This window comes from Dipteris shenzhenensis, chromosome 17 (genome assembly GCF_047967505.1).
Source record: "Dipteris shenzhenensis isolate YYH24624 ecotype China chromosome 17, Dip_SZ_1.0, whole genome shotgun sequence".
NCBI classification, from domain to species: domain Eukaryota; kingdom Viridiplantae; phylum Streptophyta; class Polypodiopsida; order Gleicheniales; family Dipteridaceae; genus Dipteris; species Dipteris shenzhenensis.
Window position 1 is genome coordinate 1,633,230 of NC_141612.1, and position 60,948 is coordinate 1,694,177.

General features: G+C 41.4%; 1 protein-coding gene across 1 annotated transcript; it reads left to right on the forward strand.

The window, feature by feature from the left end:
* Positions 1 to 47,481: 47,481 nt before the first annotated feature.
* On the forward strand, positions 47,482 to 54,137 carry LOC147891510 (dicarboxylate transporter 1, chloroplastic-like). The gene is made up of 3 exons (XM_087388241.1): positions 47,482 to 48,680; positions 48,847 to 49,068; positions 53,481 to 54,137. The coding sequence occupies exons 1-3, from the start codon at positions 47,571 to 47,573 to the stop codon at positions 53,841 to 53,843; spliced, it is 1,695 nt and encodes a 564-aa protein (XP_087244367.1). The 5' UTR covers positions 47,482 to 47,570; the 3' UTR covers positions 53,844 to 54,137.
* Positions 54,138 to 60,948: the final 6,811 nt, after the last annotated feature.

Below are 60,948 nucleotides of genomic sequence, written 5' to 3' on the forward strand. Positions count from 1 at the left end.
GAATCTTTTGCCAAACCTTATTGGATCCATGGCCCTTATCAAGCACTACCTTCCAAATGGCCCATTTGATGTGGGGGAGGTAAGGGATTTCAAATTTTGAATCTTTTACCACTTCTTAAGTGCTTGTTGGATGTTTTGCTGTCAATTCTTGTTTTGAAGATTTTGTTGTTGTCTTCATTCAAAACTTGAAGGTAGTGCTAGTGGGCACCCATGCCACCTTGTTCAATTGGCATTTGACAATTCTAAAAATAACTTTTTTTTTCAGGTTTAAGATTGTATGGTGTTCATCAATGCACTTTCTATTCTCTTTGTTGACTTTTCTTTTAATAAGTTAACAGGGGAGCCCTATTGGTAGAAAATCATAGTGACCCATGGGGAGGCGGCGATGAAGGGGATATGGGGATTAATAGGGGGAAAGTCTCTATTGCTAGGGATCTGATAGGTTTTGCACAAATGAATAATACCGCATGAGAGCCCTTTTGTACTCAAGAAAGAACACCAACGTGTATTCGATGGAGTGTGGTGGACAACACTACTCCAAAAATTAGTTTAATTTTGGAAGAAGTGTAATGTGTTCCAATAAGCTTGGAAACCACCTATTGAGCAATTATATGCCAACTCAATGAAGTTATATATGGCTGACTCAACTTATGGGAGCTCCACTTTATGGAATCCTTTAAGCACCAATCAAGTAGCTTTATAGGCAAAGACCTCTCTAATAGTAGCTATATGTCACTTAACTTGAGATAGCTATGGCTAGACATGGGGACTCAGCTATATAGGGTCCTTTAGGCAAGCGATAATAGACTTTGCAAAAAATACATATTGTGGTTACTATTTATGCCACTAAGTGGGCCAAGACTAGAGATATATGGGCCATCAATTTTTACTTATGTTGCTAGATCAATGCATGCATGTTAAGATAACTTTCAAGTGACTCCAAGACCACCACCAATTATGGCTTGTTAGGTGTCTAATGCATTGTAACTCAAAGATAATTATGCATGAAAAATTTCATCATCAAGTATGTAGATGAGCTTATAAAGATGCTATCATCCCCTTTAGTCGCCACTGTCTCAAGTAGCTTTCAGCATTGCATTTCAACTCCTTGAACTCATACTATACTCTTAAGCTATTGTTTAATAAAATTTGCACATGAGACAGTATCGCTCCTAAATGACATTCTATGCCAAGATCATGATTCTACATCCATAAATGGACTATGGAAAGATGAAGAATTCATGCTTTGTTTCTCAACCCAAGGCATTTGTATTCTAACAAAGCTTTAGCTACTATGCTTTTAGATTAGCATCTAAGAAAATAGCCCAAATGATTAGATCTCCATAAAATTAAATATTTTATCAAGGGAACTCACACAATGCTTGACAAGTACTCACTGGGTGTGTTCTTGGGATCCTACTCTACTAGCCATCCCAAGAGTTTGTTTTCCTCAAAGAAGTGGAGCCTCAACTTTTCATGGTAGAGGTTATTGAGAATGCATTACTACTAAAAACTACTCTGGTAAATAAGAGACCCATCTTGGTGCCCTAGCCAACAATAATAGTGACAAAATATGAAGAGGGGAGAGGAGAAGAGTGGAGATGAGGAGAGAGGGCACAGCTAGAGAGCACACCACAAATGACTAACTGTACACTAGATTTAGTTGAAAAAATAGAATATATACAAACCCTTTTAGGGTTAGGGTTAGGGGATCTAACCCTTTCCTTTATAGCACTCTATAAAGTTAGTGCTATGCACATATGATCACGTGATGTTGAGCGTGAACTCTCAGCATCTTCCCTCAAGATCAACATCATGAAGTAGGCCTTCCCTCAAGATGATGATTCTAGGGAATCGAAGAAGGACTGAGCATTACATTCCATCACACCCCTTTAATGGGAATGTCCTTCCTCTGCATCAAACCAAGAGCTAGTCGGTGTTTCTCGAATAGCTCTTTACTGAGTGGTTTGGTAAAGATGTCTGCAACATTTTCTTTGCTATCACAATGCTGCAGTGTGATGTCACCAAGTAACACTCTTTCTCTGATGAAGTGCTCTCTGACATCAATGTGTTTTGTCCTAAAGTGATATACTGGATTTTTTGCCAATGCTTGAGCCGATTGATTATCACAGTATATTGTTGTTGGCTTTGACTCATCAAAGTAATCTGTTTTTGACAATAGTCTTCTGAGCCATATAGCCTCACATGCACCTGTAGTGTGTGCCCTATATTCTGCTTCAGTCGAAGACAAAGAAATAGTTGGCTATTTGTTTGACAACCATGATATAGCACCTTGACCAAGGAAAAATGCATATCCCTGTGTCGATCTCCTGGTCTCATGATCTCTGACATAGTCACTATCACAGTATCCATGCAACCGTGGATGACTTCCTCTGTATTCCATCCCAAACTATCTTGTTCCTCTAATGTATCTCAAGACTCTTTTGGCTGCATTCCAGTGAGACTATTTTGGATTTGCCATAAACTGTGCTAGTGAGCTTACTACATAACAAATATCTGACCGTGTGATTGTCAGATATATAAGAGATCCGATGAGCTGCCTATAGTATCTGTCATTGACTGTAGGCTTTTCTGAATCTTTAGTAAGTTTCAAACTTTGTTCCATGGGAGTGGCTGCAATCTTGCAATCTGCCATATGAAACTTCTTCAGGAGACTGTCAACATACTTGAGCTGACTCATAAATGTGCTATCTGAATCTCTCCAGAACTCAATTCCAAGACAATAGTGCATAAGTCCAAGATCTTTCATGTCAAACTCTGCAGATAAGTCTTGTTTTAATTTTTTGATGAAGCTATCCTTGCTTCCTGTCACAATCAGATCATCTACGTACAAAAGTGCAATAGTAATGTCTTCCCCTTGAACTTTGTAGTAGAGAGTATGATCTGCATTGGACTTCATGTATCCCAGATCAGCAAAATACTTGTCAATTCTGTTGTACCAACTTCTGGGTGCTTGTTTTAAGTCGTAGAGACTTTTCTTGAGATGGCAAACCTTTTTTTCCTTTCCTGGTTCAACATAACCTGCTGGTTGTTGCATGTAGACTTCCTCGCCTAGATAACCATTGAGAAATGCATTCTTGACATCGAGCTGATACACATTCCATTTACTGAGTGTCGCTAGTGATATCAAGAACTGTATGGAATCCATCTTTGCTACTGGAGCATAAGTCTTATCATAGTCTTGACCATATTGTTGTGCAAATCCTTTTGCAACTAATCTGGCTTTGTATCTCTGAATACTGCCATCTGGATTGTACTTCACTTTGTATACCCATTTGTTGGCTATGGCCTTCTTTCTTGGTGGAAGGACACATAATTCCCAAGTGTTATTTTTATACAAAGCATCCATTTCTTCATTCATAGTAGTTTGCCATTCTGGCTTGTCTGCTGCATCTTCGAAGTACACTGGCTCTTTTGTAGCCATGATGGTAGTCATAAGAGCATAGTTGGTGGTTTCCACCTAAATTGCTTTGCCTTTCTGAGCATATGTCAATCTGGCTGGTGGTCTGCTTTCCCTAGTAGACCGTCTGAGCTGCTGTGGCATTGCTTGGGGTGTTGCTGGCAATTCTTGCTCTTCTTCATCAACCTGTTCTATAGATGACTGTGAAGTCGATGCTTCTATCTCCTGTGTAGGTGAGGTTTTCCATTCTGATTCCTCATCAAAGATTACACCTCTGGAGATAATGACTTTGTGGTTGATGGGATCATACAATTTGTATGCTTTGCTTTCTTCATTGTAGCCAACCATGATGCATTTGCGTGACTTCGCATCCAATTTCCTACGATGATCATCATGTATGTGGGCATATGCTATGCAACCAAATATGCGGAGATGCCCAATGCGTGGCTTGTGTCCAGTGAATGCTTCGTAGGGAGTCATACCCTGTATCGGTTCGGTAGAAAGCCGATTAAGCAAGTAGTTTGCTATAGCTATTGCTTCTACCCAATACTAATTTGGAAGATGCTTTTCACTAAGCATTGCTCTAGCACTGTCTGCTAAAGTCCCATTCTTCCTTTCAGCTATCGCATTCTGCTGAGGAGTATCTGCACATGTGAATTGTCTTCGTATGCCGTGATTTTTGCAAAAGTTCATGAATGCTGAAGACATGTATTCACCTCCTCTATCTGATCTCATGAACTTGATCTTTTTGCCTGTTTGGTTTTCTACCATGGCTTTGAATTCTTGAAATCTGGAAAACACTTCAGATTTCTCTTTCAAAAAGTAGACCCAACAATATCTGCTGTAGTCGCCGATGAAGGTCAAGTAATAAAGTGAACCATTGATGCTACGGGTCTGGGCATAACCCCATACATTTGTATGTATCAAATCAAGAATACCTCGTGCACGAGAGGTACTTCTAACAAAGTTGGTTTGCTTTTGTTTGCCGAAATAGCATGCTTCGCAAACCTTTCCAAGAAACTATAGCTTCAGAATCCCAATTGCCATATTTTGATTCCTGAGATCTAACAAGTACTTGAAGTTGACATGACCATATCTCTTGTGCCATTTTGCAGATAGTGGCATCTGTTGCATTTGAGCTGACATGGCATGCTTATCTGGTACTATAGCTAGCATTCTGTATAAGCATCCTTCCTTGACACCTTTTGCTACTAGTTGACATCTTTTGGATTTGTCTCTGATAATGCATTCATCACCGTCGAAGATGACTTTGTAGTTGTGTTCCGTCATTTGACCTACTGACAAAAGGTTCTTGCTGAGCTTTAGAACATAGAGCACATCTTTGACTAATCCTTTTGTACCAGTGAAATTGTTCATAGGGATAACACCTATCCCTTGAACCGGATTTGGTGTATTGTCTACTGTGTAGATGACATTTTTCTGACCTTCTAATGGTTTCATTTCTGTGAACCATTCCTGATGATTTGTCATATGGGATGATGCACCACTGTCTATGTACCAAGGATCCTATTCCACTTGGTCGACTTGATAGCTGAAATCCTCTTTGGGATTGAAATCAGTGTCTAGGTGCATTGTATCAGTCTGATGCGATTTCTCACTTGCAAGAAACATATTTCCATGTTCATTTGCAAAATGACTATGACTAGAATGTCCACCACAATGATTTCCTCTTCCTCGGGAATTCCCTCGATTACTGCTGGATTGACCGCCTTGGTCGTATTGCTTCTTGCGGCAATCTCTTTCATAGTGTCCAAACTTGTGACAATAGTTGCACTGGATGTTTGACACATTGGTGGATGCATTCCCTCGTCCTTGGAATCTTCCTCAATTGAAATGATTTCCTCTTCGCTGATTTTGATGTTGCTGAGGATGATGTTGATGCTGATGCTGATTCTAAATTTGATTTTGTTGATGATGACCACTTTTCTGGTATGATCTACCTCTATTTCTACCTTTGCCTCTACTTCTGTCTGAAGCTGTGAATGCCTGATCATTATAATGACCTTTGCGTGCTTGAATGGCTTGAGTCCTGAGTTCTTCACCAAGTAGGACTGACTGAAGTTCTTCCAGTGTTGGAATTTGCCATTGGATGGCAATACTCTAGACTAGATTCTCATATCCCTCTCCTAGTCCATTCAAGATTACTTGAACCATTTCTGTGGGGTTCATAGTCTCTCCTACTGCTGCAAGTTGATTGTTGTAGTCTTTAATGCGAAGTACATAAGCATGACCAGCTTCACTGCTGTTGTAGAAACTCTAGTTGATCTGGTTTCTCAGGGTGAGAATCCTGGATGTGTTCTTGGACTCGTAGAGAGCGGCGAACATATCCCATGCTTCTTTTGATGTCTTGACTGTGTTGAGTTGTTCTAGCATGACATCTTGCACATTCTACTTGAACTTGTCTTTCTTATCCCATTCCACTTGAGCTCGGGCAATGGCAGGATCTGCTACTGGTGCAGAAACTGTTTGTGTATATGTAGATCCCGATGTAGATTTCGTTACTGGTGCTGTGACAACAGATGGAGTAGAGCTACTGGTGGTTGGATCGGCCAATGGTCTAGGTGTAGACCCATCGACATACTCCCATTTGTCCTGAAGCACAAGAATGGTCTCCATTCGGTATTTCCATGTATCGTAATTGGAGTTGTCTAACTTAGCAGATGCCTCCAGATTGAGGTTGCTAGTCGACATGGTGCAAGAAATATACTCAAATGTGTCGTGAAGATCTCTGTATGAATCAATTGCAAATACACTGAATATGCCAAGTGAAATCTCTGTACCGTCGGTGAAGATAGAACTGTAGTATATAAAATCTGATCTGTATTACAAGGCTTGTGGCAATGATCCTGGGAATAGCCAAGAGGCTTTACAAGGCTGAAAAATGATGTGCATGATGCCGTGAGATAGCCGAATAGGCTTTACAATGGTGGCATGTGTGTGTGAAATCAAATGTTATCTGCCCACTGAATCAATCTACAATGCCTCTGAACTCTGAAGTCTGCTCATTGAACTGATGAACGTAAGGTTTCAAGTAATGTAATGATGTGAAACTGTATGTGAGCGTATGGACTGACTCCGAGTAGGTACTAGTCAGGAATTTCGAGCATGGCTTAGATTGGCAACTTGGGGAATTCAAAGCATCCCCTCTATGGCGATCTAGTCTACTCTGATCTAGATCTAAACCAATCGTCGATTCATGAAAGAACAGCAAATAATTCCTTTTCTTTTGTTCTTTTTAAGTGCAGGGTCAGATGCGTCGATGTAGAGGCAAATGTGCGTGAAGGAAGTGGTTTTTTCGGCGAGGCTCAAATGTGAGTGTAACTTGCACCGAAATGTGTGCATCATGTAACTAGCGCGTAGAACACGAAAAAATGAGCGACTTTCCTTTTTGGAGCACCCTCAAATTCTTCCTAGATCAAGAGATATGACTTGATCTAAGTGGAGGGGCAAAAGGAGTGCAAATGGTGCTCAATGATGATGTGTCACTGTGAGTCACATGCAGTGATGATGTGGCACTGTGCTTAGCAAGAGGTGTGCCAGTGAGGCCCTATGCTGAGGTGGTAGAAGTGGTCACATGCAGTGAACTATGTGTGCTTGCAGAGGGATAACTGTGCCTGTCAAGGGACTGCCATGTGGTAGTGATGAGGTGGCAGGTGAGGTGGCAGAATGACATGGTAGTGGTGACATGGTAGGATGATGTGGCCTACCTACGTGGCACTGATGACATGGCAAAATGATGTGTCGGTTGACATGGACTGCTGACGTGTCAAGGTCGGTGATGACGTGTCTTGCTGAGCTGGAATGGGTGATGTGGCAGCCTCACGGGGCTGCTAACATGGCCTGATGAGCTGATGTGGCAATCATGCCACGTGTCAAGAATTATTAGGCTTATCTGCCACGTGGTAGATAAGATGACATGGCGGATTGATGACATGGTAGTTGTGGCTAAGGCTATCTGCCACGTGTCGCTATGTCGCTTCACAGAATCTTTTGAAGATTTTGACAAAATCTATGAAGATTCCGTCTGTGTCTGTCGAGGCCATCGTTGGAGTTTGGAGGTAACCGTTCATCTGACAAGCCAGGCTGTAGCCATTGGAGAAGCTTGGTGCGTTGTGGTCGTGAGTGAACAGGTGGTCCAAGGGCAGGTTGTTGTCGGCGTCTCTACTGCTAGGAGCCGCAGTCGGCTGTTGGAGTTCTCTTGGAATAGCCCATGGATGGAGCTGTTGATCGTTGGAGTAGGCACCTCGGTTGTTGCGTTGCAAGCTTGTGGTTGAAGGCTATGGCACCACAGAGAATGGCTTGGAGGTCGTCGAAGAACCAACAATGGAGCTTCGTTGCTGCCTTCCCCTTGTCGCTCGGGAGAATCCATCTGCAATCCGTGGCTAGAGGTTGAAGGGGTCTTTGGAGGAGTTGCGTCTACGAGAAGGAGCTCTGTGAAGTTGAGGCTACTCGCTAGATCTGTTGCTATAGGAGAGAAGCCGTCGCTCGTTCAGTTGGCTGTGAGGAGGCCATTTTGGAGGTCAATAGGAGGCCGTTCAGTTGGTTGTGAGGAGGCCGTTTTGGAGATCGATAGGAGCTCGATGGATCCTGTTGACGGCCGTAGAGGTCATTGGAACCGCTAAGTTATTGGATGCGTTGCAAGGACCCTATTGGAGCATTGGAGCATGGTGACTTTGCTGGAGGAGCGGCTCGTTGGCCCTGGGAGATTCGTCTATGAGGCGTTTGCTGCTGGAGGCAGCTATTCGAGACGGCTGAGCCAGTTGTGTGCCGGCATTGGGATTGTCTTGGCCGCCCATGAGTAGTAGATTCGCTAAAGGAGGTCACTGCTTTGGCTAGGAGGTTGCCTCGGCGCTGTTGTAGAGTTGTGAGCACTGGAGTAGGCAAGAGCTTGTAGTGGAGTCCGTCGGTGGAGTTGCGCTTATAGTAGGAGCCTTTTCTTTAGAGCCATGAGCTTGGCTAAGGCTATGGAATGAGCCGCTACGAGCTACTGTCGGAGTGTTGGCTGCCCGAGATCCTTGTGAGCAGGACGTTGTTTGAGCTTGCAGGAGGTTGGAGCGTGGCCAAGGCTACTAGAGCAGCTAATGCATCGCGTTGGAGGCAAGTTTTGAGTCTGCGACCTCACGGAACCTTCTTCATTGCGACCTCACATAACCTTCATGAAGAAGATAAGCACCCTCTCTCAAAGAACCAAACCAATGGGTAGATGTAGAAGAGAACTGAACCTTTCACAAAGAACTCCTCAAATCAAAGATGCTTGTTGAGCCATTCATTGAACCCACTTGCTGTAGAGTCTTGTAAAGGTCTCTTTCTCCACCTCTCTTCCTCTTCAAATATCTCTCATAAGGGAATAGACTCCTCTTTTTCTCATAGAAAGAACAGAAATCTCTCTCACATGGACGAAAATTCTATCACTCAACGGAAGTGAAAGAATGAACACAAACTCTCAATCTCTCAATCTCTCTCACACTCTCTCATACGGATCGCAATGGCTCAGCGGAATGCAAGGGAGCTCTGATACCATGACAAAATATGAAGAGGGGAGAGGAGAAGAGTGGAGATGAAGAGAGAGGGCACAGCTAGAGAGCACACCACAAATGACTAACTGTACACTAGATTTAGTTGAAAAAATAGAATATATACAAACCCTTTTAGGGTTAGGGTTGGGGGATCTAACCCTTTCCTTTATAGCACTCTATAAGGTTAGTGCTATGCACATATGATCACATGATGTTGAGCGTGAACTCTCAACAAATAGAGCTGACTCCCTAGCTACAAAAGATATTACAATAATCCTGACATGGATTTATAATATGCTATGGCATTGGTTCCTTACGATGCTAAAGTTGCTTAGAAGCAGGTGTTGCTAATCGTTAGCGAAGTAAAAGTAGTTTAAGAGGAAGAATATGAGGCATCAAAACACCATTAACTATCAAATTACAATCAAGGAGGGCTATGCCTAAGAAGATATCATTGATGGCAACAATTCTCAAACAATTTGGATTGAAATGATTAACCTCAAGGCCATGGAAGTGAAGCAAGCCATACTAAAGTAGTTGGTATTTCAAATATGATGGCTGAGTTTGACCATGGCAAGAGGCAAAACAAGGTCAAGATTGTGAGGATACAAAACTTTAATGTTGTATCAATCAAGGTTAGTTAAGGAATAAGCTCCACAAGTCAGGCTCTATTGAGCTCCAAGGGAAAGTAGTGGCCGTAGAAAGATTTGACCTTAAATATGCCCCAACAGACTTCAATGACAAGTGAACCTGAGTGGTGGAGAAAGCTACAGAATACTAATCTCACAGTTTAAGTGATCTTTACTAGAGTTTAGGTATGGTCACTATAACAATATTTTTAACATTCCCTTCCTCTTCAAAAGTGATTGTCTGCAAGTGAAAGGTTTGAGTAAACCTTTTTTGGAATTCACACAAGTGGCTTGTTCACTGCTTCACATTATAACCCTTCTTGGGATTCCCATATAGCATTAGCTAGACTTAGGCTTAATAGCCCTGTTGAGAGTTGTGGTGCCATGAGCACATATAGAGCAAAGGTATGAGTAAAGGGAAAGCTGCCACATGGCATGGAGGAGATATCCCACATGTGAGCAAGCAAATGGATGTAAGTACCCTCACCTATAAAAGGGAGGTTCATTTGAAGTAATATCAACCAAGCACTTTGCACTATCTCAAGATTCTCTTTATGAGTCCAAGCTAATCTATCTTGGAACCTAATTGACTTGAGGTACATGTCATGAGCACTCTCTTCATCATGTTTGCACTTAAGTTGCATCCTCCTTAGATTAGTGTTGTATTAGGATGTTGTCTCATGACTAGGAGAGCTCGATCCCTCTCTTTGACATGGTATCAGAGCTTAGTTAGGTCCTAGCTCTCCTATATTAGATGTAGATTTTTTTTTTGTTGATGTTCATTCTTGAGAGTTCTATTCTAGTTTAGGAAAGAGTCTTCAAGCTTTTGCTTCGGGTCCTTATGGCTGTTGTCTGATCTCTTTTCCAAAGGGAACATAAGCCGGCCTTAGGAACTACCACAATTGAGCCGCCATCGCCATAGTAGCCAACCTACAAAGCAAGCAAACTACAGCAACTCTTCTACAGTCGACAAGCAGCACATGCAAGCCAAAGCAAAACAAGCCAAATGACCTATGCAACAAGCAAAGCACAAGCAAGCTCCAGCACGGCCATGACAAGCAAGCAGCCGAATCTACAACAACAAGCAAGGAAAAGGCAACTACTCTATGCAACAAACTACAACAAGTAGCTGAATCTCCAAAGGCAAGCGACACAGCCTACAACACTAGTGCTGCAGCAGTTAGCCTTGCTCACAACGATGGACAACTGAGCGGCTCCTACAGATGGGTGTCTCGATAGCCTCAACTCCTATGGATCCCGCTGGTCTCTGCTCCACAGCAGCGCCTACCAGCAATCACTGCACCTGAGGGCAACTGCAAGCCGCTACAACAGAAACTCCGAATTCTAGACAACAACGGCTAGCTTCCAAAGACCACAGCGGACAGCCTTCTCCTTCAATGCTCAGCCGACGGAATCAGCTCATCGACGCTCCTCTGCAATGACCCGACCGGCTCTCAAACGAGCTGCTACAACTCCAAACTCTACAGAGCTTAAGGCTCCCACCACCTCCGTCTAACTCCAACGGCTGTTGAAGGCCTTCTCCTGCAAGGCGCACCCGCATCTCCACAGTCTCAACCAGACTCCCGACGGCACCATAGCTTCCAGTTGTATCCAAATGCCGACTGCTCCATGCTCCCGCAAGTCTCCGATTCTTCCTCCACGAGCCCGAATTTGCAGCATCAGTGACTCCCTCTCCAAGCATCCTCCTCATCGCGTCGTCGGTTGCAAGAGCCTCAAAGCTTCCATTTCCTTAGAAATGTTCTAAGGTTCAACCTTAGGACACGTGGCAGCTCCGTGGAAGAGCCACGTGGTAGAACATAAACCGTGGTTAATTATAGGTTTAGTTTAATGATGTTTGGTCAAAGTTTTGCCACATGGTAGATAAAACTTAATCATGGTCTGGTTACCTTAACCCACCATGGTTAGAGTTAGGGTTGGTTAACTGCCACATAAGCATGCACAGTCAGCAGTGCCACTTAAGCACAGAGTCCCTTTGTAAGCACAGTATGGAATTCAACATGTGAATCCCTGTGCCACATCATCAAAGGCCCTCTTCTTCACAGAATCTTTGACAAGCCATAACTTGCAATCCAAGAGGAATTTGCACACGCTCCAAAAAGGAAAAGTGATCGTCTTTTCAAGCTCTACGCGCCTGTCATGCCAGAATCATTGTATGCAATTAGACACTGCCAATATTGAAAGAAATCAATTGGTAAGACCTTTGCAACAAATGGAAAATCAAAGCATGAATGCACACATAATTGTCATAAGCATGCCAAAAGCACAAGTGCATGAGATGACCATAGCAGAAAGCATGGCATCCACACATAAAGCATCAAGGCACATGGAAGAACAAAGCATCATTCAACCAGCTACGTCAAGCAAAGAAACAAACGCCATCGTCATCAAGCCATGAGCCAAAAGGTGACATCAATGGAATGTATTGAAAAACAAAAACCTTGCCAACCTTGCCTATATGTTTTGTAATCAAACCTGACCACCTGAGAGTAGCTATGAAAGCACCCAGGGGAGGTATTGACATGTAAAATCCACACTTGACCACCTTAAGTAGCAATGCATGCACTAAGGGGAGGTGATGGAATGTAACTCACATCTGACCACCTTGCAGTAGCCAAAGGATCATGGCACCAAGGGGAGGTGTTGAGAGTTGTGGTGCCATGAGCACATGTAGAGCAAAGGTATGAGTAAAGGGAAAGCTGCCACATGGCATGGAGGAGATATCCCACATGTGAGCAAGCAAATGGATGTAAGTACCCTCACCTATAAAAGGGAGGTTCATTTGAAGTAATATCAACCAAGCACTTTGCACTATCTCAAGATTCAATATATGAGTCCAAGCTAATCTATCTTGGAACCTAATTGACTTGAGGTACATGTCATGAGCACTCTCTTCATCATGTTTGCACTTAGGTTGCATCCTCCTTAGATTAGTGTTGTATTAGGATGTTGTCTCATGACTAGGAGAGCTCGATCCCTCTCTTTGACAAGCCCTAAATATAGCTCTATCACTTTCATATGAGCTTAATAGTTCATCATGGATTAATAGCCCTATTACATAATAGTGTGTGATTCACATAACTAGTAACTAGCTAGTTTATTATCTTGATGCCTAAGTGAGCACAATCCTTTAACACTTTGGTGGGCCTTAATAGGTGTCTCCTTGATTTTTTAAAAGGCCAATGTAGCAATCCCTTACTAGTTCTTTGCTTGTTATTTATGCCTCACTCATCCCTTTCAACATGGGGCCAAGGAATCTTTAGCCACTCTATTTGTATGGCATAAGGATTTTAGATGCTACATTCTCTAAATATCATGTATATGCTTGTGTGATGATTATTGTGTCAAATGACTTAAACCTCGGTGCCTTGTGCTTTGGAATTTTCCATAAAGTGATACTTTCATGATCCTTTCAATATTTATATAATGGGTCACTCTCGCTCTACTGGGTCTCTCTTACTTTTAGCAAGTCCATTCTTGCTTCAGGCATTTTGTTTAGCAAGTCCTCCAACTCCTTATGCTAGCTCTACCGAAGTACAATAAGATGCTTTGTAGTCATAATTTCTTGGTATGCTTAGAAGTGTCCCATCTAATATGCCAAGCTTAACCATTATGGACATCTTCATGCTAGCACATTGTGTTAGTCATTATCATAGATATCTCTTCTAGCAACATGTAGGGTCCCATCAACCTTGAGTCGTGGATTTTTAGCTAACATCAAAATGCTTGGCAATATCCAGCATTGACGTATTGTTATACTGCTTCTAACCACGACATGGATCTCCTTGTGTATGAAGATGTCATTCATAATTATGCTGGCTCTTGTGTAGATCCTAGGCTCTAGCATCAAAGATGATTATAGGTTTTAGATGACATCCAAATGCTTTATAATATTAAGAATTGACATTTTCTTAGATCCTTTGTACAAGTACATACTAAAAGGAAGCCTGACATTATCCTGGTGGGGGTAGCAGTTCCTAGATGCAAACTCATTTGGAAACCCCAATAAGGATGCAATCAAGTCATGTCCACATATATAAACGAAAGAACCAATATGCATGCAACATCTCTTTTTGGATGCTTTGGAAAAATTCAAAAAGGCCAAGTAGGTCATTTCTTATTCTTAGCATAATTATCTAAGAGTAGCTCTATTGGGATGGCCATCTCTTCTAAAATATGGCTAGATATTAGGGCATGATGTTGGCTTACCTTTTCTAGCTCTTACTGAGTCATAGCTATTATGGGATTCATCAATGGTCATCTCTTCCCCATGATTTTATTAGCCATCAACTTGCATATACATTCAACATCTCTTCGATGTGGTTAATTCGCCAATGTCCACCATTAATCATTTACGTGGTCATGCTATCTATAATTAGGCTACCATTTGGGAATTATCTATTGTCTGACATACATAGATTCTGTCAAGTGGGATTGTTGAGTGTCTCTTGAGCACATGTTTTCTTCTAGCATCCCTAGCTAGTCGTTATCTTGCATATTTAGCGATCCATGCTTTCCCTTCATTAATGGTAGCTCATGGCAAGATGTAGCATCATCTGTATTGGATGCTTAACTCATCCTCAACTTAACCTCAAGCGCATAAGCTTGGATTCTAATAAGATTGGTCAGCCTTAGGTTGCAGCAGGATCTTGGCTAAGGGTCAATAGCATTTAGGCATTGTTCAAATGCTATCCTTTCATGATACCAATTAGTCTCTTAGGAAACATTAGTCATGTCAATATAATTATCTCTTGAGTACCATGTAACTTTGCACATTGGATGCTTATGTCATAATTAACTTGACCTTTGAGAATCCTAGAACTTGCAAATTCCTAGGCCTAAGAACATTTATCATGTGTCAAGTTTGATTGAATCCTTGGCAGCCATGAATTTTCGTGATTCCCTTAGCATGCTATCATGTCTGATGTCTCTCAAACATAGATTCTACTAAGAATTGTTTAGTGGCCCGCAAGCACATATTTTTACTCATGTATGTTATGACAGAGCCCAAAATAAAGCAAGGACTAGGATGGGTGCACCATCTTTTGATGGTTGTGAGCATAACTAGAAGAATCATAAGTGATGGCCATAGGTCATCTATTTTTTTTGGAGATATCCAGCTAGCCATAGCTAGATGTCAACTTGTCCCATTCTTACAATTATGCCATCTCAGAGAAGCTAGAAATTCCTCATATGTTGATTTCTTGATGTTTGCTAAGCATCTAGCTTGCCTCACCTTTCACTCTTCTTCATATCTTTTCTCATCATCTAAATGAGGCCTCTTACCTTTGCTTATACCTCTTGCAAGCCTCAAGTCTATATCTTGTGTTTGCTTGTGGTGTTTCTCCATTTGGTGCCATGATGATAAAAAATAGCCACTTGAGAATTAGTGGATGCTAGGACTAAGATGGACTAAGATGGAAAGAGAAATAGTGGAACTAAGATGAGCTAAACTCTAGGATACATGCACAGTGATGCATAAACCTGACAAAGAGCATATGTGTGTTACCTTATCTAATGTCAAGAAGTGCCAAAGTCTTGGAGTAGTTTTTTATTGTGACATTTAGGTCAGTCTTATGCTTCAAATCTAGGGAGAGGAACCTGGCAACAAAAGGTAATAATTCCATCTTAACTACATCCATTTGTGATCTAAGTATTTGATAAGTTCATTGACCAATTGTCTACCCATCTTCTTAAGATTAGCCTCGGCAATTAACTTCCTCACCTTCTCTAATTCCATTGCTCTAGTTTTGAAATTTGTGGCTAGACAATCAAATACATACTTGATGTTTTGCTCTGCATCATGATGGCTTCCAAGAGGCATAAAACCCCTCATGTCCATGCTTCCTTTGACATGGCTACTATATGCTCTAGTAGACATGGACATTGCTTTATCCTTTTACTTCTCACTTACAAATGGATTGTCATCTCACAAAGGCTCATCGTTTGTGTTTTCCCCCTTGCTGGCAACATCTTTCCTATGCAAGTAAGACATACCATCATTGTTCAACCTCCTCTTAATGTAGTGGCATTAATATAGCTGCTCTTTTTAAGATCTTCAATGTGTTGCCTGCAAAAACAACCCATGCAAATATTGGACATGCCTTTCTCAATTGTCATCAGGCTGAATTGCTTTGCATATACCCTTGCAAAAATCCACTATTATCTCCATGTTGGCTAGGAATTGCTTTTGGCATACTTGTGGAATAGCATAAGATTTGTTGCACTTGATTCTATATTATGAGGGATCCCTTGGTGCTCCTCCCACTTTGAAATCTTTGACTCCTTGTAGAACATCGGATCAACTCCTTTCAAGATAAAGCCGTAATTTTCATGGAACTCGTTTTTCTTTAGGCACAACTTGCAATACGTCAGGTACTCCACTTTTTTGCTAGCTATCCAATGCTTGACTTCCTTGGTGCATGTACTATACCAATAGTCTTTCCCCTTAGAGCTTCCCCCTGACAAGATTCCTCTAAGTGGAAGCCTAACGAATCCCCCTCCCATTCCTCCCCTTCATGGAGCTATGGATCCTAGGATCCCTCTCATTCCTCCTCTTTTGAGCCATCACACATGCATGTGCCCTCTCATCCATCATAAGCTATGTTATACTTTATTATTTGATGTGCATGGCCATTCAATTATTTGACATGTGTGGTATTGCATGAGTATTATTATTCTAGAGTAAAGGTGAAAATGCATTACTATATTCAATCTCTAAAAAATGACCATATATTTGTGTACTTTTAGCTCATGCTATCTTTTTAATGCTTACAAGCATAAAAAGTATAGCAGGTTAACGTGCGTGTGGGGGTTAAAGGTCACTGTGCCTTTACCCCAGTTATGTACAATACTCAAACACATATATAAATGAATGAAAAAGAAGATTAGGGTGTTCTACACCCACCAAAACTTGTGTGGCTCTCTGTTTCTCTCTCTCCCTCTTCCGTTCTTGCTTCCGTTGAGAGCACTCTCAACTGGTATCAGAGCCCGGGTGACCTAGCTGAGCGTGCGTGAATGCTTGAAGCTCAGTAGCTCTGTGGGAGGAAGGAGAAGCTCTGTGGAATGCTTTGTGGATGACATTACTTGCATCCGAGTGTGTAGAGACCTTGGAGGAACCTTTGGAAAAGTCACTTTGGTTTTGTGAAGTGGTTTTGAGAGCTTGTCAAGTGTTTTCAAAGAAAAAGTCGTTTTTTGAGCTTTTCCCTATTCTGTTCGATGACAGAAACTCCACATTGACTTGTAGAGGCAACTATTGCTTGCTTTTGGTGTCCACTTCACTTCAAGAGCTTGGAAACACCTTCATTCTTGAATCTGGGATCATTTCATTGGATTTCTGACTCACTGTATTAGTTTCTGCGTTTTTCTGCCTGGGTGTTGGAACTCAAATTTGGAGCAACCATTTGTAGATCTGTCAGTTCCGGTGGACTCAAGAGATCCTAAAACTTCTATGTTGCTCATCATTCGCACTCCGGTGGAGTTTACAAACAGCTCTATTTCCAAAAACGTTTTTCAGTCCGTGTGTTGGACCCAGTGATTGAGACCATGGTTTCCAAAACAGTCTGTCCTATTGTGTTTCGGATGCCCAAAAACCCCTACCTGTCAGTTCTTGCACGATTCAGTGGAGGATTTTCAGAGTTATAGATCTCTATGTATTCGATTTCGTCTCTCTGTTATGCATTTTTCATTCTAAGGTTTTGAAATCTTAGATTTATGCCACATGGCAGTGGATAAGTGTTGACTCCCATTTCTCACTCATCGGTTGGGATTTTGGAGTTTCGGCAGAAGAGAGATATTTGTAGATTTTCTTGCTGAGTCCGATTATGCAATGGTGCCCATGTTTTGAGGCATCTCAGGTTCTATTTTCAGCAGCGATCATTACCGTGGGACTATGATTTCTTGAGCATACCTTATGCAGATCACTCTGGTTGCAGTTTGAGCAATGTGCGCTTATTCCTGGTGTGCATTAGGTTGCAGTGGATGATTTATAGGCCATTTGGATGCATTGCGGTCCTTATTGGATGCGCTGATAGGCCCAAATTGCCTTGTGGGATGCTATTTTTTATGGACGCTTTGCACATGGATGCTATTTTATGATGAAGGACAACTTTGACACATTGCAGGTGATGCACTGATAGTGCTATGCTCTCTTGGATGAGGTATTATTAATGCATATGCCAGTGGACAGTGTTTATGCTTGAGTCATTTGGCACTTATTGGCATTTTGGATTGCCATTGCAGTTGGCATTTTCTTTTGGGCCAGATTTGCTCATATGGATGCATAGTATATGCACATGAGTCAGATGCTTTGAGACATGAGTTTTGGTGATATTTCACTCTATTGTGGCATACACATTTGGGTGCACCTGGTATTTGGTGTGATTCTCTCTTGTAGGCACTAGCATTTGGGATTTTTGCTTCATTTGCATCATGGCATCCTCTTCCATGTCTGAAAAGGAGTTTTTTAGCATTAAAAAGTTTGATGGGACAAACTTTTCTTTGTGGAAAGAACAAATAAGGGATGTGCTTATTCAAAAGAAGCAGATTAAACTCTTGGCAAGGATTGAAGCTAAGCCTGCAAATATGTCTAAGGATGATTGGAATGAGTTGGATGCATTAGCAAAGTCTACTATTAGACTTCATCTTGCAGAGTCAGTTTATTTCACAGTAGTAAATGAGCAGACTATGGAAGATTTGTGGAAGAAACTGTGTGCCACTTATGAGAAGGAAACTGCCTCTAATAAAGTTTACCTCATGAAGAGGTTGTTTGAGCTACAGATGAAGGAAGGGGTCTCCATTGCTTCTCACTTGAATGAATTCAATATTATTTTCAGCCAACTTCAGGCTCAGAAGATGAATTTTGATGCAGAGACTAAGGCAATATTTCTCTTATGTTCATTGCCATCCTCATGGGATACCTTCCGTACAACTGTCAGTAACTCTGCACCTGGTGGAGTACTGAAATTTGATGATGTTGTGGGTAGCTTGGCAACAAGTAGGATGCAGCCTTAAATGTGCAAAGGGGCATCGTAGTTCAGGGGGAAGTCCCAAGAAAGAGGGAAGTCTCGTAGCAAATCCAGGGCACGGAACATTGAGTGTTACCACTATGGCAAGAAGGGCCATATGAAAAAGGATTGCTACAAGCTGAAAAGAGAGCAAAAGGATAAGAAAAAGAATGCAAATTGAGGTGCAAATCAAAAGGAAGAGAGTCCAAGGGAAGACAACGGAAAAGTGAAGATCGAGGAGATCAATGCAGTCACACATGATAGTGACAATGACATTCTCTTCATGTCTAGTTTATCTGCAGAGTTGCTTACCACTTCAGATGATACATATTCCCAGGATTGGATTTTGGATTTTGGTGCTTCATTCCATGTTACTCCCCATAGGTAATGGTTCTCCACTTATGACAGTGGAAAGACAGGTTGTGTGCATCTTGGAAATGACTATGCATGTAACATAGTGGGAGTAGGTGACATAAAGTTTTCTTTTGCAAATGGGTCTGCATTTATTTTGAAACATGTGAGACATGTGCCTAAGTTGACCAAGAGTCTTATTTCAGTGGGTCAGCTAGATGATGCTAGTTTTCACACCACTTTTGGCTTTCAGAGTTGAAAAATTTAGAAGGGCTCTATGCTTTTGGCCAGGGGCGCTAAGTGTGGGACTTTGTATCCCTTACATGTATCAGGGGTATTTGATCATGTTCTTGCAATAATCGAGCAACCAAGCACTTCTTTATGGCATTGCAGGTTGGGGCACATGATCTAGAATGGAATGAAACTCTTATGCCGTTTAGGTTATGTACCGCATTTGAGTTTCTCTTATTTTGAATTTTGTGAGCACTGTCTCTATGGGAAGCAGACTAAATCAGCCCATAAAAGAAGGGGAAAGAAAGAGTTTGAAAAGCTTGATTTGGTGCATTCAGACGTATGTGGTCCCATGCCTACATGGTCATTAGGCGAAGCTGAATACTATGTGACATTCATTGATGATGCAACTAGGAAAGTGTGGGCTTATGCTATAGCTCGGAAGAGTCATGTGTTCCAGGTATTTCACAAATGGCTGATCAGTCAGGTAGAACGCTTAAATGCCTATGGACTGACAATGGTGGAGAGTATCTCTCTCATGACTTTCAGCATTTCTGTGATACACGTGGGATTAATAGGGAGCTCACATCCCCTCATACTCCAGAGCAAAATCCAGTTGCAGAAAAGATGAACCGTACCATTCAAGAAAGGTTGCAATGCATGCTTTCCAATGTAAGTTTTTCTGGTGGTTTTTGGGCTAAGGCAATGAAGACTGTAGTGCATGTGATCAATAGATCACCTAGTAAGAGTTTGGATGGTGGTATTCCTAAAGAGACATGGAGTGGCAAGAAGCCCTCTTACTCTTATTTGTGTATATTTGGGTGTGAGGCATATGCACATGTGCCAAAAAAGCTTCGAAAGAAGCTAGATCCTAAGTCTAGGAAATGCATCTTTCTGGGTTATGGTGAAAGTGGAGAGATGGGCTATCATCTCTAGGATCCAGAAGCAAAGAAGATCATACGCAGCCATCATGTAGTCTTCAATGAGAAGAAGATGCATAAGGCACCCATGAGGGATGTGGAAATGAGGAGAATTACTTTCCAGGATGTGAATTCACCTGCATATGTTGATAGACAGCAAGCTGTCCATGCACCAAATGTGCAAGAAATGGTACCACCAAGTACTCCCATAGGTATACAATCAAGGGTAGATGATGGATCATCTATTGGTGGAAATGATGAGCCAAATGTGGCTGATATGCAAGTGGGACAGCAAGCTGAAATGCCCTTGAGAAGATCATCTAGAGAGACTAGACCGCCGGATAGGTTTGTTCCAGGGGTAGACTATGTGATGCTTACTGATTGCAGGGAGCCTTCTTGCTACAGAGAGGCTATGATGCGTGAGGATCAACGCAAGTGGGAGTATGCTATGCAATCAGAGATGAGTTCACTTATGAAGAATAAGACTTGGGACTTGGTTTCTTTGCCACATGGAAAGAAAGCATTGCCATGTAAATGGGTCAACAAAATGAAGGTCACAGGTTATGATGTGCCTAGGTACAAGGCCCGTTTGGTCGCTAAAGGGTTCAAGCAAGAGAAGGGTGTGGACTTTGATGAGATATTCTCTCCGGTTGTGAAGATGACCACACTTAGATGCATGCTTGGACTAGTGGCATCAGAGGATATGGAGCTTATGTAGATGGATGTCAAGATAGCTTTCTTGCATGGGGATTTGCATGAGGAAATTTACATGGTGCAGCCGGAAGGCTTTGAAGAAAAGGGCAAAGAGCATTTAGTTTGCAAGCTGAAGAAGAGCCTCTATGGTCTTAAGCAAGCGCCTAGAGAATGGTATCAGAAGTTTGATGCTTTCATTCGGTCCCAGGGTTTTAGAAGGAGTGAAATTGATCACTGCCTCTACACTAAAAGGGCTAAGGATAATAGCTTGATAATCTTGGCACTATATGTGGATGATATGCTATTGGCTAGCAAGAATACTTATGAGCTAGATGCATTAAAGGCCAAGTTGCATGAGGCCTTTGATATGAAGGATTTGGGACTTGCAGGTCATATTCTTGGTATGCGCATCATGCATGATTGGAGTAGGAAACTCCTTTGGCTTTCACAAAAAGAGTATGTTACAAAAGTATTGCAACGTTTCAATATGGAGGGGGGGAAGGCAATGAGTACTCCATTGCCTCCATATGTGAAACTGAGTCATACAGATAGTCCCAAATCAAATGAGGAAAGGGCCATGATGGCCAAGGTTTCTTATGCATCAGTAGTTGGGAGTCTTATGTATTCTATGATAGCTACTAGACCAGACATTGCATTTGCAGTGGGAGTTGTTAGTCGGTATATGGCTAATCTAGGAAAGAGGCATTGGGAGGCAGTTAAGTGCATCATGAGGTACATGAAGGGTACCAAGGAGATGTGCATCTACTTTGGTAGAGGAGACATGCATGTACTTGGGTACATAGATTCAGACTATGCAGGGCATGTGGATAGTAGGAGATCCACTTCTGGTTATGTGTTCACCTTTGCAGGTGGTGCAGTGTCGTGGATGTCTCGCGCACAAAAATGTGTTGCTTTGTCTACCACAGAGGCTGAGTATGTTGCAACCACAGAGGGTTGCAAGGAGGCTATATGGCTTGATCGTCTAGTGGGAGATTTGGGGATTCATACAGGTGTACCAACATTGCATAGTGATTCCATGAGTGCTATTCAGCTAGCACGGAATCCGGTCTTTCATGCAAAGACCAAACACATCGAGGTCAGGTACCATGTCATCAAGGAGGTACTTGAGGACAAGTGCATAGAGCTTGTCAAGGTTCATACAGATGATAACCCTACAGATATGCTGATGAAGAGTCTACCTAGTCAGCGGTTTGAGTATTGTCATGTATTGATGGGCATTGGATAGTATGCTCACTGGTTGTTCTCCCTTAAAGGCACATTGTCCTTTAAGTGGGAGGTTGTGGGGGTTGAAGGTCAATGTGCCTTTACCTCGGTTATGTACAATACTCAAACACATATATAAATGAATGAAAAAGAAGATTAGGGCGTTTTGCACCAACCAAAACTTGTGTGGCTCTCTGTTTCTCTCTCTCCCTCTTCCGTTCTTGCTTTCGTTGAGAGCACTCTCAGTGCGTACACTAGATAAGATCCTTGGGAGGTATAAGTGCCCAACCTATTGTCTTCTTCATACATGAGCACTAAAGGACATCCATCATTTGGATTGACCAAAATGACTATTAGAGCCCTTGATGCATGATGCTTCTGAGGATTCAATGTCAAGGTATGAGAATGGGGTCCAATTCTATGGGGGTTAAAGGTCACTGTGCCTTTACCCCGATTATGTACAATACTCAAACACATATATGTAAATGAATGAAAAAGAAGATTAGGGTGTTTTGCACCCACCAAAAACTTGTGTGGCTCTCTGTTTCTCTCTCTCCCTCTTCCGTTCTGCTTCCGTTGAGAGCACTCTCAACTGATATCAAAGCGCGGGTGATCTAGCTGAGCATGCGTGAATGCCTGGAAGCTCAGCAGCTCTGTGGGAGGAAGGAGAAGCTCTGTGGGAAGCTTTGTGAGTGACTTTACTTGCATCCGAGTGCGCAGAGACCTTGAAAGAACCTTTAGAAAAGTCACTTTGGTTTTGCGAAGTGGTTTTGAGAGCCTGTTAAGTGTTTTCAAAGAATAAGTTGCTTTTTAAGCTTTTCCCTGTTCCGTTCGATAATAGAGACTTTGTATTGACTTGTAGAGGCAACCATTGCCTGATTTTGGTGTCCACTTCACTTCAGGATCTTGGAAACACCTTCATTCTTGAATTTGGGATCATTTTGTTGGATTTCTGGCTCACTGTGTCAGTTTCAACGTTTTTCTGACCGGGTGTTGAAACTCAAGTTTGGAGCAACCATTTGCAGATCTGTCAGTTCCGATGGACTCAGGAGGTCCTAAAACTTCTATGTTGCTCATCATTTGCACTCAGGTGGAGTTTACAAATAGTTCAGTTTCCAAATACATTTTTCTGTCCGTGTATTGGACATAGTAATTGGGACCACGGTTTCTAAAACCGTCTATCCCATTGCGTTTTAGACGCCTAAAAACCCCTATCTGTCAGTTCTTGTGCGATTCGGTGGAGTATTTTCAGAGTTATAGATCTCTGTGTATTTGATTTCGTCTCTCTGTTATGCACTTTTCATTCTAAGGTTTTGAAACCTTAGATTTATGCCACATGGCAGTGGATAAGTGTTGACTCCCATTTCTCACTCATCGGTTGGGATTTTGGAGTTCCAGCAGAAGAGAGATATTTGCAGATTGTCTTACTGAGTCCAATTATGCAATGGCGCCCATGTTTTGAGGCATCTCAGGTTCTATTTTTAGTAGCAGTCATTGTTGTGGGACCATGATTTCTTGAGCATACCTTATGCAGATCACTCTGGTTGCAGTTTGAGCCATGTGCGCCCGTGGTGTGCATTGGGTTATAGTGGATGATTTATAGGCCATTTGGATGCATTGAGATCCTTATAAGATGCGCTGATAGGCCCAAATTGCCTTGTGGGATGCTATTTTTTATGGACGCTTTGCACATGGATGCTATTTGTGGGGAAGAGGGAGCACTCAGGAAGGGATAAGGAGACACCAAAAGTGGTGGAGCAAAAGCTACTCCAGCTTATTCCTCTATCATATATATATGAGTATACATGGGCACTGTACAAGTGGGTGGGCACACTGCCCTTTACCCCAACAACCTCCCACTTAAAGGCAGTGTGCCTTTAAGGGAGTATAGTACACATATAATACAATCAGCCATAGGCTAAAAAACAAGATGACCAGACCGTCATCCTATGCCCATCGGCACTTTACAATGTGCAAAGTGCATAGAGGATAAGCTGCTAGCAGACATCAGGTTTGCAAGATAGAAAATGACAAGCTGTAGATGCCTGTCAACCAAGATCTCATGCCAGATCTCACTGGGAGAGTGAACTCTCACTACCACGTGCTCCTGTGCTAAGTCCATAGCACCCGAACTGTCACTGTGTAAAGAAAATGTCTCTGTACCACCTGTGACCATAAGCACATGCCCTACAATAGACCTTTGCTGGTCTACCCAACCTGCATCACCTGCATGCTGCTCCTGGAAGCATAAGGACCTGATGTCCACAACCACTTCCCTACTACCAAAATCTACCATAATCATGCTACCAACTCCCACTGCAACGGAAGCAAGAACTGGAAGTGTAGCCCCAATGGCAAACATGTGAGAACCAAGTCTCAACACAGTCATGGATGCATGAAGTACTATGGCTGCCATATCAACCATAACTTGCTGCTCAACTGATCTGTGATCGTCAAACCTACTGTGTTTCAAGTATGGAGCCAATACAGGCAATGGAGTACTCAGTAACTTTCCCCTCTCCATACTGAAACAACCAAGTATCTGAGAAACATCATCAAGACCATGCAGCTCCCACTGCAAAGCATCCCTGTCTATAAGGAACCATATGGCAAGTAACCTCAGAAGGATAGCAACCTCTTGAATACTGAGACCATAACCTGTCTCACTGCGCATCACATCCTGAGCTCTCATAACGGTATCAAACCTATGAAGCCAAGCTCGAGGGGATTGCTTCTGGCCATGGAGGCACTTACGAAGCAAACATATCAATGATTCCTGCCCATGCGCAATATGACCCGAGTCAATAACTGCAGAAACCACATCTGTCCTGGCATAACCAGCCAATGGATCATACCGGGCATCATTAGCCAAGGTATCCTCCTCACCATGCATAGCCTCATCCTCATCTGCAAGAGGCACTCCGCATCCTGGGAGTAAACTGTAACTGTCCATAGAAGATGCATCAACAATCTCCATAGGAGTATAAACCTGTGGAATACTAGAGACATCTGACCGTCTCTTATCAAAATCAGGAAGTAATCGTGGCTGTCCCAACTTTATAACCTGCTCACCATGGGAAAAACCTCCCACTCCAAGGGATATGGGCTGTCCCTGCATAGAATTCAGAGGTATCAGTGCACTTACACCCTCCTGGAACACCACTCTCCTGCTATCCACAGTCCTGGGCTGTCTAAACATAGCATCCTCTCTGAAATAGACATTATGGCTGCGTATCAACTTTCTAGTTGAAGAATCCCATAACCTGTAGTCCCTACTGGACTCACTGTATCCAAGGAAGATATACCTCCTCGATCGGGAACCAGGAGCATAAGCCTCGCAGCCAAACACACGTAAATGCTCATAACATGGTGCCCTGCCTATCAAGAAGTCAAATGGCACTCTACCATTCAGAGATTTCCTGGGCGACCTGTTAAGCAAGTATGCAGTTGTCTTACATGCCTCAGCCCAATAGCATTCGGTAAGACCTGCATACCGTAGCATGCTACCAATCTTGTCCAATAGAATCCGATTTATGCCTTCTGCCAAGGCATCGTGAGCAGAAAGATGAGGAGTGGTCAACACCCTCCTAATACCAAGTGTATCACATAGATGCTAAAATCTAGAAGAGATAAACTCTGCATCACCATCAGTCATCAAGCTCAATAGCTTCTTTCTTGACTGATTTTCAGCATTACCCAAGAAGCGCTGAAATGTATCATATACATCATGCTTGTGCCAAATCAGATAGACCCATATGTACTTTGTAGCAGCATCAATAAATGTCACAAAGTAAGAGGCACCACCTAGTGAAACGGTAGGCATAGGCCCACAAACTGCACTATGAACCAGCTGCAATGGCTCAAGATACCTCTCACTGACTGTCTTTCTCACAAAGGAGGATCCTGACTGCTGACCATCATCACAATCATGACATAAAATTTGAGAGACATCCATAACCGGAATGTATCTCAATGTTGTAAGGGCTTCCATACCTGCAGTAGACATATGTCCAAGTCTGGCATACCATAAACTAGCTGATGGCTGCTTACTAATCATAAGCATCTTATCCTGGACACCTGATACATGCAATGCATAAGAGAATCCAACCCGTGATCCCCTAGCCATAACCAAATTGCCTCTAGCAATCTTCCATGCATGATCACCCAAAGAGACATGATAACCTGCCTCAACCAACTGTCCAGTACTGATCTTGCTCGTAGCAAGTCCTGGTATATGTCTAACCCTCTGTAGAACAAGAATAGAGCCATTAGGCATAACAAGGTGGATATCCCCATAACCATAGATATCCATAGAATGATCAATGCCCATCAAACCACTCTCCACAATGCATTCCTGATATGCACTGAACCATGACCTATGAGGGGTCATATGACATGAAGCACATGGATCTAACATCCAATCACCAAGAATGGGTACATCAGTGGCCAAGAAGGAGGTGTCAGACATAGACAAAAGAATGCCTTCATCACTGCTACTGTCAGTGGAAACCCTGGCATCCATGCCTTGAAGCTCAACATGCTTCTTCTTTTTCTTCCTGTCATTCTTAACCTTTCTCTTCTTCTTGTATTTTCTCAGCCATTTCCAGCAATACTTTTTCATGTGGCCATACTTTCCACAATAGAAACATCTAACACAAGTCCCAGAGCTAGACTTGCTCCTGGAATTCCCCCTTGAACATGACCTGTTTCTACCAATTGATCGACCTTTGGAGTGCATATCAAGGCTGTATTTCAGCCCATCAGGACATTTCAGCCCATCATGCTGTAACATAACACTATCATGGTCATACATCCGGCATATACGAGTATAAAACTCATATGCATGGTAGTCTACACCCTGTACACCATCCTGTACCTGCAAGTAGACTGACTTCGAGAGTGATGCCTGAATGATAGAGCATGCTTGCTCATCCATGTCATCCCAATCACTCTGTTTAATGCTATTAGGCTTGACACCTTTGCATTGAATGGGCTTATGCTGCCTCTTCTGCACTAACACATCATAAATCAAATCCATAATGCATCGAAATGGCATTTACTGCATCACCTCAAGTGTGCAATCCTTTGGCAACAAAATCAAGCATTCACCACTTGCCAAATGTGCCAAAATGCCAATAATACCCTTGGACTGAAGTGAGATCCCAATCACTTTCTGTAATTTACTGTGAGTTCCCAATTCACTGTTGTGCAAGAGAAATTCCTACAGCAATACCTCACAGCCACTTTGGGCAAAATAACACGCTGTCCCTGTTTTTGAACAACGATATCTTTTCACTGAAAGACCGGATGCCAAAGCTGTAAACAGCAAAGTTGTAGTTGGTAGAAAGATCTACAACTTATCAGCTGACCTCAAGAGCCAAATCCTTGTGGATTCTCAGATATTCTCACCTGAAAAACAGCTTCCTGCACATTGGTCACAAATAGACAGTAGACTGCAACTTTTTGTGGTTTTGCAGAGGCTGTAACTCCTGCAGCTTATACCGGATCAACTTGCTTCCAAAAGCAAAGTTGTAGTATGTTCTGTGAACTACAACTTTCCAGTTCGGCACAAAGTGCAATTCTGCACCATGAAAGAGATATTCAGTCCTAAAAATGACTGTTTTGTCATAAAAACAGCAACAGCAACTTCCTTGAATGTTTGCTACCCTTTACAGCACTCATCTGCTCCAGCAAAAAACAGCCCCAAAAATGGTCAAAATACATCCAGCAGATCACCTCGTATGTCAACTGCAACACCAGCAAAATGGCAAGTACAATGCCCAACCAAATCAGTGCAAAGTGACTATCAATGTCACTGAACTCAGCATCAAGACACCTCACAAATGTTACCAAGGCTGTATTTTCTGCTCAACCTTGAGACCTCTCACAGCATGTGAGGAATGATGCATCCAAAATGTGTCAATTGACAACCAAAATGGCATCCAAATGGCATGTACCACTATATCATTTGTGCATCCAAGTAAGCGACAATATCATGCATCCGTTGTACCCTTGTGACATCTGCAAAAAGAAAAATGGCATTGTACTTGTGCTGTCACTGTTTTTAAACAGCAATATCTTTTGATCCAAAAGTTGGATCAACTTGTGTCCAACAGCAAAGTTGTAGTGTTTTGAAGGATCTACAACTCTCTAGTTGAATGCAGCGGCAGATTCTGCACAGGTGAAAAGATATACAGTCTGCAAAATGGCTGTCTGCGAACTGTCCCTATTTTGGACAGTAAATAACTCTGTACTGTAAACTCGGATGACCGAGCTGTCAACAGAGAAAACGTAGCCCTTCCAAAGTTCTTCGACTCCTCTGTTGGGCACCGAGCCTAAATCCTTATGGATTTGCAAATACTTGCTGTCAAAAATGCAGTCACTTGCTCTTGAGAGGGAGACATCTCTTGAAAGGAATAGACTTTGAGAACTATTCCCATAGCCCTTAAGGAATCTACAACCATCTAAGGCCTCCTTCCTTCGACAACAGCAATGTCGACTAGTGAATTGCAATTACTTCAGAGCCTCCAATGAGCATGCACCTAAGGCATCTAAGCCATGACTTCTAAGGCAGCTTCTCGGCACAGAGCCCAAACGAACTACTATCTACAATGCGCATCTTTGCATACAAACCAAAAGCGACCCTACAACGTCTGTACACAATAGCTCCAATCGAGGCATCGTCTATGACAACAACACACTTGAGCAACCATTTCTTTGCAATGCAATAGCAACCAACCTCAACACTGCAAGCTGCTCTTTCATAGACTGGAACGGAGACACACAGCTTCACAGAGTCCATAGGCACTTCATATGCATAGATAGTTTCCCACACGCCATAACACACCGCTCCAACAATGAAATCTCACCACCTGCAGTGCCTCTAGCAATCGGACTCTTAACCAAAGCTACATGCAACATGGACTCCTACTACTCCAACATATACGCAGCAGCTCTTGGCTCCTCCATCGACATAGTAATGCAAAGAGGTTCCGCAAGGACCTACAATCCCTACGACTCAACTTCCACTGTTTCAATCAACCGATGCCATACACAACAAGCTGCACATGCAAGAGCACCACTCCATTAACACAGTAATGTCCAGCTCAACGATGACCAGCTCCAAGGCATGTCCAAACGCCTTCAATAACTTCAACACCATGAACGTCGACCACAAGCATAGCAATGAGCAAATAGTGACTCGGCAAGCCAAACTCCTGTCGATTCTCTTAGTTCTTCCTGAAGCTCCCACCGGGCTACTCCTCTCTGAACTTGTTGGCCACTCTCACCAAGGTCTCACCAAGCTCTCCTTGGCTCTGATACCAGTTGTGGGGAAGAGGGAGCACTCAGGAAGGGATAAGGAGACACCAAAAGTGGTGGAGCAAAAGCTACTCCAGCTTATTCCTCTATCATATATATATGAGTATACATGGGCACTGTACAAGTGGGTGGGCACACTGCCCTTTACCCCAACACTATTTTATGATGAGGGATAGCTTTGACACATTGCAGTTAGTGTTACGCTCTCTTGGATGAGATATTGCTAATGCATATGCCCATGGATGGTGTTTATGCTGGAGCCATTTGGCACTTATTGGCATTTTGGATTGCCATTGTAGTTGGCATTTTCTTTTGGGCTAGATTTGCTCAGATGGATGCATAGTACATGCACATGAGTCATCTGTATCTTTTGATGCTTTGAGATTTGAGTTTCTGTGATATTTCACTCTATTATGGCATACACATTCGGGTGCACCTGGTATTTGGTGTGATTCTCTCTTGCACGCACTAGCATTTGGGATTTTGCTTTATTTGCATCATGGCATCCTCTTCCATGTCTGAAAAGGAGTTTTTCTGCATTAAAAAGTTTGATGGGACAAACTTTTCTTTGTGGAAAGAACAGATAAGGGATGCGCTTATTCAAAAGAAGCAGATAAAACCCTTGCAAGGGATTGCAACTAAGCCTATAGCTATGTCCACAGATGAATGGAATGAGTTAGATGCATTGGCAAATTCTACCATTAGACTTCATCTTGGGGAGACAGATTATTTCACAGTAGTCACTGAAAAGACTACGGAAGCTTTATGGAAAAAACTATGTGCTACATATGAGAAAGAGATTGCCTCAAACAAAGTCTATCTCATGAAGAGATTGTTTGAGCTGCACATGAAGGAGGGAGTATCCATAGCTTTGCACTTGAATGAATTTAATATCATTTTCAGTCACCTTCAAGCTCAAAAGCTGAATTTCGATGCGGAAATGAGGGCAATATTTCTCTTATGCTCATTACCATCCTCATGGGATACTTTCTGTACTACTATCAGTAACTCTGCACCTGGTGGAGTATTGAACTTTGATGATGTGGTTGGTAGCTTGTTGGCTGAGGAGATTAGACGGAAGTCAATGGAAGGCAACAAGCAGGATGCAGCCTTAAATGTGCAAAGGGGCAGATCACAGTCCAGGGGGAAGTTTCAAGAAAGAGGGAAGTCCCGTAGCAAGTCCAGGGCATGGAACATTGAGTGTCACTATTGTGGCAAAAAGGGCCACATGAAAAAGGATTGCTACAAGCTTAAAAGAGAGCAAAAGGATAAGAAAAAGAATGCAAATTGGGATGCAAATCAGAAGGAAGAGAGTCCAAGGGAGGACAAAGGAAAAGTGAAGATCGAGGAGATCAATGCAGTCACACATGATAGTGACAATGACGTTCTCTTCATGTCTAGTTTATCTGCAGAGTTGCTTATCACTTCACATGATGCACATTCCCAGGATTGGATTTTGGATTCTGGTGCTTCATTCCATGTTACTCCCCATAGGGAATGGCTCTCCACTTATGACAGTGGAAAGACAGGTTGTGTGCATCTTGGAAATCACTATGCATGGACCAAGAGTCTCATTTCAACGGGTCAGCTAGATGATGCTGGTTTTCAGACCATCTTTGGTTCTCGGAGTTGGAAAATTCAGAAGGGCTCTATGCTTTTGGCCAGGGGGGCCAAGTGTGGGACTTTGTATCCCTTACATGTATCAGGGGTGTTTGATCATGTTGTTGCAATAATCGAGCATCCAAGCACTTCTTTATGGCATTGCCGGTTGGACCATATGAGCCAAAATGGGATGAAACTCTTATGCCATTTGGGTTATGTACCGTATTTAAGTTTCTCTGATTTTGAATTTTGTGAGCACTATCTCTATGGGAAGCAGACTAAATCAGCCCATAAAAGAAGGGGAAAGAAAGAGTTTGAAACGCTTGATTTGGTGCATTCAGACGTATGTGGTCCCATGCCTAAACGGTCATTAGACGGGGCTGAATATATGTGACATTCGTTGATGATGCAACTAGGAAAGTGTGGCCTTATGCTATAGCTCGGAAGAGGGATGTGTTCTAGGTATTTCAGAAATGGCTAGCCTTGGTTGAGAATCAGTCAGGTAGAACGCTTAAATGCCTATGGACTGACAATGGTGGAGAGTATCTCTCTCATGACTTTCAACATTTCTATGATACACGTGGGATTAAGAGGGAGCTCACATCCCCTCATACTCCAGAGCAAAATCCAGTTGCGGAAAACATGTACCGTACCATTCAAGAAAAATTGCAATGCATGCTTTCCAATGCAAGTCTTTCGTGTGGTTTTTGGGTTGAGGCAATGAAAACTGAAGTGCATGTGATCTATAGATCACCTAGTAAGAGTTTGGATGGTGGTATTCCTGAAGAGGCATAGAGTGGCAAGAAGCCCTCTTACTCTCATTTGTGTATATTTGGGTGTGAGGCATATGCACATGTGCCAAAAGAGCTTCGAAAGAAGCTAGATCCTAAGTCTAGGAAATGCATCCTTCTGGGTTATGGTGAAAGTGGAGAGATGGGCTATCGTCTCTCGGATTCAGAAGCAAAGAAGATCATACGTAGCCATGATGTAGCCTTCAATGAGAAGAAGATGCATAAGGCACCCATGAGGGATGTGGAAATGAGGAGAATCACTTTCCAGGATGTGAATCCACCTGCATATGTTGATAGACAGCAAGCTGTCCATGCACCAAATGTGCAAGAAATGGTACCACCAAGTACTCCCACAGGTATACAATCAAGGGTAGATGATGGATCATCTATTGGTGGAAATGATGATCCAAATGTGGCTGATATGCAGGTGGGATAGCAAGCTGAAATGCCCTTGAGAAGATCATCTAGAGTGTCTAGACCGCCTGATAGGTTTGTTCTAGGGGTAGACTATGTGATGCTTACTGATTGCGGGGAGCCTTCTTGCTACAGAGAGGCTATGATGCACGAGGATCAATGCAAGTGGGAGTATGCTTTACAATTAGAGATGAGTTCACTTATGAAGAATAAGACTTGGGACTTGGTTTCTTTGCCACATGGAAAGAAAGCATTGCCATGTAAATGGGTCTACAAGATGAAGGTCACAGGTGATGATGTGCCTAGGTACAAGGCCCGTTTGGTCGCTAAAGGGTTCAAGCAAGAGAAAGGTGTGGAATTTGATGAGATATTCTCTGCGATTGTGAAGATGACCAGACTTAGATGCATGCTTGGACTAGTGGCAATTGAGGATATGGAGCTTATGCAGATGGATGTCAAGACAGCTTTCTTGCATGGGGATCTGCATGAGGAAATTTTCATGGTGCACCCAGAAGGCTTTGACGAAAAGGGCAAAGAGCATTTAGTTTGCAAGATGAAGAAGAGGCTCTATGGTCTTAAGCAAGTGCCTAGAGAATGGTATTAGAAGTTTGATGCTTTCATTTGGTCCCCGAGTTTTAGAAGGAGTGAAATTGATCACTTCCTCTACACTAAAAGGGCTAAGGATAATAGTCTGATACTCCTGGCACTTTATGTCGATGATATGATATTGGCTAGCAAGAATACTTATGAGCTAGATGCATTAAAGGCCAAGTTGCATGAGGCATTTGATATGCAGGATTTGGGACTTGCAAGTCATACTCTTGGTATGCGCATCACGTGTGATCGAAGTAGGAAACTCCTTTGGCTTTCACAGAACGAGTATGTTACAAAAGTATTGCAGCGTTTCAAGATGGAGGGGGGGAAGGCAGTGAGTACTCTATTGAGGCTCCATATGTGAAACTGAGTCATATAGATAGTCCCAAATCAGATGAGGAGAGGGCCATGATGGCCAAGGTTCCTTATGCATCAGCGGTTGGGAGTCTATGCTATGATAGCTACTAGACCAGACATTGCATTTGTAGTGGGAGTTGTTAGCCGGTATATGGCTAATCCAGGAAAGAGGCTTTGGGAGGCAGTTAATTGCATCATGAGGTACAGGAAGGGTACCAAAGAGATGTGCATTTGCTTTGGTAGAGGAGACATGCGTGTACTTGGGTACACAGATTCAGACTACGCAGGAGGGCATGTGGATGGTAGGAGATCCACTTCTGGTTATGTGTTCACCTTTGCAGGTGGTGCAGTGTCATGGATGTCTCACGCACAGAAGTGCATTGCTTTGTCTACCATAGAGGCTGAGTATGTTACAGCCACAGAGGGTTGCAAGGAGGCTATATGGCTTAATCAGCTAGTGGGAGATTTGGAGATTCATGCAGGTGTACCGACATTGCATAGTGATTCCATGAGTGCTATTCAGCTAGCACGGAATCTGGTTTTTCATGCAAAGACCAAACACATTGAGGTCAAGTACCATTTCATCAGGGAGGTACTTGAGGACAAGCGGATAGAGCTTGTCAAGGTTCATACAGATGATAACCCTGCAGATATAGTGACGAAGAGTCTACCTAGTCAACAATTTGAGTATTGTCATGTATTGATGGGCATTGGATAGTATGCTCACTGGTTGTTATCGCTTAAAGGCACATTTTCCTTTAAGTGGGAGGTTGTGGGGGTTAAAGGTCACTGTGCCTTTACCTTGGTTATGTACAATACTCAAAGACATATATATATATATATGAATGAAAAAGAAGATTAGGGTGTTCTACACCCACAAAAACTTGTGTGGCTCTCTGTTTCTCTCTCTCCCTCTTCCATTCTACTTTTGTTGAGAGCACTCTCAAATTCTAGAGACTACCAATAAAAAATGCTAGGCAAAGCAATACTTAACAATGGGAAGTACATGGAACATGTGCTTACCTTTTGATAATTACCATGTATAGGAAGCATATGACCAAGGGACCAAGTAGACTATGGGCCTTTTACTTGTAAGTAGATAGCCTCTATGTGGCATATACATTTCCTGTTTTAATGTCATGGGACCCAATGGTAACATTAGTACACAAGGGGACATTTTTAATGCTTATTTGCGATACTTTTAGGTACTTAGATTTTTTTAAAACCACCTTTAAAAGACGTTTTGTTGAAAAAAGTAGCGGAGCAATGGTGCCGAGAGTTGTGTTGATATATTCATTAAAATAATAATTTATATTATTGATGGCAACTACATTGATATTTTCATGGGCGTTATTAACAATTTAGTGTTGAGAAATCATATCAACATCATATGTTCTATATTGTGCATAACACTAACACATAGAGTGCTATATAAAGGAAAAGGTTAGAAAACCTAACCCTAACCCTAAAGGGGTTTGTATATCATCATTTTCAACTAAGTTAGTGTACAATTAGCCATTTGTGGTGTGTTCTCTAGCTACTATGAAAGAGATTATCGCAAGAAGCAGTACGACCAAGGGTGTCATAAGTTTGGACACTATGAAAGAGATTGCCGCAAGAAGCAGGACGAACAAGGTGGTCAATCCAGCAGCAATCGACGAGGGAATGTTCGTGGAAGAGGAAAATATTGTGGTGGAGATTCAAGTCATAGTCATTATGCCAAGCAACCTTAGAACATGTTTCTTACAAGTGAGGATATGCAGAAGATTGATACAGTGTATCTTGACATTGATTGCAATTCAAAAGGCGAATACAATTATCAAGTGAATGAAGCAAACCGGGATCCTTGGTACATGAGAATGTTGTAGACATCTTTACCAAACCACTTGGCAAAGATCTTTTCGAGAAGCACCGGCAAGCTCTTGGATTGATGAAGAGGAAGGGCATTCCCATTAAAGAGGTGTGATGGAATGTAATGCTCAGTCCTTCTTTGATTCCCCAGAATCATCATCTTGAGGGAAGGCCTTCTTCATGATGTTGATCTCGAGGGAAGGTGTTGAGGAACCATCTCAACATCATATGTTTGATATTGTGTATAGCACTAACACACAGAGTGCTATAAAGGAAAGGCTTATAAACCCTAACCCTAAGCCTAAAGGGGTTTGTATATATTCATCATTTCCAACTAAATCTAGTGTACAATTAGTCATTTGTGGTGTGTTGTCTAGCTGTGCCCTATCTTCTCATCTCCACTCTTCTCCTCTCCTCTCTCCATATTTGTTCATATAAAGATCAATATTTGCATCCATATAAGACACATTCATCAACATCTATTTTAATCATAATGCTAGCATCTATATTGGCACTCAGTCTGCTAATTTTTTTACAAAATTTGGTTCTATATGTCTCGTAGAAAAATACTATTTTATACCTTTGATAGAGAAAGATTAAAAATTTGAGAACTTCCACAGCAAGTTTGGGTTAAAATACCTTCCTATACTTATGATGAAATTAAAAAATGAAATGTCATTATACAAATACAAGCTACTTGGCAAAGGATGAAAAGGTTGGTCCATGATAAGTTTTTCAAGAAGTGGCATTTAAATCAATATTTTCATCATCAACCAAGTCTTGCATTCCAAATAATCCTATATTCTCTAGTTCTATCCTTAAGAGTCCTATATTATGGGATCTAAAAACATAAGACTTGATTCTTTGGTGGTGACGATAATGTAATAGATCTAGGAGAAGATATGCTATCCATGGATCTCTTAAAAGGTGATGAATGGTCTTCTAGGAGAAGATATGCTATCCATGGATCTCTTAAAAGAAGATGAATGGTCTTCTAGGACTTCTTCTATAGTAATAGATGAACTAATTGGAAACAAAATGTTAGTAACATGATGATAATGATTGATAAAACCTAAGTCCTAAACCCTAAGGCTAAAACTCGAAACTCTTAGCTTACTTCAATAAAGATGAGGCGCTAGTGTTCTAAATTAGAGTCTCACACAATGTTAGTAACATAATGATAATGATTAATAAACCTTAAGTCCTAAACCCTAAACCCTAAGTCCAAAACTCCAAACTCTAAACTTACCTCAATAAATATGGGACATTGGTTTTCCAAATCATAAACTCACATGATTTTAGTAACATATATGATGATAAAAGCTTAAAACCTAAACCTAAAACTCTAAAGCCTAAGGTCCTCAAATATGAATTTACCTTAGTAAAAGTGAGACATTGGTGTTTCCAAATCATAATCTCACACAATGTTAGTAACATGATGATAATGATTGATAAAACCTGTGCATTTCTTTTTTTCATGATAGAAGGATTATAAAGGAAATTAATCAACTAGATCTCTAGAGGTCTATGCAAGTGGAAGTTATGACTTCAATGGAGTTGTAAGGCTCTGACGTCATATCATTACTTTAGGGAAAGATGTTTGGCAAGATAAAATATGATGAATTAGAAAATGAAAATGGCAACTAAACTAATAGATAATAGTGCAAATGAAAAATATAAGACCTATGCACCATTTGCCTTAGATGGCTGGAGATGCAGTAGAAATATATGATTGTGGAGAGTGGGAGTCATCTCCAAAGTTTTGAGCTATTAGAGATCTCTAGTTTATTTTCACGAGTATGGGGAGGAGGGAAAGTATGAGTTTGATTTACAAGATTGAGAAAATATTGAGGGAGACATGCCATTGGATTATTATTGACTAAAGATATATGGAATTGATTGATCTATTGGTCCCTCCATAAATGCCTAGAGAGATAAATTACCTCACTCCAAATATGCATACAGATAGATAATTCATATCCCTCATAGTGATGAGGATCATTAGAGCTCTTGTGATGTAGCTTGTTGTTTTTCTAATGTAATGTCCAATATATAAATTACCTCACTCCAAATATGCATTAAGAGAGATAATTCATATCCCTGATAGTGATGAGGATCATTAGAGCTCTTGTGATGTAGCCTGTTGTTTTTCTAGTGTAATGTCATTATATTGAAGAATATATGTCTATCAAATACTCCTTCGACACTTATGACTAGCTAGCCTCTTATCTAGTTGTATTGGCTCATTTTTAGTTGCTACTAATAGTCTCCTACTAGTGAAGATAGATCTCTTTGCCTTTAGACTCCTATGTTACTTGTGCATTGTCTTACTTGATCTTTAGTTTGCATCATAGCACTAAAGTTGCATCGGACCTTTTGGATTGAGGCATATAGACACCCTACAAGAGGTGAGCTACATTTGACACCCCACAAAAGAGGGTGAGCTACATTTGTAGCAGTAGTAGCATGACAAGGAGCATGAGGATGCCATTTGCAACGTGAAGGGTGCAACCATCACAAAGGACCTGTAGCCCATTGGAAGAGAAGTGGTGACTTTGCAGCAAAGGCACAAAGCTTGAGGTTTGGCACCATTGTAAGAAGCAAGAAGAGCCATTACAAGGATGCACAAGGGGTGAGTTTTTTAAAAGTTTGCAAGCATTGCGGAGCAAAGTCGGTTAATTACACATTTATATTAACCTTATGAAAATATTCCAAAGCTGTTGACTTGCCTACCTACACAAATTTTGTTGAAGAGTTGGAAAGTGGATTAAAGGCCTTGTTCATTTTCACCCATATTTTAATGCTCAAAGCCAAAGAACAACCTGTTTTCTTCTGAATGAAATTTGAGCCTTTACTAACATTTTGATGCAAATGGGTGATGCAAATTAATCTCTTGAGCTATGAGATAGTTTTTGATTAAGTTGAAGGCTAAAATTTGAGATTTTGAATTGCTTGGGATGCACTTTATTGGATCTATCATATCGGTGTTCGTGCATCTCAAACTTTTTACGCCTCTTCCAGTGATTCCTTATCATGGATAGCAAGTTTGCAAAAATGATGCAATGCATTTTGGCTGTGAAGGAGCCATGAAGATAAGGTCTTGACACATTATTGTGTGACTGCCTTGTTGGGAATTTTTATTGCATTTTTGGCTTGAGTGCCATTTTGGATATGCAAAAGTGGCAATATTTACCATATGGGATGCTTAGATAGTGATTGATGGTTGAGGCTATTGAGATTGGTAGTGTTTGCAGCACTTGGCACTTGGATAGTGATTGATAGCTTAGGCAATTCAGATTGGCAGTGTTAGCTATACTTGATGGAGAACATAATGAACATATGCTAAGTTATGGGAATGCAGTTGCATCGATGGCTTGTATGCCGATTTATATCTAATAATTAGACAGCATGAAGCTGAGTTTTTTTGCAAGATCTTGACACCTATTTTGTGTGATTGCCATGTGGGCACTTTCATAGCATTACAGGCTGATTGCCATTCCAGGTCTACAATCGTGGCATTGCTTGTTGTAATAAAAAATGCTACTTTTCTCATTGGATTTTTTATGCCTAAGGCTTGTTAGTTGTTCATATCTTGTCTCAGCATCTACAGACAAGATTTAGTGCAATTGTTGGACGGCTTGTTGCCAATTTCAAGGGTATCTTGTGTGCATTTTGTTGGCTATGTTTTTTCACTTTGTGCAATGGCAAAGGATGGGTTTGATGTTTTTAATACACTTTTTCAAAATGAGGATAAATTGGATGGCTCGAACTATCCAATGTGGTCACTCATGGAAAAATATATTGATTGCTAGAGGTTTAAAGGATTTAATCTTTGGAGATGAGACTAGACTACTTGTAGAGGCTACCACAACAACCACTCCTAGATGTGGAGGAGGGAGAGCTATCGCTATGCTTACAAGGCCTATGCATGAGCAATGGAAATGTCTATTATTATGCAATGTTGCAAATGGCATGTCCATACTCACATCTGATCATGCAAGACCACAAGGGATTCTTGGGACATGCTAGCATGCATGTTTCATTTAAAAAATGAGGCCAAGATCATTTACTTGTGAAACAACTTGTTCAAAGACACTCACATTCTTAACGGTGATAGTCTCACAGATTATGTTACAAAAATTTGTGATGTGGTTGATCAATTGGTTTCATTGGGTGAGGACATAGATGTGATAAGACATTTATTTCCATGATGCTCAATAACATCGCTTAATGATTTTCTACCTTTGTGACAATGCTCAGTCTTACGAGATTTCAAAGGATGATAATGCAAAGAGCTTTGATCATGTGGTTGGCTTGCTTATACAAGAAGAGCAACACATGAAGAACTTTGAGTTTCCCATGGGAAGGGAGAACAAGCCTAAGCAAGTAGGTACAAAGGAAAAAGCAAAAAATCTTTTCACGGAGTATGCCAATGCATAACACAACAACAAGGGTTATGATTCCATGGGCTCACAGAGAAAGGAACGTGGCAAGAAACATCAAAATTGTAAATTTTGTGGGAAGCCAAATATTGGGCCAATGAGTGCCTGAGAAGCTTGTGAAGGAATATATTTCTGTAAGTTTTAAGTATAAAAATACCCCTCATTTTGAACTCTCATGGTATACTTACATTTCCCAAGTGACCCCCCCGAGGACCACATCATCGACCTTATTGCTACTACAATTGTGATCATGCGCAACCCATTGTCCAGACTCTGTGCTTGACAAGGACAAGAGTGTCTTGTGGAGGTGATGAGGTTGTGGTCCAGCAATGTGGCTCCCACGTAGATACCATTCTCTCCTTGGAAGCGCCTTTCATGAACCTTCATAGTGAGATCATTCTTAGTCTTCGTTCCATGCTTCATTGCATGAAGCGTAGCGGCACTTTCACTATGAACAGTTCTAGACATGTGATAGAATTTGAAGCAAATGCTTAACAATTGCAAACACATTTGTATTGTCTCATTTACAATATGAGAACATGTTCTTTGGGGTTCATTTCCACCTTCATTGAGTAATATAACATACACTTTGTTTGTCATTGCACACAAAAAAAATGGAATTGTCCTTTGAGAAGCAACTTATAGAAAATCTTGATGCATTTGATCTTCATGCCAATAACACTTTCCTATAAGAGTTTCCTCAAAACATAGACATTATCAATTGCTTAGTTGATCTAATTCCTTTACACTCATACTCATCATTATTGAAAGTCCTTATGCAAGGCGTCCAACATAGCGATAATCTCAACGATTGCCCATGGTATGTTCTTCACAATGTTAACATTGATTGGACAAATGACGTTGCCCGTGCTAAAGAAGTTGCAAACATGGTGACTACCATTTCGACATCAAGATCTTTGCTATATAGTTGTTTGACAAAGCTTTCCTTGCCTTTACATTGCTCATTCAAACATATGAAGCCTTTAATGTTTCCAATGTTGGGACTTCCTTCTACACAATTTTTATTGATGAAACTACTATTCCAATTCAAATTTCTACACTACTTAAAACTTCACCTAAACGTGCATACTTGAGTTGGCATAAAGAGCACGAGTCTCAACTTGCACTAATCCTTCAAAGCAACCCTAACTTAAGTGCTAGAGATCTTGCTTTAGTGTTTATTAAAACTAAAAAAGAAGATTCCTACACTATGCAATCTATTATTCGCAAGATATACAAGTTGAAGGATGCAATTTTTTGAAGTGGTAGAGGATTAAGTTTACAACCTAGAATATGTACAACAGAAGATGCCATACTCATGGAAACCTCTGCTATCAAAGTATCTACATTGCTTAATTCACATGAACAAAGAAAGACAAACAAAAAACAAAAAATCTTCTTGTAATAAAGCTTCTACTATGTATTTAAAAATAATACAAGATTCTCCTTGAAATGCTTGCAAATGTTGCAACGCTTTAACATTTCTATCGAAGCTAAAAATGATAAGACCATCAATGACTAAATTCTTGCTACAAAATCATATCACTGAAGGTGAAGTGGCTTCAAGAGAAAAAATTTTGTGTTCAATTTGTTACAAACAAATTAAGAAGAAAGTAGTCCCAACATTTTGCCATATAAATATGCTTCTATCTAAAAAAACAAAATACAAAAGTACAATAAATGAGATTGAAACATGTCTTCTTTTGATATGAATTCCTTTTGCCCAGATATGAGATCTTAGCTTTGATGGGCAATACGGTTTGAAAGGTAGCATTGCGAACGTGTTTGCAAATGTTGATAGAGCTCAACGTGTGCTCCCAGAGGCCTACTCTTACAATGCGTGCACTTAATGAACTCTTGCTTAGCCCATTGTACAAGGAGGAACACATGACATTAAATAATACATGGGCTCATCACATTCACACTCTTCAACAAGAACAACTAGATCAGCAATCGTCAGCAACAAAATCTTGTAATGATGAAAATGATGACATAGAGACTGACACACTAGTACATGGAATCTAGAGTAGCCTGTAAGTCATCGACTTTGAAGACAAAACAATAGAGGTAGCTCCCTTTGAAGGCTTCTCACCTTTAAGCATCTTCAAGGACAAGCGTTGCGAAGAACTTGCATTTCCAAAGCTCTTCTATGGATACCCATGCAACTACAACATACCAAGCCATAGTTCATACCAAGACATTACGCAATGGGAACTCACAAACAAAGAACGCCGGTTCGAATTATCCTTAGAAAACCTCTTTTTTAAAACCATGAAAGTATTGGTTCGTCAAGTTTTGTCATCAACTTGGGTGCGCATGCGCAAAGTGCAATTGCGAGGACGTACATTGAAAGCAAGAGACGCATTACAAAACACAGACATAGAACATCTTCTTCATTCAAACATTGGGTATCGTGATCTCACTTCCATGCGCACATCATCGGACTACAAGATGAAACTCAAAAAATTTTATTTGCTATGGTTAGGCAACTTGGCCCCCCAACGTTCTTCATCACTTTTTCAGTAGCTGAAAGACTATGGAAGCCTTTACTTGAATGCTTGGAAGCCCTTACTATGGAAGCAATAAGTGATATCCACACCTCCTCTTCTAGAAGGACGTGCAATTTGATCCGTAAAGACCCGCTAACAATCGCTCAATATTGCGTCCACAGATTCCAAGCTATTAAGCGATTACTTAAACAAGATTCTTCAATTATAGGAAAAGTGACAGACTTCTTCTTCATTCACTGAGTTTCAAAACCATGGTAGTCAACATGACCATGGTTTACTTTGGATCAAAGACTCACCTACATATGGTTTGTCAACAAATACAAAGATAGAAGAATTTGTTGACAAATACATTTGTTGCCATTTGTCAAACCTTGACCTCCCTAACCCTGAAATCCAATCTCATAAGCATAGAAAAACTTGCAAACGAAGAGGGAAAAAATGTTGTTTTGGATTCCCTCGTCTAGCCATGTGGACTATAATGCTCTTGACTCCTTTAAATATGGAAGACATATTCAGTATCTTGAAAGACCAAATGAGAAGTATCTCGACTCTCTTACAAATGCCACAAACACATCAAGTTACATTTGATGAATACCTTGTAGAACTTAAACTCACTGAAGAACAATATGCTTTAGCTTTACTCTCAAGCATTAGTCAACCTACAATGTTTTTAAAACATGAACCAAAGGATGTATTCACTAATAACTTCAACCCAACAATATAAAAATTATGGGAGGCAAACAGTGACCTTCAATTCATTTTGAACCCACATGGGGCAGCATCATATTGCACTACCTACATGACTAAGATGGACAAAGACACCATTCAAGCATTTCAAAAGGCATTCAACAAATGCATATAAACAAACGCTCCAGCAAACGAACGAGTGAGGAAAATTGGAAATGCAATACTTAACACACAGCATATAAGTGTGCAACAAGTAGTATACTTATGCTTGTCCTTGCCACTAACCTCTAGTACTAGGGAATTTTCCTACATTAATACTAGCCCTGCTGATGAGAGAACCTTGCTCCTTAAAAGAAGAGAAGAATTGCAAAGGCTGGATCCTGACAGTAATGACATCTTCTTCGCAGATATAATCACAAAGTACTTACAAAGAAACACAAGCATGCATAACGACTGCTTGGCTTCATTTGTTAGTGATTACAATGGCAAAAAAAATGCCACCAAAAAATGAAAATGCGAACGAATTATTCGCTTTAATACCCACAATAAGAACAAGGACCTCGAGAAACACTACAGAGAATTGTGTTTGTTGTATATGCCTTTCTCTAACAAGGAGCTTTCTCTTGATGGAAACATCACAACATGGCACGATCTATACAAAACCAATAAAAGCTTAATAGATGCATATAGAGGTCCATTCAACAAACTAAGGGCATCCAATGAAGCAAGTCGCATTTCCATGACAACATCATCAGCTTCAACAGCAAGCTTCGATGACCAGCACAAATTGCAAGAATTCGACTTGAAAGTGGAGCTCCCATCAACAGTGAAGTAAAAGTTGTATATTGACAATGCTCACTTCACTTATAGAATGCAACCCAACGAAAAATATCACATGTCAATCAGAAAATTGAATTCCGATCAACGTGCAATACTAAAGGACATATTGCTAAAGAAACATCTAATCTCAACAAACCCCTTGCACATCTTCCTATCAGGGAATGCAGGCACTGGGAAAACATTCACTTTGCTTGTGTTGATCCAAGCATTGCTAAGACACTACAATCATAATAACAACTCCAATGCTACTTTGCCTAGAGTTCTAGTTTTAGCATGCACTAGAAAAGCTGCATTTAACATTGGAGGCACAACCATACACTCAACCCTCCACCTACCACTCATGATGTCAACTTACAAGGCTCTTTCAACGGAGACACTCCAAACTCTGTCAACATTATATAAGGATTTGGAATTAATAGTCTTTGATGAGGTTTCACTTATAGGCCAAAATACTTTTATAGCAATGGACATGCGCATGCACGAAATTAAACACAACCACTTGGTTCCATTTGGGGGTGTAGATGTGTTGCTCTATGGAGACTTATGCCAAGCAAGCCCAACAAAGGATGCCTGGATCTTCTCAGACAAGGCAACGGCCTTATCATTACTACCATTTATTTGGAAAGACCACATAATGTACTATGAGCTCACAAAACCAATGCGCCAAGATGACAACGAGTTCTTAGAGATCTTGAACCACGTTCGAATAGGCACACAAACAGAAACAGTTCTCAACTAGTTGAATGCACTATATTATCGTGCACCACCAATAAAGCAAGAAACACCACATTTATACTACGCAAATGCAGCGAACGATAACCACAATGAAGAAATATTCCACATGCTAACTTCACCACCACACTTCCTCAAAGAAATAGACATTAGGCACAAGACATGCAGCAAGACAATCAACATACCAATAGACCCAAAAAGTATGGGTGGACTCCATGCGGAGCTTAAACTCAAGCCAAGTATGATAGTCGAACTTTGCTCAGGAAATCTTGACATTTCAGATGGCCTAGTAAATGGAGCGGATGCCATTTTTATGGACTCAAACACACACAAAAAAACATTCATTGCCTGGTTGCACTTCTATGACCTTAAAATTGGTTTGAAAACAAGAACTAACAACAAAATGTTCTACACATGCAAAACACATCCTTCATGGACACCAATATTCCAAGTGACTCGCGAATTTCAAATTGGAAAAAACTTTTTAAACACTGTTTGCAAACATCAATTCCCTGTTCAAGCTGTAGCCACCCAAACAATACATCGTTCCCAAGGACTTTCCATGGACAAATTAGCATTTGACCCTACTAGCATAAAATCACACGACCTTACTTACACAGCATTGTCATGAGTACGAGATCCATGTAACCTCTACATATTACAACCTTTGCAAATGAAGCACATTAAAGTAGACATGTCTATTCTCAAAGAAATTGAACGCTTGAAAACAACGTGTGCATGGAAATTCAACTACATTAACCTAAGTGTATAATACCCTCTCCAACCAATCATACGATCCTTTCAAAAACACAAGGAAGATATACTTTGTAACAATAACATTCTTGCATTGCATATATTTTGTCTACAAGAAACGCTTTTGCAATCTTTTCATGACCCTAACATTCCAAATTTCAAACATATAACTAATTCAATGGGCATTGGAATCTCAACATACTATAGAAACGAAATAAAACTAATACAAACAAAACATTATTTTCACGAGGGCCTTCAATGTCTACTAACAATTTTCCAGCTACATTCCGCTAATAGCCATATAGCTGTATTTAACACTTACAAGCCCCCAAACAAAACCACTGATACTCTAATTCATTCACTCCAAAAACTCCTGAACAATTTTGATACAAAGATGCCAACATATACCTTGGGAGACTTCAATATTGACTACAATAAGAAAGCAAGGAACATGGAAAAACTACTCAAGTTCATGGAATGCTACAACATGAAACTACTCAGTTGCACACTCACTACAATTTATAACTCCACGTTGGATCATATTTGGACAAACACATTCATTGACAATCGACTAATAGGAACACAATACGCATATTGGTCTGATCATTCAATAATATACACATCCATTTCATGATAGGTAGGCCCATTGAATGTAATTCACTCTTGTTTCGAATAGCTTTTTAAAGAATCTAGAAGATTGCCACCTCATTAGCCACTTCCACACTCAAAACTATTATAGTCACTGTTCTCAAGCCCTTGTTCGACACATCCTCCACATCTCTACCAATTGATGTAGTCATATTCTTGATGACAAAAGCCAAGGTCTTAAATCCTAACAAAATTCTTGTTATACCACACCTATAAACCAATCAAACAAACATTAATAAACAATGATGAAAAAAAAATCACAACTGATAGACGCACTAGATCCCTTGAATTATCAATAGGGTGCAAGAAGACACAATGTAGTTTCTCGTCATTGTTGACAACTGTAGGCAAATGCTTGAAAATATCATCATAACATCTTCCTCCCACACATGCACTAGTAGCCTTGAATATTCCTCCTTGTACTGATGAAACATGGTAATTCTTTGGCAGGTATTTGTTATACTTGTCAAACAACCAAATTGAAGAAGAAAAGGAATAAACAACATGCATAATAATACACCAACAAACAAATTAAAACCTAAGTGTAAACTACAAAACTTACTATAGAAACACACTTGCTTCAACCACTCCACGTAGGAAATCCTCACTAAGAAGCTCTTTTACAAATCTACACTTTCATGAATCCTAAACTGTGACAAACAATAGAAGATTAACCTCCATTAAAGCCCTTGAGGATGCAAAATGTTAACTCTAGACTTCAATGAGACCTTCATTCTTCCATGCAAATAGAACATATCATGGCAGTCATAGTAGTTTGTTGCAACTAAAAATTAGATTCTAGGCAATATATTAAACAGGTCTTTAGAAATGCTTGTTGCTACAACAGTAGTAGCAACCCCAAAAGCCCCCCAAATGTTTTGAACATCTTGCCTAAGCTCTTAGCCGAAAAGAACACTTGTCCAACTTGATGACTTAGAAAAAACTCCTCTAGTATTTGATTAGTTGTCAAACCTACATCTAGCCCTATCATCGTTTAAAGCACTACGATTCTCACCTCTATCTTGAATAATATTCAATAGCTTTGCATCTATTTCTTGAAAGGAAATTGATTCTCTCTTACCAATAAGACCACCTGTAGCTAGAATTAGGTGAAACAAATGAATGACCAGAACACTCGATTTTCATGTGACTCTTAGAAACATGTGCATGCAAATCACTAAAATACTACACATCCCCTTCTGTAGAGCACTACTTTTATTGGCCTTCTCTACGGAAAGATGTTGAGGCTTATGTCAGGACATGCATCACTTGTCAACACCCAAACCTCCCACATCAACGACAACACCTTTAGAAACACACCTGCCCTCTATAAAGCCTCCAACACTACGTACCATCTCTCAATTTAACACAATAGCAAAAGAGGAATCCTTGACCTCCATGCATCAGCATGGTTAACCTTCAATGACATAGAAAAATGGGAAGATACACCAATGAGCATAGGTATGCCAAACATGCAACATCATAGGTGTCTCCCTGGTTGGCAACATGGTAACAAAGTTCTCTGAGGAGCGCTCTCACGGGGACCATTCCCTACAAAATCAAGGACCATTGGATTGAGTAGTGGTAAAACAAAACATCTCATTGAGGTGTTTACACATTTTGCGAGCGATTCACTTCCAAGGTTGCATTTTTAGGGGAAAAAGGGGTGTCGCCCCGTAATGCTTGGATGGAGAGGAAGAATTTTCGTCTCCACCGGAGCACCTGCAATGCCCAAAGCTGTCACGTGAAACACCGGAGATGCCAGCAGATCGTGGCATATGTGCCATGGCTCTAAAGGGGCTCTGAGCTTTTGGACTGTGTGATTGGCTGCTGGCGTTGAGTAGAAATGAGAGAGTAGGACAAGGCACCGCAAAATCGGCAAAAAAGGACACCTACACAATCACCACAGCGGAAAATTCCATGCTCTTCTGATTGAGTGAGAGGCGTCCAACTTTGTGCGGCCTGCCTAGGCGCCTTGCTTCTTCGATTGAATTTCAGCCATGGCTGCATCCGCGCTCCTTGCTTCCCCCTCTCCTCTTCTTCTCCGAGCCGCCCATGACACCAGCAAGCGCCATCCTCAGCAGCTGCCCCTGCCTCTCAAACCAGCAGCCGCCTCCTCTCATGCTGCCTTGAGCTTCGCAGCCTCGTCCACTTATGGCTATGGAAGCAGCTCCCTTCGTCACAGATCCGCCAACCCGCATAGCGAGCCCGGCAGAGGATTGCAAGTGCGCGCTAATGCAGCCGCAGTGCCAGTCTCCAATCCCAAGCCCAAAGAGCCATGGCAGGGAGCCGCCCTCAAGCCTCTTGCGCTTTCGATCCTCACGGGAGTCGTGATCTGGTTCGTTCCGGCCCCTTCTGGTGTCACCAAGAATGCCTGGCAGCTCCTCGCCATATTTTTGGCCACCATCGTGGGAATCATCACTCAACCTCTGCCTCTTGGAGCTGTTGCCTTGATGGGTCTGGGAGCATCTGTCCTCACGAAAACCCTACCCTTTGCGGCCGCGTTCTCTGCCTTCGGCGACCCCATTCCGTGGCTCATCGCCCTCGCCTTTTTCTTCGCTCGAGGATTCATTAAAACCGGGCTTGGTAATCGCGTTGCCTACCAGTTTGTCGCTCTGTTTGGGAAGACTTCTCTGGGATTGGGTTACAGCCTCGTGTTCAGCGAAGCTCTTTTGGCTCCTGCTATCCCGTCCGTTTCCGCTCGTGCCGGTGGCATCTTTCTCCCCCTAGTGAAGGCTCTTTGCATTGCTTGCGGCAGTAGAGCTGGGGACGGCACGGAGGAGAGGTTGGGATCATGGCTGATGTTGACTTGCTTCCAGACTTCCGTGATCTCTTCAGCCATGTTTCTTACAGCAATGGCAGCCAATCCTTTGAGTGTGAATCTTGCTGCTGGGGCAATTGGACAGACAATTGGGTGGACAGATTGGGCAGTTGCAGCGTTGGTACCGGGACTTATATCCCTTCTGGTTGTTCCTCTCTTGCTTTACGTGATCTATCCTCCCACAATCAAAAGTAGCCCAGATGCTCCAAAGCTTGCAAAGGAAAGGTTGGCTAATATGGGCCCTATGTCTAAAGATGAGGTCATCATGTCAGCCACTCTTCTTGTCACGGTAAGGGGACTCGATACTTCTTCCTTCTATGTTTGATGTGCTGGAAAGCATTTTTTACAGGGTACAACCTTCCTCAACCGTTTTGGCTGATTTACCTCAATTGTATTTTTTCTAGCATTTCCGTAGTTCGAGTGCTTTTCTTTGACCCCTGCATGCTCTTTTGTAGGTGGGTCTGTGGATTTTTGGGGGAGCGCTTAAATTAGACGCTGTGACGTCTGCAATCCTTGGCCTTTCGGTCTTGCTCATCACAGGAGTCGTCACGTGGAAAGAGTGCCTTGCAGAATCAGTTGCATGGGATACCTTGACCTGGTTTGCTGCACTTATAGCCATGGCTGGGTACCTCAATAAATATGGATTGATAGCATGGTTTAGCCAAACAGTTGTGCAGGTAGTAAAATTTTATTCTGCATCGATTGTATGTGCATGCTTGAGAGAGAGAGAGAGAGAGAGAGAGAGAGAGAGAGAGAGATGATATGATTCTATTATAGTCTGCATGAGACCCTTCAAGATCTATGCGCATGTTGTTGAACCCCGGGGTTCAGCCAAAGGCAAAGAGAAGGCCAAGAGCTCCAAACAAAGGAGGATGAAGGAATGAAGGGAAAAGTAGCCAGTTGATGCTTTCACCTCATGACTTCCTTGGAATGTGTGGTGATGGGACCCAGCGAATGCACTAGCATGATGAATCCTCCCGTCAACCCTACCTTCAACATCCCATTAAAGAAGCAATAAAGCCGTAGGATGGCAAGATAGGGAGAAAAAGTTAAGATTCAATGGCATAATGTTAGAACCAAGTAAAGGGCTTATCACAGTAGACAGGAAAATGTTAGTCCTTAAACTCTTGTAAAGGTGGCATGCAGTCCTTACATCCATTAAGAGAGAGAGAGAGAGAGAGAGAGAGTCCCTTATCGAGTTGAAAGATAAAAGCTTGTGTAGGGTATGTGGTGCTATTGGGATTTGTGGAGATGGACTTGCTTTCATAGGTTATATCGTTAAGGAGTGTGATGCTTTCATTGTGACGGTAGAATTTGTGGAGCTTACTTTTCAGTTCTAAGTTTTGCTTTTGAAGCTGGATGATCTACGGCTGAATGAACACAAGGGATTTTGATGGCTCATTTGAGGCACTGACAGTGACCGTAGAACACCTGTAAATATCCGTTTTCTTTTTCCCAAATCTCATTTCATGTCGAAAAGAGCACTCACTTCTCTCCACTGCCATGTCATGGTTCTACTATTGCTCCATTTTTTTATGACCCATGCAAGCGAAGTGCCCAAATTTCCACAGACCGGGCTGCATCCTTAGGACCCCATCCCCCAGCTGTCTAGCCACCCACGGGCTTCTCTTCCCAAAAGGTGGATCCAAGGGATTGAGTGCCTTCATCATTATAATCAGCCACATCCCATGTGGGACTACTTGGGAGCCCACAAGCTTACATGTAGCAAGCGCGCAAGCGCACGAGGAGCTCCCCCTCCCCGCCCCCCCCCCCCCCCCCCGGCACACACACACACACACAATCCTCTTTGCATACATTACTACAATAGCCTTAGAGGTGAGGCCTATAACCCCAACAAACCCCCATAGACCGAAATTGTTAAATTGTGACCACCCACACGTGGTTAAGCCATCAATCAAGTGTGAACCCGATTCGACCACCCAGGATGAATTTTGTATATGTCAGAAGATCACAGAACATCACATGAGACAACAGCTCACTCCCTGTGCATATAACGAAAACATTCAGATGTACAGCCAAAAGAATATCGATAGGTGTGTATATCTAAGTAGAAAACCTGCCAAAAGCTGTAGCTACACCTGCAGCATAATATGGCTGAGATAAAGCACCCAAAATGGCCCTGTATGCTGCACGACCTCTTCCTCTTCTGCCAGTGCCTCCCTGCTGTAGGCTTCAGTAGCTACCAAGGTGAGATTTGCTGCTCCCCTTCTGGGCCCTCTATGTTTCTTTACCTGTGTAGATGTGGCCCTGTTTGGTGTGCTCATGGAAGGCACAAAATTGGTGCGGACTGATGTGCCTAATGCCCCCGCAGGGGGTTTCTTTTACAGGGGCCGAACTACCCCAGGACTGGCCGTCCTGGCCAGTCTGTAGACCCAACAGACCAGGCCCGATGGGGCCCTTACCTGACCCAACTTTACAGACTGCGGACTGCAGTCTGGGGGAGTGCTGCAGGTCCCTGCAGTCTGAGGGAGTGCCCCAGGTCCCTGGCCTTCCTGGCACCTCTTGGCTGGGTTTTATCCCAGCTCATCTGCCCACTGCCTGAGCCAATGACTGAGCATATAACAGCCTATGTCAGCCCTAATCCAGTGCTTATAGGCAGCCCTAAATCCTGACCTGGGTGGCCCATGTGCTGCCCATGTGGCATCCAGGTTGCTGCCCACATGGCAAACCCCCTTCTTTTCTATCTATGTTGTATGTCAACCTCCGCCCTGTCCTCATCTGGGAGGTCACAGGCAGGGAGATGACGACTCTAATCCAGCACTCCCTATCACTGACCTGCTGTGGGTCAACATTTACTCATCGATGCAGATGGCTCCTTGAGAAATCTCTTTTGAACTACTCGATGGCGTCCTTGATCTCTAGTACATGACTCCGCCTCTTGTGCTCTTCCAGGTCCCGCTCATTAAGGCCCTCATCCATTTGACAGATGGCTGTCTAGCTGTTCCCCTTAGAAACTGGATCTTGCAAAGAACCTTGCATTGGAAGTCTGTTCTAAGTTGACATCAAACTTGCACCATTCGTAACTTGGTCTTGAGGCCTTGAGCATTGAGATGTTGTAGCTGCTCTACATGGATCCCCACTGGCAGGAATTCCTCCAGCTGTCTCTAGAGAAATACTGTCACCAATTGGTCCTCCGCGAGCACTATCATCCTTCTTTTCTACAGATCCCAATTCTTTATCTGAAAGACTTTGACAGGATCACCACTTGGTCTGTCCAGCATCATGCAATTGGGCCAACCTGGAGAAGTCTCATGATCACCTTCATTGGTCAACAGCTTGAATTTATTAAGGTCTTTGTCGCCAACCCCCAGGGCAAGCTTGAATAGGTGCCAAAAGCCTTTGCAATGAGAAATCCCCCTCTATTTGTATTAAAGGCTTTCAGCCTCCAATATATCCCCCAAACTTGAAAAAAAAGCTAAAATCACTTACTAGGGAGCTGCATATGCGTCTATATGTAAGGTTGTATGGACCCAAAACAAGGAAGAAACGGACTAATTTTTTTAGATGAGATATTATATAGTTGACCCCGTTACTTCTTTGATTCTGTAAGTCATGGGTATGGAACCCAACATCATGGATTTAAAGCTTTTACCAATAGTCTGTGATTTTGCCTGAGACACATCTATGGATTTGTATTTTGTAAGTCGTCGGTAGGGAACCCAGCATCATGGATTTAAAGCTGTTACCTGGGTTGGTTTGGAGTGTTGCCCTAGGCCGAGTGTTGGCTTCATGAGCATGAAGTGACGTGGTATTCTGCGAGAGAGGTTTTGAGTGGCACACGTCTGTGTGATGGGCATATATTAAATGGGCAGCTTAGGCTGCTGTCTTGCAGAGCATTGCAGATGACAATGAAAGCAGTCCTACACTTCATGGGGATGAACCACATTTGTATAAACTTAAGGAGCATGGTGCGTCTAGGATGAGGTACTATGGAACACTTGAAGGACTTCAATACATGTGTAAAGCTATGGGGTGGTAAATAGTATTTTGTAGAAAACATATGTAAGGATGCACAAGCCATAATAGAAACTGTGTTGAGGAGAAATCTTAAGTGTGCATGTTTTCCCATTGTTTTCTAGTACTGGATTATTCAAGCCAACAGGTCCCTGCAACCATAGTCTCATCTGTCTCATTAATACAATTGTTGTAAAAAGTGTGGTTCATCACATATGCTTCGACACAATGGCAAAGAATCGTTTTGATTTGAATGTGAATCTTTGGAATGTTATCTTTCTATTTTGACAAAACCATGGACGGCTTTGGTTTATACATGTGGAGTTACGGTTTTATCTAGTTCGAGGACCCATTCTCTTCTCCAACCTATTGAGAGTTCGCATACAACAAACAGCCACCCAAAGCTATCTACTGAAGTCTCCAATAGCCACCCAAAGGAATCTACTGAAGTCTTCAATAAAATACATTGAGAAGACATGCCCTAGAAACTCAGTTTGATGTTGCTTGTCGTTGCAGCAAAGCCAGGTACCTTCCAGAAGTACCATCATCTTCAGTGTTCCTGTCTAGCTCTATAAGCATGCTCCAGAGCCTTGGTGAACTCAAGCTCATCATGCTTCACCTTTGAATGAGCACGTCCATCTCTGCCAGCGGTATTGGACTTGTCCTCAAGTCCCAAGACCCAAGACTGAGCAACACCTGCCATCCTCCAAGATCTATGTACCAATCCTCGATGTCTGCTAGCATCCTCGATCTATTGCTAGCGTCCTCAATTCCTTGCTGTGGGTGATGCTAGGTGGTCTGATGATGAGACGCACCTCAGATCATGGATAGGGTGGGTGCTCGCCAGCTGTGCTATGTCCAGTCTCCTGCTGGCCTGGCATGTTTGGATCTCAAGGTCACAGTCCCGGTGTCATAATCACTCCGCGTCAGTGATCTACGGTCCAAGGACCATGTCTTGTGGCAGGCATCATGAGTTTGGGTTTGAGCCGGGTGACCTCATGCACGAACGTGCAGCATGTCTTTGATCGGGATAGTGAGTGACTCTGCTCATATTTAGAGAGAGAGAGAGAGAGAGAGCGAGAGAGAGAGAGAGTTGACTTCTTGTCTGATGCAGGTTGTTGGAGGACTGGGCTTGTCATGGCAACTATCATTTGGAATCTTAGTACTTCTCTACTTCTACTCCCATTATTTTTTCGCAAGTGGTGCGGCTCATATTGGGGCCATGTTTACAGCCTTTTTGTCTGTTGCAACTGCCCTCGGTACACCCCCCTTGTTTGCAGCTCTGGTTCTTTCTTTCCTTTCGAATATAATGGGTGGCCTTACACATTATGGAATTGGCTCAGCACCTGTCTTTTATGGAGCCAACTATGTACCACTGTCCAAATGGTGGGGCTATGGTTTTCTAATCTCTGTTGTCAATATTGTGATCTGGCTTGGCCTTGGGGGAATTTGGTGGAAAGTACTGGGGTTATGGTAGATCGGAGGTCTTGAATCAAACTGGGCCTTTGGCAGTTTTCCATTTGAGTCCATCAGCTTGCAAATAAAGCAATAAAGCATGAGATGAGGCTACATTGCAAGGCTGACATTGAGCTTGAATATATAAATTGGCTGAGGTGATACCACCTTCACACAGTCGGTTAAGAAGAATACAGGTGCCCACGTTTGCCTGTGTCGCATCTGAATACTCTGATACCATCCAATTTTGTTAGAAAGCTTACATTTTTGTAATACATCTGGGGCTATTGTTTTTCATGCAAAATGAAGCTAAGTTGGAAATTTTCATCTGAGTGTTTTGTTTCTCGACTGATCATGTCATCCTTTTTGTTTCTTTTTTCTGGGTTGGAAATGCTTTTTATCTAACATTATGCTTTTGTAAATGATCCATCATAGTAGCCATTACTATGCTCCGCCTTCTGGCTTTTGAAGAGATTTTTAATATATATCAAAAGGAAATTTTGTTGCAATATAAATTAATGGACAAGTCAAGTTATTTGTCAGATGCTGTCTGCCTGTCAATATTCATATATCATGATGGCATAGTCAGCTCAGACATGGTGTTTGATTTTGTCTTCAACTCCAAGAGTGTTTCCTCTCTTGTTCACCCCTAGAAAATCTTAATGAATGCTGTCGAACTTTTGTGTGTGTTAACATTCAGCTTGAGTTCTGTATTTTGTCAAAGTAAGATGATGGCATTGGTGGGGCCATTGACAGCGTGTTTATCAGGTGTATCATCTGTTCACCTGTCTCTATACTTTACGTGAACCCTTATTTGAAAGGGACAAAGGGCCAGCTGTTAGGGCAGGAAGAGGACCTCCTATTCCTATGTGCAATCAGTCTAATGGAATTGACCAGAAATCATCCATCATTTCCCATGTTATCAAATTAGGATTAGTAAACCACTGACGATTAGCCAAGGTTTGTGGACTCTATATAGTGAAACCCTTCTAGGTTTTGGTGGTGAGCTGTATCATGTATAAAGTACAAAGTGTGAAATGAATATAAAGACCATGGTACGTTGATAGTAGAGTAGTGCCTCAAATCTAATCCAAGCAAAAGGATCTTTACATATGGATTACTATACAAATTTGAGAATTAATCAGTTGTATTGTATATGTTCCTAAACTCAACAAGATTTGTCGTCAATAGAATGAATTCATAAAAAGGAATTTCATGATACTATTTGATGGATATAGAAGCTTTTCAAGTTGTGGGAAACGGAGGCAAAGAATAAAAGTTCCTCAAATTAATAACTTAGTACTTACCTTGCATGCTAGTCAACCAATGCTGCTTTTAAAATTATGGCCACTTCATAAGAAAATTAACACAACATTATAAGATTGGCATAACATTGACACAACTAAGAAATGGCAATGTGGTCATTGCTTTACCAAGACTCATAAATTTACACAAGATTTTTTAAGCATGTTGTTTTAGAAAACAAGCAAAACCTAGATTCATCAACAAGGCAACAAAATCTTGAAGAATTTATACTTGATACATCTAAACATATGTAGATGTGCTTAGATAAGTAGCATACATGTTTCAATGTGTCTATAGATAACCACAACATATAGTTGGATTTAGCTTATTACAGGAAAAGTCAATACTTTTGAAAAGGTTAAAGAATCCAAAGCCATGGTGGAGAGAGAAGACTAAGAACGCAAAGATGAGATAGAAGTGGTGAAAACATGTCATCAACATTCTTAAATTTTCAGAGAAAATGGAATCAACAAAGGTAACGCTTTTAGAGATGAAGGATATGACACTTGTCATTGTACTTACTAAATATGGCGCATAGGTATTTTAAAAGCTTTAAATTAACAAAAATATATTTATAGAAATGGTTTACTTAAGACACCTATGTAAAATTCCAATGGAGTGTAACCTTACATAGATATCAAAATGATATTTTCTACACATGTAATAAGAGTTATTTTTTAAGGTCAATGAATGCAAGTAACATTCCATTGATTATCGTGCACACCTCAAAGGATAACCCTAGCAGATAATTCAATTGTAATGCTTGCTCAGAAGCACATCTACCAACACAATATTGGGCAAAAGTTGTAAACATTTCTATATTTGTTGAAAGGATTACGAATAGAACTAGTTCATGCTATGATAATATATGAGGCATTCACTAGATTAAAAAACAAAAATTGAAATCTTAGATTTTGTGAAGCATCGATTATTCTTATAAAAGTGATGATCAGAGAAGAAGATTTGATGGAAAGTGAAGGTGATGCATTTATGGTAGATTACAATGATAAAATGCAATTATGCTAGGTTACAATGTATCAATGTTAAGCCTATTGGTTGTGAGACCCATGTACAATAGAAGTTAGCACAATCAATGCACAAGTTATTGCTTCAACAAACCTCAATAGAGACAAATTTAGGTCATCTTGAAGATAAGAACATGACAAGAAATTGCATATGAATGAGAACTGAAAAGATCAACAAGATAGAGCAAATAGCTTTAGACATAGGATAAGGCAATTCATGTAAAACACAAATTGTGCTTTAATGACAATAATAATGCAAACAAAGGGCTAGTCTATTCTAAAGATGTAGAAAAGTGAAAATTGGGCAACAATGGATGTAGATATGACTAAATTATGTACCAGAACAACATGTGATTGGCAGATAAGAAAAGGGCTATTGCAACAAATGGTTTTATTAACTGAAGCAATGAAGATGGAAGAAAGACATCAAAAGACAAGTTGGACTTGTAACAAAATAATTTGTACAATAGTATGACAAAACTATTGTAGTAAGAGGCTTCAAACCCTCGTGGCACATGGGGGCCGTATGGGTCTAACTGTATATTAATTGCAAAGGGGGTAAGTACTAAGGATTTCCTTGAGAGTTAAGGACACATGGATATGGAGGTTTTGGATATTCCCACATACATTGTGGATTGATTGGTTACTTCAATAAAGAGTGGGTGAGGCACAAAGGTCTCATACCTCTTAAATCCATTTTGGGGTGTGAGCTCTTGGGTGGCTAAGCAGCATGGGATGGGGTCTCTACACATGGCCCAACCTTAGATATGATCTCTGGCGTGATGAGGGGACATGAGGATGAGGTTACATTTATAAGTAGGGCTTTCACATAAACATATGCAATAGTTAGAAAAATGGATGCCATTGGTTTTTGGTATAATTGGCAACCATCAGTACATGAAACATGAATTGATTAATATGAATAGTGATTCCTAAATGGATTAGTTGAAGTGAGGAGAGGGATCCAAAAGAAAGATCTAGAAATGGCTTTGTAGGCAGTTACTTTCCATAGAAAAGAGCAATATCCACTTATGATTCTCCAGCGGCGATGAGTCACGTATTTTCAATAGAATCATCTATACATGAACACTTAGATGAATAATGGATTCCTAGACACTTAGACGGAGAGCTATAGATACATTACTCACAAGGATACACATTGAGAACGTTAAGTGAGGGAACTAGAGAAAACCTTATATGGTTTAAAACAAGCACATAAAGTTGGTACATGATAATTAACAAATATTTTTCTCATTTGGGATACACAAAGACTTATGCAAGTCATGGATTTTTTACATGATCAACAAAATCCCATGGGTTCATGTTAGTGAAGCACTCATCAACTCACCTTTTTTTCTACCTTTGATCTTCCTCTAGAAGAGGTTATGAAGGCTTGGAGGTATGACTATGATGAGCCAAGCCTATAGCCCACCTACAAGACCTATAAAGGATTTTAACAACCATTTGGTTATTGAACTATAAACGATTTAAAAAACCATTTTGGTTAGGGAAAGAAGTGAATCGTGATTGCTAAAAATATATCTATATATTTCATTTTCGTAACATTCTTTCTTGCCCATTCTCAAAAGTTTCTAGTATTCCCCTTTGCATCATCATCTTCTCTCATTGATGTTTTAGGAATGCACTAGATTTTTACTTGTGTACACATGTTTCTCATAAGTTGCCTAATTGATGTTGCCTACCAGTACTATGCTTGTCCGAATGAGTCACCCAAGATGTTTGGTCAATGGTCCCTTGTACTCCATGTAGATCTTTTGTTTCTCCCCAACTGCATCTGCTACTAGTATAGGACTAGTTGGTAAGAGCTTGAGCTCGAAGTCACTGAGGAAGCCTATAGTAGGATCTTGGGATAGTAGGAAGATTGTCCCATGATTATTTATTTGATAGGAAAATGGCTTTTTCCATTCTGTTTAGTCTAGAGGTAAAACCACATATGGCACTTCAGTCCCTCCTTCGGTTTGTGGTTGGTGCAACATTGTTTCTTTCTCTTTGATTGTTGTCATATGTGTCTCACCCCTAAAGAAGGTGACGAGGGTGCCTGTCTGTCATTTTTTATACATTGCCTCAATTAAAGATCACTTTAGTGAGGATTTCTCTTTCACATCTGCCTATGTCCTCCATTTTGATGTCTGCACCAAGCTCATATACATGCTCTACACCCATAGCAAGAGCTAACTCACTTGGAGATTTAGAATCAAGTGTAATTTGCTATGGAGAGAGAGAGAGAGAGAGAGAGAGAGAGAGAGAGAGAGAGGGGGGGGGGGGGGGAGAGGGAGGGAGGGAGAGAAAGATGGAGAGAGAGAGAGAGAGAGAGAGAGAGAGAGAGAGAGAGAGAGAGAACATGCAAAGATGTCTCTTATCTGTTGTCTCTCAATGTGGGATAGTGGGTGTGGTCTCTATGATCTCTGTATCTAGTGGTCCATATCAAGAGTGACATCTCAACCAAGACGGTCCCCTTTGAGGAGGGGTGAGATGGATTGAACTGCCATCGTGCATGCTCTGGTCACCCTCTACATCGTGCGGGCTATCTGCATCTCTGGCTCAACTGCTCTACATCATCTCTTCCTGTTGATCCACTCCACTCTCATGTTAGCTAGTCCTCCTCCTCCTCCTCTACTCCACATTGTCATGACCCTAACTTGAATGCATAGAAATATATGACATGTTGCTGTGTCCAATCTACCTCTATCTCCTGTGTGGTGCTATCACCTCCTACTGTCTGATCTGGCACAATAGGCTCTCTTTATGGCAGAACATTTCCATTAGATAGAGGACAACACAACTGGTCATGAAAGTGGATCAACCAAGAGAGTGGCCCAAACCCTATCCCCTCTTGAAAGAGACAATCATATCGAACTCGAATCTTGTAGTAGGCTAGGCAAGTACATAGGAAATGTGCCTCTATCTCCACCTCTGCAAGTGTGCATAACTTGCAGATCCACTACTTAGGCATGCAAGTGGCTCTCCTTGCCTCAGTCCTCAGCTAATGGGATAAGAACCACATATGATTGATGGCAATCCTCAATGCGTGTGAAACCTGTCAAAAGACTAGGGTCTAATAATCACTTATCCTTTGATACTCTTAGTAAGTAGTCATGGTAGAATTGGATCTTGGTGGGGGACTCCTGGTCCTCCCCCCAAGTCTATGACATATAGAGTTGAAGTAGATCTAATCATATGATGAGGTTGATCTCATCTCACAGGATCTTGAGGGCTCAGACATCTAAGCTATATTGGAAGGGGGGGAGGTGGTCCATCTAGATACCCTAATTAGCAAACCATCTAGACATGCATACAAGGCCGTTCTAACCAGCTAGTTCTCTAGATGACTCTAGCGCCAGCCTCGGTAGTCTCTAGCTAGGGCATGCCCAAAGCCCATGCAGATATGAGACTATTGTTAGAAAATGATATCCCACTCTTGCAGTAGCGAAAGACTAATGGATGACCCCAATAATTACACGTAGAAGTTTTTTTTTTTTTTTGGCAGAAAAAAAAGTTTGTAATATATTATATCATAAAAAATATGATCAATACAAGTTCTTTAGAGTAGAACAGCCAGCTCCCATGGGGAGAAGTTTCTTTAGCAAAGTATTTCTTACAGAAACTCATGAGCTTGAAGGCTTTTGAGTTTGTCACAACAACAAACTTAAAAGAGAGGTACATATGAGTCATTTGTGCCATCATCGGTAAAGTAGTTAGAGTAGTTGAAGTCATCTGAATCACCAGAATTGTCAAAGTCATTAGAGGGATCAGCATTGGCTTCACTAGGTGAACTTGGTTCCTTCTTTACAGTTGGAAGTGGGACCTGCTTAAGAAAACCAGTAAATTCAGAAGGAATTTCAAAGGGAGTAGTGTTGTCAATCCCAAAGCTTCTTTGTACATGGTCTTGAAGATCAACATTAAAAAGGGCAACATCAGCTCTGAACTGATTTATCATCTCTGCAATTTTTCTTTGGTCCCGTGCATCCAATTGAGAAAAAGAATCTCAGTATGCAGCTCAATTTGGTTAAACTGAAAATTGTTTCTAGTTATCCGAATAAACCATAGTGCATGTGCTCTAATGGGTGCCCAAATCTCTTGCTTTGTCTTTGAAGAGTCCCCTAACAGAATGGCTTTCCAATTTATTGGATCTCTTGTTTCAAATTGTACTATTTTTCACACCTTTCTAGTAGTAGGATAGGCCATAAAGAGGTGGAAGGCATCTTCCTTTGAAGAGGGGCACCTCATGCATTTGCCTTTTCCCTTTCCAATTCTCAGTCCTCTATTGTTGGTCCACACAGCTTTGTGCATTATTAGCCAAAGCAGGGCATACATTTTATCATGGATTGAGCTTGACCAAATGGAGCAGAATCTGTATTTCGATTAGCCCCTAGAGTCCTGAAGTTTCCACCTAGTATTAAGGACACTGCAGAGGTCCCCTATGTCCCTGGTTGGAGTAGGGATAGGGAAGAAGGAAGTACTCTCAACCCAACTGAACTCTCTGCTGTATACCAAAAAAGATCCACCTTTCCATTATTGATTTCCCTCCCAGAGGTGAATTATGCTCATGATTAATGTTTGTTTTTCTGATGATTTTTGAACTCCCTCCTAATCTCAATCCAGGTTTTCTACTTGAGCTCAGCTTAGCTCCAAAGCTGGCCCCAGCACTACAATCCTTTTTTGAAAAGCTCAGCCACCTTAACAAACTCTTCATCAGAGAGAACATCCTCCTTGAAAATAACAAAGACCCAGATTGAATCTAATGTCATAAAATCCCCTTTGCCAGAGAAGACAATT

Coding starts and splice junctions, on each gene's coding strand:
- LOC147891510 (XM_087388241.1), top strand. CDS start 47,571: ATGGCTGCATCCGCGCTCCTTGCTTCCCCCTCTCCTCTTCTTCTCCGA. Junction 48,681..48,846: donor CAGCCACTCTTCTTGTCACG/GTAAGGGGACTC, acceptor GCTCTTTTGTAG/GTGGGTCTGTGGATTTTTGG. Junction 49,069..53,480: donor TTAGCCAAACAGTTGTGCAG/GTAGTAAAATTT, acceptor TGTCTGATGCAG/GTTGTTGGAGGACTGGGCTT.